The sequence below is a fragment of the Phacochoerus africanus genome, chromosome 11 (assembly GCF_016906955.1).
Source record: "Phacochoerus africanus isolate WHEZ1 chromosome 11, ROS_Pafr_v1, whole genome shotgun sequence".
Classification (NCBI taxonomy): domain Eukaryota; kingdom Metazoa; phylum Chordata; class Mammalia; order Artiodactyla; family Suidae; genus Phacochoerus; species Phacochoerus africanus.
This window is the reverse complement of record NC_062554.1, coordinates 45,300,213-45,371,882: the sequence shown is the minus strand read 5'-3', so window position 1 is coordinate 45,371,882 and position 71,670 is coordinate 45,300,213. Positions and strand designations below refer to the sequence as shown.

At 41.9% G+C, this 71,670-nt stretch overlaps 3 protein-coding genes across 4 annotated transcripts in view; all 3 read right to left on the bottom strand.

Annotated features, from left to right (window-relative positions):
• Positions 1-11,036: 11,036 nt before the first annotated feature.
• Positions 11,037-19,199, bottom strand: ATP5MG (ATP synthase membrane subunit g). Its single transcript, XM_047751800.1, has 3 exons — positions 19,062-19,199; positions 12,538-12,698; positions 11,037-11,240 (listed from the first exon to the last, which is right to left on the bottom strand). The coding sequence occupies exons 1-3, from the start codon at positions 19,111-19,113 to the stop codon at positions 11,142-11,144; spliced, it is 312 nt and encodes a 103-aa protein (XP_047607756.1). The 5' UTR covers positions 19,114-19,199; the 3' UTR covers positions 11,037-11,141.
• A 1,902-nt stretch (positions 19,200-21,101) lies between these two features.
• On the bottom strand, positions 21,102-65,859 carry UBE4A (ubiquitination factor E4A). Its single transcript, XM_047751799.1, has 20 exons — positions 65,286-65,859; positions 58,696-58,857; positions 52,954-53,127; positions 52,263-52,375; positions 50,163-50,315; positions 48,439-48,598; positions 48,004-48,206; positions 47,603-47,794; positions 46,362-46,695; positions 44,844-44,964; positions 41,394-41,698; positions 39,972-40,104; positions 38,592-38,779; positions 35,068-35,168; positions 34,842-34,955; positions 32,300-32,474; positions 28,400-28,580; positions 27,843-27,990; positions 26,452-26,609; positions 21,102-24,138 (listed from the first exon to the last, which is right to left on the bottom strand). Exons 2-20 carry the CDS (start codon positions 58,814-58,816, stop codon positions 24,009-24,011), a joined length of 3,204 nt encoding a protein of 1,067 aa, XP_047607755.1. The 5' UTR covers positions 58,817-58,857; positions 65,286-65,859; the 3' UTR covers positions 21,102-24,008.
• A 3,952-nt stretch (positions 65,860-69,811) lies between these two features.
• The window catches only part of LOC125111362 (T-cell surface glycoprotein CD3 gamma chain), an 11,476-nt gene continuing 9,617 nt past the window's right edge, over positions 69,812-71,670 (bottom strand). The window contains exon 7 of one of the 2 annotated variants that reach the window (XM_047753303.1): positions 69,812-70,106. The gene's annotated coding sequence lies outside the window, so the exon portion shown is untranslated. Of the gene's footprint in view, positions 70,107-71,505 lie in introns of those variants that run through there. The other variant, XM_047753304.1, reaches the window with a different exon arrangement.

Sequence of the window (71,670 nt, the reverse complement as noted above, 5' to 3'; positions counted from 1 at the left end):
GTTTCTCCTAAATGTAGAGGATGAAGCACGCTTTTTTTCTCCAAGACTTGCACGTGACTAAAGGTGCATAATAACAATTTCTTTGAGCCTCAACTTTCATACCTGCCAAAATTTGATTCTATTCTCTATCCCATAAACCTTATTTTTTGTGAAACTGTAAAAGCCAAGGAGATCATATCAGATAAGGATTTGGAATCTTCACCTAAGTCAATGGACCTACTGATCCTCACTTAAACATTACTTTACATCCATGCTGTTGAAAACTGCTGAATTCCAAGGCCCTTCCCATTTTATCACTTAATTATTTCTGTGTATTGTCAATACTGCAGTTCCTATAATTGAAAACATTTTGATTGCCTCCAGATTACCTTGAAAATTCACTAGACTTAACAATACCAAGTAATTTTTTTTTTCACTATAGGCTTAAAAAGGGTAAACCGGAGCAATGTTATTGTCCCACTAAGATGTCTAGCTTTTTTTGAATCGTGCTTAAATTCTAACTAAATAGTCTGAAATTGGTTTAGGATTCATTCACCAATGCTAACTTATCACAGGCTAATAAGACTGAGTTCAGTTGGTCTAAATTAGGACAAATTTTTATCCGTAGATGGGATGGAAACTCTAGGTGAAGATTAAGGTCATGGCCAAGGTACAAGAGGAGGAGGAAGTCTGAGTTAATTATAACCTCAGGTTCTTCAGTCTTAATTCCAGGAAGCTGTCCCTTAGCTAGGTGGACAACTTGTTGATTGAGGAATATTCTCATAGGAGCTAGAAGCTACCAATTCCTGAATTCTGAGATGAATTTCCACAAGTGAAGATGTTAGCATTGAAAGGCTACTAGAATTTACTGTCACTTTGAATAATAAGCATTTAGTTATTTTCTCTCCAACAATCATGACTGGCCTGGAAGATTTCTCAAAGGTTATCTTTTTCAAGGCCAGTTAGGTAAGGTTTTTTTTTTTGTCTTTTTTCTTCGTTATTTCTTGGGCCGCTCCCGCAGCATATGGAGGTTCCCAGGCTAGGGGTTGAATCGGAGCTGTACTTGCCGGCCTACACCAGAGCCACAGCAACGCAGGATCCGAGCCGCGTCTGCAACCTACACCACAGCTCACGGCAACGCCAGATCATTAACCCACTGAGCAAGGGCAGGGACCGAACCCGCAACCTCATGGTTCCTAGTCGGATTCGTTAACCACTGTGCCACAATGGGAACTCCTTTTTTTTTTTTTAACATATTTTTGAATCTATAATACAGTGCATGCATTGTGTTTAGCTGTTTATTCCTAGATTTTTAAAAAAAATACTCACTGTATATAGTTTGGTAGATAACTAAAGTAAGAAACCAAACAAAACCACAAGAGCATGGCCATCATCACACAAGGCAAAAAGACTTCATAAAATCTGATACAAAAATGTAAGCCTATTTTATTTTTTGTTTTGTTTTGCTTTTGGCCATGCCTGGGACATGCAGAAGTTCCCAGGCTAGGGATCGAACCCATGACACAACAGCAACCCCAAGCTGCTGCAGCGACAACATAGGATCCTTAACTAGTGGCACCATATAAGAACTCTTAAGCCTGCTTCAAAAGCTGTATTTATTAATGTCTCTCATATGTGAAGCTATATGAGCTTCTGATACCAAGTTTAAAAACTGAGCATTTATTTTGAAATGTCGTGGGTAGAGACTAGATAGTTAAACAGTCTCTGGTTAATTTGACTTTTAAGATAATTAATATTAGGGTTTAGCCTTTTCTTTTTAGCCTTGTTCTCCATTCTGGTCCTATTAACATCTAAACAATCCAATTGCTTAAGACTCAGGAAAAATCATGGGACTCTGACACAAATTATATGTTATGAATCATCACTTGCCCCTGTGAAAGTTGAAATGATATGTCCTACATGTGGGTTAGCGTTCAGATGTAAGTTTCTGAGTAAAAACTTAAAAAGCAAACCATCCCTTGGAGTTCCCGTCGTGGCTCAGTGGTTAACGAATCCGACTAGGAACCATGAGGTTGAGGGTTCGATCCCTGGCCTTGCTCAATGGGTTAAGGATCCAGCGTTGCCGTGAGCTGTGGTGTAGGTCGCAGACATAGCTCGGATCCCAAGTTGCTGTGGCTCTGGTGTAGGCTGGTGGCTACAGCTCTGATTAGACCCCTAGCCTAGGAACCTCCATATGTCGCTATGGGAGCGGCCCTAGAAAAGGCAAAAAGACAAAAAAAAAAAAGCAAACCATCCCCTTTCCCCAACCTGCCCGTCACTGTACAATGGCCAGCTTAAATATCCCAGAGTAGAAAAGATGTAGAGTCAGGAAAGCAGGAACAGAGTTCTGCATGCCAGTCCCTCTAACACTGACTCACTCACCTCAGGCCAATGGCTCCATTTCATTTCATTTTCATTGCTGAAAAGTGAGGAGAGTAACATTTTGTTTCAAAGCTTCTAGGCTGAGTGGCTTCTGCTAACCTGCACAAGTTAGCAGAGACCTGCGAATAAGGAAAACATGCAGCTGAGGATACCATTTTAAGAGAGAAACCAGGTTTTGTTGCTGATGTGTTCTTTAGGAAGGCCTCTCCACAGATAAATTTGAGAGGCGTACTACTCAGTTCTTAGAAGCAGCTTTCTTCTGTGATGGGTGGGTTGGGAGGGTTAGATGGTGATGGTAGAGCAAACAAATTCAAGGGTTTCATATTGAGGGCCATTTGGCTTCAGCGTTTACCCTCAGTGCAGTGGGAGTGAAATTTGGAGCCTCAAGCGCAGTGGAAATTAGTTTCCCTAATGTAGCAGTAACATGAACATCACATAATAAAGCATTCTTCTAAGAGCAATATTCAAGGCAGATGAAACCATCACAGGATTCAAGGTTAAGCAATAATGATCAAAATATCACTCCTGACTTAATATTTATTTGGCTAACATTACTTTAAAAAAAACCCAAAACAACAAACACCCAGGAATTCCCCTGTAGTGCAGCAGGTTAAGGATCTGCCTTGTCACTGCAATGGCTTGGGTTGCTGCTGTGGCACAGGTTCATTCCCTGGCCTAGTAAATTCCATATGTGCCAGGTGCTGCCAAAAACAACAAAGCAAAACAAAACAAAACACTAATCCTGGACTTGTGTGGCTTTCTTTCCATTACTCCACCTGAAGGTCATCAAAATCGGTAACTACTTTTCTACCATCAGGTTAGAATTCACTATAATCTCAGAACTATATTTATTCACTTGTTCTATTAAGTTCCCTATCCTCTTGAGACCCAGAGAGAGATGACGTCAATGCAAAATGCAGGCTATCCTTAGGGGAAACAATAGCTATTTTAACAAGTAGGCTATAATTCAAAACCACACAACAGTGTTTTAATTGCTGTTGGATTTGACAACACTGGAATGCATTAAAACCTGGGGCAGCTAAAAAAAATCTTTTTTTCTTTGTGCAAGAAATCCAACATATGATTCTTACAAAAATCCACCCATAGGTTGTATGTGTAAATCCTATGAGGAAAAGTGTGGTGCTATGAACCTATATATGATATGCATCTTTCAGCTCAACCAAGGATAATAAAATGCAGGAATGGCAAAGAAAGAGGGAGTTAAAATGAGCAGTTCCCAAGGAATATCTGGGGTTTTCAGATTTCAGGCTGTCTTCTCTAAAGGATCTTCTGCTGCCCACCCTCCCTTCCTTCCCTCCTAGGCCTTACGTGAAGGCAGCCTTGTACTGACCTTGCTCAGTAGAGCAGGGCTGCTAATCAGGGATCCAAATCTCTGAGTTTCAGAGTTAGAGGCTGAGATGCCGGAGTGACTCAGCTGGCATCAGCTCCGAAGCTGCCTCAGCAGGCAGGCCTTCAGGAAATGAGTCCCCCAGGCCTGCATCTCCCTCTGTGGCAAACTGCCACTAAACTTTGCTGTTTATCAGCCTAGTACCAAACACAGTAAGTTAAGAGTTTACTGTCTCACTGTTTGAACACCTACTAGGGACAAACCAGATTGAAAATGTGATTGGCTAGGATTACAAAGGTGAATTAGAGACTGTGCCTTCCTTTAAAAGCTTAAAATTTAGTAAGGAGGATAAGCAAATGTAAATATGTCATTAGGGTACAAGAATGTATACCCAACATGAGGGCAAAGGGAAAGAGTATGGATAAATCAGAAAAGACTTCTCAAAGTGGAATGGAGATGTGCAGGTAGAAAGAACCAGGATGAAGGCAAAGGGAAAACATTTGTAAAGGTATGGATTCATACAGGGATACATTCATTTATTTATCGCATCTGTGTTCAGTGACTATGTGCTTGGGACTAGGGCTGTATCAGAGAAGAAAATAGATTTTAAAAAATTTGACTTTGTGGGGTTTGCATTAATTTTAGCAAGTTATTACCATCAGATAATAAACACAATAAATCAGTAAATCATGGAGAATATCAGAAGTTGAAATTTTTGGGAAAAAAGCAGGGCAAGAAGAAAAGCATATTTGGAGAGAGGTTTCTTGAAATTCTAATTAGGATGGTTGGGAAAGCGCACACAGAAAATAATGAATGAGGTTGAGGGAGCCAGCCCTGGGAATATCTTGAGGGAGAGCATTTCAAGCTGAGGAACCAGTCAGTACCAAAGGCTGGAGTTGCCTGGTGTGTTTGAAGAAGAGCAAGGGGGCTAGTGGAGCAGTGTGAGGAAGGAAAAGAGTAGGAGGTGAAGTCAAAGATGTAATGGAAAGCCAGATCTTGGTGGGCCTTGCAGTCCATGGTAAGATTTTCACTTTGAATCTGAGTGCTGAGAGCCCCTGAAGTGTTCTGAGCAGAGGAGTGACAGTCTGCCTCGTATTTTGATACCATCACTCTGATGTAAAGAATAGATTGCAGGAGTTCCTGCTGGGACACAATGGGTTAGGAATCCAACTGCAGCAGCTCGGGCCACTATGGAGGCCTGGATTTTTGACCCCCCGTCAGTGCAGTGGGTTAAGCTTCCAGCACTGCTGCAGCTGCGCCTCAGATTTAGTCACTGGTCTGGGAACTTCTACAAACCGAAGGTGTGGCAAAACAAACCAAACCAAACACACACACACACACACACACACACACACACACACACACACACACACGAGACAGGCACACACACACACACACACGAGACAGGCAAGCCTGGAATGACGAGGCCCTCTACCTCTAAGAGGGCGTTTCAGCACTCCAGGTGAGAGATGATAGTGCCTTGGTGGAGTTAGTGAGAAATGTCAGGAGTCTCCATGGTGGCGCAATGGTAGTGAACCAGACTGGTATCCATGAGGACTTGGGTTTGATCCCTGACCCCACTCAGTGGGCTAAGGATCTGGCGTTGCTATGAGCTGTGGTGTAGGTTGCAGACATGGCTCACATCTGGTGTCGCTGTGACAGTGGCATTGGCTGTCAGCTGCAGCTCCAATTTGACACCTATCCTGGGAACTTATGCCACAGGTTCGGGCCTAAAAAGAGGGGGGAAAAAAAGTGTGAACTATCTAGTGTAGGCAAGGTGGAGAACATGTATGTGTGCAAATGGTAGTATTGAGTAGATGTATTGGAAATTCTCCATTTTTTTTTTGTCTTTTTGCCTTTTTCTAGGGCCGCTCCCGCAGCATATGGAGGTTCCCAGGCTAGGGGTTGAATCGGAGCTGCAGCTGCCGGCCTAAGCCAGAGGCACAGCAACTCGGGATCCGAGCAGCGTCTGCAACCTACACCACAGCTCACAGCAACGCTAGATCCTTAACCCACTGAGCAAGGGCAGGGACCAAACCCGCAACCTCATGGTTCCTAGTCGGATTCGTTAACCACTGAGCCACGACGGGAACTCCCGTTTTTGTTTTTTTCCAATGGCTGGTTGTACTCATGGCCAGGGATCCTATATCACAGCTGCAGCAACATCAGATCCTTTAATCCACTGTACCAGGCAGGGGATCAAACCCATGTCTCCGCTGCACTAGGATTCTTAACCCACTGCACCACGGTGAAACTCCCAAGTTTTCTTAGTTAAGTAGTAAGCAAGATCATCTGCTGACAGAAATAATCATGGCCCAAGGAAGCACAATGTGTTTTGTCAGGTAGTACTAAATTCTTTCTTACGGTTCTGATCCTGAATGTAAAGTGAGATTAGCCACTTTGGTTGTTTACTTCATCTACATTCAGCTACAAGTGTGCAAGTGCAAAGTAAGCAGACTTAGCCAAGGATGTGGTTTTGGCAAATGAGTACGACAAAATGAGTGAGAGGCATGCAAGTTTAGGGTTTGTTCAAGAGTGATCCTGGAAGTTCCCTTTGTGGTTCTGTGGTAACTAACCTGACGAGTATCCATGAAGATGCGGGTTTGATCCCTGGCCTCGCTCAGTGGGTTAAGGATCCGGCATTTCCATGAGCTGTGGTGCAGGTCGAAGATGTGGCTTGGATCCTGCATTGCTGTGGCTGTAGTGTAGGCCAGTGGCTACAGCTCCAATTTTGACCCCTAGCCTGGGAGCCTCCATATGCCGCAGGTGCAGCCCTAAAAGGACAAAAAAAAAAAAAAAAAAAAAAAAGAAATAGGGAGTTGCCCCTCTGGTGCAGTGTGTTAATGATCTGGCTTCTCTGCGGCACTGCTGGTTAAGGACCCAGACCCAGCGTTGCCACAGCTGTGGCCGCAGATGCAGCTCGGATTTGATCCCTGGCCCAGAGCTTCCATATGCTGTGGATGTGACTGAAAAAAGGGGGAAAATAAAGAAAAACAAATAAAGTGCAGCTGGTTAAGGATCCGGCATTGTCAGTGTACTGTCTTGGCTTGGTGCTGGGTATGGCTTCCACATGCTGCGGGCTCAGCCAAGCAGAAATAGAGTGGCCTGGTGAGTGAAAGAAAATGGCAACAATCAGGAGTGGTAGGCATATAATCTGAAAATGAGATTTAAAGCTTTGAGTTTTTATGGGGACTGGTTAGGAACTATGGCTGAAACACTGGTTGGTAGCAAAATGATATTAAGGTAAGGCTAAAGACATATTGTCAAGGGCCTGGTGTATACTTTACCAGTATTATAAAAGTATCAGGGCCTTTCATTTGCTAAGTAGACCTCGTCTAAGTTTCCCAGTAAGGAAATCTCTGCTGGAATTGCTACTGTATTCATCTCAAGAGTGATCACAATGATAGCAATTTGTATTCCAGTAGAAATGAAAACCACACTAATTAGAAAATATGAAGTCTCACAAAGTTAGATCTCACTTTATATTAGATTAGGTAGGCACACATCTAATGGGACAATAAAGCTTAAATAGCTTGACTACAGGACAAAGCAGGATGGAGACTATATAGAAATACAGAACTGTGAGAATTATAAAGCAGGGAAGTCTACAAGGTAGCCGGGAGAGTCAGGGCACCAACTACATGGTATCACCACTGGGCCCAACTTGTGGTTCCTCCAATTACTTGGGATCTTAGCCAAGTCATTTAATAATTTGCTGTTTAGTTCCTGACTTGTTAAATGGGACTATCAGAGGAAAGTTGAGGGCTGAGATAGTGAAAATGTAAAGTGCTACACAGATGTGAAACATTAAAAAAGTAAATCACATTTAGCAACCCTTAGAAATCAAGGCAGAAAACCTGCTGAGGAATGTAAAAAAAATCAGTGGAAAAAGGAAACTTATCTAAGGAGAATAAGGCTGAGGTGTATAGAACAAAGGATTAAACATGAAATGTGGTTTCATATTCAATGTAGTTGTTTTTTTAGGGCCACACCTGTGGCAGGTGTAGGTTCCCAGGCTAGGGGTCGAACCGGAGCTGTTACTTGCGGCCTATGCCACAGTCACAGCCAAGCCAGATCTGAGCCACGTCTGTGACCTACACCACAGCTCATGGCAACACCGGATCCCTAACCCACTGAGTGAGGCCAGGGAACCTCATGGTTCCTAGTTGGATTCGTTTCCGCTGCGCCAAGACGGGAACTCCAATATTCAATGTAGTTTTGAAATGCAAGCTTCATGAAGACTTTGCTGTTTATTGGTATTTATGTTAAATAATTTTTGGAGCGCTTTCCTGAGGAATCATACCACTGGACCACAGTGACTGGTTTTTGTATAACTGGCTCTTACTTTAACTATGGCTTCCCCTCTCCTCATGATGCCTACTACTAAATGGTTATTATCTATACTGTTCTGTATTCAGAAAAATGCAGGACCACATACACTCTTACATGCACCCCATGATATTTCTATCCTTTTTGTTTCTGGCTGTGGCATATGGAAATTTCCCGGCTGGAGATTGAACCTGCACCTCAGTAGCAACCCAATCCCCCTGCAGAGACAACACTGGATCCTTAACTGGCTGCACCACAGTGGGAACTCCTCTATCCTAGCTTTTGATGCCTGGATTTGAAATTGCCTGCCACTGCTACCTATACAAACCGAAAAACCTTCAGTGGCTTTCCACTCACTACCCTTCAGATAGTCCAGTCCTTAATATGGTATAAAGGCACTTCATTATCTGGTCCCCATCATCTCTGGTCTCACCTCACTACTCTCCTCTGTAATGGGATATTCAGCCATACACACAATCTTACAGAACCTCCAATGTGCCAGGCCTTCTTTGCCTTAATAGCTTTTGCACAGGCTGCTTCACCTGCCCCGTTCACCTCGTTCCATTCTTGGCTCTTAGCCTTCCAGTTTAGATATTCCTCTGACAGCCTCTCTTGATCCCCCTTCTCAAGTCTGGGTTACTCTTCCATGCATATCTTCCACTTTCCTCATTAGACCACTTCTCACATTACTCTAACTATATGCTTAACTACCTATCTTACCAGACCAAACTATGAAACAGGTACCAGTCTTGTTCATGAATGTTTCTACCATTCAGCATACATGGACTTAGGAGATGCACCATAAGTATCTGAGGTACACTGAAGCTGCCAGTGGCAAACACTTGGCACACAAAAATTCAAAAGACAGCCTGAAAAGTTCTGTTAGGAGGCAAAACATTTGGGGTTTAGGGCAAAAAGTAACAGGTCTGCTGAAGTCAAGTGGCCACTTTACCAAGTCCACTGCTACTTTAACCTAAGAAAGTTCTGTGCACACACTACTAGCCACCATATACCAGAGGTGTGCCAAACGGCAGAGGAGGAAGGAGCAGTGAAGTGAGTAGTAGATGTTTATTTTGAGGGCTTTCTGGTGTGACTATGTGGTTAAAATAAAATCACATTACATATTAGGAATCAACTACGCCTCTGTAAGTTTACCAGTGCTAGCTGATCTTGTATCTTTAAATTAAAAAAAAAAGTACTATTCATTCAAGTATGCAATAGAGAAACACATAAACAGCACTATTATTGTAGCAGTGTCTTTTCAGTCTTCTGGGTGCATATTTTAAGTTACTGAATACTTTTTGAAAAATAGTAGTTTCAGTTTTGGCCACCTGCAGTAAATTAGGCATAACTTTGTATTTTAGAAGGTAACAGTCTCTCTTGGAGACTTCTTGCCTTAATCACATAGAAAAGCTGTGCCCTTTATTGGCTAAGGCAGCAGTGTTCTAAACCTGCTGGTGAATTTGGGATTGACTGGTTAAAGGTTCAATACTATTAAAGGATTAATACTGTATCATGAGTCATGATGCTTTTCCAATATGCAATCATCTTTTGGTTATCATCAGATCGTAGGTATTCCATGTTGTGCAGGGGCTGCAAGAAAGTTATAATAGATTTAGAAACACACAAATGAGCCACTCACAGATGATAAGACCCCAGGAAAAGCCAGTGAATGATTAAGTTGTTCTCAAATCCTCAACAAAATAGCTCAAGACGACAGACGAGCTGTATTTATTTCAGGACATAATATACTGTTGTTTTGTTTTGTTTTGTTTTTTTGGGGGGGATGCCAGCAGCATGTGGAAGTTTCTGGGCCAGAGATTGAACCTGGCCTTAGGAGCCCAAGCTGCTGCAATGACAACACTGGATCAAAAGAGAACTCCCACAACACACTATTTAGACCCATGGATGATACTGTATTATAACCCTGTTAAATTTATATAGGATTTTTTTTGGGGGGAGGGGCTTTTTAGGGCCACACACTTGGTATATGGCAGTTTCCAGGTTAGGTATTGAATCAGAGCTGCAGCTGCCAGCCTACGCCACAGCCACAGCCACTTGGGATCTGAGCATCATCTGCACCCTACACCACAGCTCACAGCAATGCCGGATCCTTAACCCACTGAGTGAGGCCAGGGATCGAACCTGCATGCTCATGGATACTAGTCGGGTTCACAACCTGCTGAGCAACAGCAGAACTCCCTATATAGGATATTTTATTTTTGCAAAGATAGGTCCTAAAAAAAACCAAATTGGACAGAATATAACACATATCAAAATTAGATTAAAAAGGGAGTTCCCATCGTGGTGCAGGGGTTAAGGATCCAGCGTTGCTGTGGTGTAAGTCACAGACGCGCCTAGGATCTGGCACTGCTGCGGCTGTGGCGGAGGCCAGCAGCTACAGCTCCCATTTAGCCCCTAACCTGGGAACTTCCATGTGCCGCAAGTGCGGCCCTAAAAAGACTAAAAAAAAAAAAAAAAAAAAAAATTAAAAATATACATTGTTGCTGTCATTCACTCTGTCCTAGTGTTAAAGATGTCACAAAGGTACACAGAATATCACCTTGCTCTTCTCTCTTAGGGAGGCTATATTCAAGTTGACAGAGTTCCCCTATATTTACAGACAGGTGTGGTCAAAAGGGTCTTTCTCTGATTTTAGCAAAGAAAAACAGTCCAAATTTTATTCTTTATACTACATAATTTAACTTCATCATATTTGGCTCATGGTATTACTATTTCTTCTACTGGAGCAAGTTCTAGTTTTCTCATTTATTTCAAGCCTTCAAAATCAAATGTTACCAGGTTGCTTGCAATATTCCAATTGCAGACTAAACAAAGACATGCATTTAGAGCTGCATTAATGTATTAAAGCAAAAGAGAACACAATTTAACATCAAGAGAAACTGTAGCCTATTGGCACAACATTGTAAATCAACTATACTTTAATTAAAAAAAAAATCGTGACCTTCCATACAGTGTTTGATAGAGAAAACACTGATTTTGACACGCTGTCTTATTTTATTCAAATACCAGTCTGATCACACATGGTCCAAGAACACCGAAATAATAAACCAAATATAATGACATGTTAAAAGATTGGTCTCTAAACATCATAGCCAATGATGCCACGCTTGCCTATGATCTCGCCGACATAAAACCACATCAACACCTCGGTGGCCACCAAACCATTCAGCAGAGCTTCCTGAAAAAGAAGCAAAAATTTTAATAGACATTTTTTCTTACATATTTAAAACTATTCTTTTCCAGGGTTAAGTAACAGAGAACACAAGGATTCTATTCAAATTAGAGGGCAGTTTTAGTCAAAGTAAAAAATTACTGATGTTAACTTTAACTGCCAAGAACCCTTGAACTTTCAATTATGTAAGGTAAGTAGTCCAGAGCTTATATAAATTCTTTCAAAGCATTCTTTAAAGACCTGAACTGACTTAACCCTTTCATTATTAGTTTATGAGGCACTTTATGAGCCCTAAAACAACCCACATCCTGGAAATAGCTGCCACATTTAGACATGGCATTCATATGAAAGGATGGCGATAGGAAGGCAGGTCTCTGAATAGACATTTCTGTCTGGCCAAAGAAAATCTGTTGAAAGATGAACTGCTCTTTCCCTTTATATATCATTTTTACTCATTTATTATTTGGGTTCTTTCTAAACATTCAATAATAACTCAGTTTCACAAATCAACATTTTATTTCCCTAAAAAGTACACATATAATTCTAGAAAACAGTCTTTCATACAATCACATATATTAACCTTGAAATTCTAGTTGAAAAAAATGCTTTTCTACAACAAAACTGGACCTTTTCCTTTTAGCACCTGGGAGCAAAATTTCTCCTTATAATTAAACCAGAAATAATGGCAATCTCCTGAGAAAAAAAAAAAAAATTTTTTTTCCAGGAGGTAGGTTCTAAAGCTAGCAATACTTTAATTATTTAGGCTTTTCTGTATCCTGTGCTTAGATCAAGAAAACATAAAATCCAAGTTCCAATTCTTAAGGTCTTAAGACTTTATCTTCACACACTTTAATAACCCCTCATATCATTTTACATGCTTGCTAGGTTTTGGTGTTTTTATCCTCCATGAGTATTAGCTGCCTGAGTGTGATACAGTCCAACAGATCTTTTGGCCAAAATGGGGATAGTTCTAGGACTACAGACAAAAAAAGTATGGAATCAGCAAAGCAAGCCATACTATTTTATAGGAAAGGGAAAAAAAAAGAGCTGCCCAATAAAAATGATCATTTCTTTGTTATAAGATTAATAGGAAACCAAGACATAACATAGCCCAATTATTTCAACCCAGATGACAAAATTAGAAAGGTAAATATCCTTCTGGGCAGTCAAAAAAGAGATTATCTCTCATTATGTTGGATTCAGCCTCACTGGAAAATACATATATTAATCAAAACAATCAGAAAAATCCCAAGGGAAGACATTTTCTGTTATGCACATACGTTTTCATTTAGCCCATAGTTACCTTAACTGTGAGCTGTTTGAAGCTACCAGTTTGAGCACTATTGACTATTTTTTTCAGGCTCTGAATAGCTGTAGGGATCTCAGCAGGGGTTGGAGGAACCAGCTCCACCTTGGCATAGTGCCAAAATGTGGCCAATCTAGGCTTCGAGTAAGTCACAGCAGCTGGAAAACAAAACAAAACAAAAAACCAGGATGAACTCACTAGAGACTGAAAGAAGCAGATGTGTGGGCTGGACACAAATATTTATTCATGCATCACATTCATTCACTGCTTGTACCAAATGTGCACCCGGTGTGAAAAGTCAAAGCTGCTCCCTGGTAACCAGAGGCTTTTAAAGATGCAGAACACCTGTGTCACAGGGAAGTTCAATCAGGCAGGAAGCTATAAGCATATTCAATTATGCCAGGACATCACTAGTGGCCAGTACCAGAGTACTAGTATTTCATTTATGAACAGCAAATCTAGTTAACTGTTAAGTTACTAGAAGATGGATTCAAAAAACAAGAAAACAGCAGCAATGTAACTGTATTTTCTTGTAGAAACCAAAAAATTTGGAGGGAAAAGGTAGAGAAGGGGAGGGAAGGAGCTATGCAGAATGGCATCCTTAGGAACAAGATCTAAAATTTGTCACAATGTTGGCCACAAATCCAGATGGAATTATACCAATTAGTTCCCATTTTTGGTATCCTCACCAATACATGCTGGATTAACAAAAGCATGGCTGCGCCGCCTTCAAAATACTACAAATAGTAAAAATAAAACCTACGTGTATTGGTAAGAAGAGCCAAAATTTGAATCTCCTATTAAGCTGAAATTCCTCAAGGTATTTACCATTTCAGGAAAAAAGATTTTTAATAACCAGGGTAGATGTGAAACTTTTGGTAGTGATTTCAGCAAGAGAAAAGTATTTTATTAAAAAAAAAAAAAAAAGGACAAGACAGCTTAATAAAAATAGCACAAATGCATGCGCTATTGTTCAAAGATAGATTATCCAAAGCTCTTTGTACTTTCCCTATTATTGCCTGTATTCGAGTATTTCATTGCTCGTAGAATAACTACCTCTATCATCCTCTGTGCTCAGAGCCTTGGGTAAATCTTTAAGCAGACACAAAAGCTCCAAGAGCTATTTCTAAATAGAACTGCCAATGCCCGTAAGATGGCACTATCAATCAGAATAAAGTTTATCTTGTTTATCAGTCAACAAACACTTTAAGATTATCTTCAACACAGATATATCATTCTTAGAAACAAGTCACTACACAGTACACAAACACTGTACTTTAACTGATAAATTTGTTTCTCAGGGAGTATAAAAAGTTTGAAATTGCTTTACAAGTACATAAGGGATGAACAAAAAGTAAGTAAATGAATGGTGGATGACGGGAACCAGGTTTCTCACTTTAAGAGGGGAAAGTTAGAGATGAGGAGTTCCTGTGGTGGCGCAGTGGTTAACGAATCCAACTAGGAACCACGAGGTTGCGGGTTCGGTCCCTGCCCTTGCTCAGTGGGTTGACGACCGGCGTTGCCGTGAGCTGTGGTGTAGGTTGCAGACACGGCTCGGATCCTGTGTTGCTGTGGCTCTGGCATAGGCCGGTGGCTACAGCTCCGATTCAACCCCTAGCCTGGGAACCTCCATATGCCGCAGGAGCGGCCCAAGAAATAGCAACAACAACAACAAAGACAAAAGACAAAAAAAAAAAAAAGAAAGTTAGAGATGAGCAAGAACAAATCTTGGGGTAATAGATTAGAACTAGAGACAATCATATGAACCCATGTTTAATTTAATATATATACAGATGGACTGGCACAGAAATAATTACAATTGACCCTTGAACAACACGGGCTTGAACTGAGTGGGTCCAACTACATGTGGATTTTTTTCCAATAAAAAAGAAAACTATGGATATGGAGGGCCAACAAAAAGTTGTACTTGGATTTTTGACTGCATGGGGGTCAATGCCCCTAATTCCCACATGGTTCAATGGTCAACTGTGTGTGTGTATACAGATGGTCTTCAATTTATGATGGTTGAAACTTACAATTTTCCCACTTTATTTATTTTTGTCTTTTTGGCATTTTCTTGGGCCGCTCCTGCGGCACATGGAGGTTCCCAGGTTAGGGGTCGAATTGGAGCTGCAGCCACTGGCCTACGCCAGAGCCACAGCAACATGGGACCCGAGCTGCATCTGCGACCTGCACCACAGCTCACAGCAACGCCAGATCCTTAACCCACTGAGCAAGGCCAGGGATCGAACCCGGCAACCTCATGGTTCCTAGTCAGATTTGGTAATCACTGAGCCACGATGGGAACTCCACACAATTTTTCCACTTTATAATGTGAAAGGTGTTCTGTAAAAACTATACCTCAAGTTTTTATCTTCTCCCAGGCTAGTGATAGTTGGTAACATACTTTCTTACGATGATGCAAAGTGGCAGCAAGATGCAGTTCCCTGTGTGTCATGTGATATAAAGGCAAACAATCAACAGAAAAAGATTGTTTTTCAATTTCAGTACAGCAGTCAATAAATTACATGAGATATTCAACAATGTGTTATAAAATAGGCTTTGTGGTAGGTGATTCTGCCCAACCATGGGCTAATTTAAGTATTCGAGCATATTTAAGGTGTGATGTTATGATGTTTCTAAGTTATGATGTTTGGTAGGTTGGGTGTATTAAATGCATTTTTGATACAACATTCTCAACTTGTGATGGGTTTATTGGTAGGTAACTTTATTACACTGAGGAACTTAACTTTATTAAGTTGAGGAAGATCTGTGCATACACCTCCCCCCCCTTGTCCAAAGAGGCAATGATATTCTAGTACAGAAGTCCCCCCTTATCTGTGGTTTTGCTTTCCACAATTCAGTTACCTGTGGTCAATCACTGTCTGAAAGTATTAAATGGAAAATTCCATTAATAAACAATCCACGAGTTTTAAACTGTGAGCTTTTCTGGGTAGTGTGATGAATTTCATGATGTCCCTGCTCCATCCTAATGCTCTGACACAATGCCTACATCATTCACCCACCTTATCTCAACACGCAGGCATTATAACATCTCACTCATATAAGAATAAAGTACAATAAGATATTTTGAGACACCACATTCATGTAGTATTTTGTTACAATTGTTCTATTTTATTAATTATTGGTATTACTCTCTTACTGTGCCTAGTTTATAGATTAACTTTATCACAGGTGTGTACGTATAGGAAAAAACAGCATACAGAATTCCTGTTGTGGCTCGGCGGGTTAAGAACCTGATGTAGTATCTGCAAGGATTTGGGTTCGATCCCCGGCTTCACTCAGTGGGTTAAGGATCTGGCAGTGCTGTGGCTGTGGCCAGCAGCTGCAGCTCTGATTAGGCCCCCAGCCCGGGAACTTCCGAATGCCATACATGCAGTAGTAAAAACAACAAACAAACAAAAAACAAAAAAGCCACAGCATATATAGTGTTTAGTACTACCAGTAGTTTCAGGCATCCTCTGGCAGTCTTGGAACTTATCCCCTGTGATTAAAGGGTGACTACCGTAGACTAGTAGCAAGGAATATATACAGTACCTAGATCTTAGTTTCAAATTACTATTGTCCAATAAAAAGAACTCAGGTTCTTTGGAGAAATGGCTATTTTAAGGCTAGGGCAGGGAATACATAGAATCTGAAGCATCTTGTAGAACTAGAAAGGGGGAATGTCCAAAGGAGAGGTGCCGTACTGAAAGAGTTCTCAATGGCCAAAGCTGGAATAGTTTGAGCAACAAAATAATATACTACTGGAGGTACAAAGCATGAAATAAATGTGCATGAATCCACACAATGAATGACTGAATAAATATATGAGGCAGAGACAATTATTTCTCATAGAAGAATTCTACTAAATATATGTAGATATTCCTTCCTACAGGAGATGGAATCCTGCCTCTACCTCCCCCAATTTAGTTACTACTTTTTTTTTTTTGTCTTTTTGCCATTTCTTGGGCCGCTCCTGCGGCATATGGAGGTTCCCAGACTAGGGATCTAATTGGAGCCATAGCCACCAGCCTACGCCAGAGCCACAGCAATGCGGGATCCCAGCCGCGTCTGCGACCCACACCACAGCTCACGGCAATGCCAGATCATCAACCCACTGAGCAAGGGCAGGGATCGAACCTGCAACCTATGCATGGTTCCTAGTCAGATTCGCTAACCACTGTGCCACTACGGAACTCCTACTTCTTCTTTTTTTTTTTTTGCCACATCCATGGCATGTGGAAGTTCCCGGGCCGGGGATCAAACAAGCACCAGAGCAGTGACAATGCAGGATCCTTTAACCACTAGGCCACCAGGGAACTCCTAGTTACTTGCTTCTAAAAAATATGGAAAGGAAAAAACAGTAACTTTAGGAGAAACCTAGTGAAACTACCTTAACCAATTGATGAAAGCTAATTTCACTAGTGATGTTATATGAATATCACTCACACCCTGATATGTGATTAGGGCACTTCGCTTTGGTGGTATTCTCTTTCAAAATCCATAGTTCCAGACTAATCATTACAAAAACTCCAGACAAATCCAAATTGAGGACCATCTTTATAGGACACCTAGACGGACGCCTTAAGACTGTCAAGGTCATGAAAGGTAAGCAAAGACTATGAAACTGTCACAGACTGTGTGACAAGGCTGGATACTTAACCTGTCACACCAGAAGAGAACTCCAATTTTTCATATACTTAACACTAACATTTAATACACTGAGTTAATTTAGAAAACAAAATATATTTCCACTTTAGCATTCTGGCCCCGGTTGAGTTCTCCTTTCTGAGTATGTCTGGAAGAATAACAACCTTTATCTTTATTTATAATAAAGAGCTGAATTAATTATAACAAGTTATATTTCATAATTTAAAATTTTCTTATTATTTTCTTTTTGTAAACTATTATTAAAATTGGTCTTACCAACTATAATGGAAAAGATAAAAATTTGGAAAAAAAAATTGGTCTTCAATTCCTCAAGACTCACCACTGAAAAGATGTGAAAGCCAGAGTTCCTGCTGTGGCTCAGTGGAAACAAACCCAACTAGCCCATGAGGATGAAAGTTCCATCATCCCTGGCCTCGCTCAGGGAGTTAAGGATCTGGTGTTGACCGTGAGCTGCGGTGTAGGCTTCGGTGTAGGTTGTGGATGGGGCTCGGATCCCGAATTGCTGTGGCTGTGGTGTAGGCTGGCAGCTGCAGCTCGGATTTGACCCTTAGCCTGGGAATTTCCATATGCCACACGTGTGGCAATTAAAAAAAAAAGGCAAAGAAGGAATTAAAAGAGATGTGAAAGCCATGGCAGGAGGAAAAAAAAAAAAAAACCCACTTGCAACTTTAGAAAATTTGTCTCAAATCATCCACAAAGTCGAAATAAGCAAGCCGCTCTGCCTTCTCTTTGTATTATGTAAAAAATGTACTGCGTTTAGTAAAGTTGCACACTTAAGTTCTTTGGTTAAGTGTATTAACTGGTAGTAGGAAGGGAACCATGGGAAGAATCAATTATTTGACTGTTAAGACTTTCAATAACTGTTCATGGAAGAAAGGAAGGAGACAATGAATAAGAAAGTACCAATCACAGCAAAATAGCTTCAGAAATATTATACATATTAAAAAAATTTCTTTCTATTCACTTTTCTAATCAAATCTGAGCGAAAGCTATTTAGAGATCTGTGCTTCAACCACTTAGAATATAGCACATCTAATGGAAAAGCTTCCGTTAATTTAACTGATCTCATTTTGGGAATAAAATGAATAGCTTGATACCCAGCAGACAACTGAAATATTTACTCACTTAAGACTACTACTCTGGGCTGTGACTATTCACGGTTGTTCCGAAACACAGCGTTCTACCAGCGATGCTATTCCAAACGGAAAATCCCCACGGGCGCTGAGCTATAATAAGGATTACTATTTACACATATCCCTTCCTATACTTACCAAGGCAGGGACATTCGTCCGTAAAGTTCAACTTCGTCTGAAAACTCACTTAGATTAAAGACAAAGTACCTCGGAGCCTGGCCAAGACATAAAGCAAAGGCAACGTTCCAAAGGTCACCCATCCTTAAAAGCTCTGTAGCCTTCCAAATACTCCACCGGAAGCAGAAAAGCCGATGAGGCCGCACGTCTGTACTTCTTCACGTCTCTGTCCTCACCTCCCTCGCCCTCCTAACAGAGCCATCCCCCTCCCTGCTACTTTTCCGAGCGGTCCAAGGGCGTCATGGCGGCGGCTGCAGGGCAACCCCCGGCTGCTTGCACACTCCCTCCCCTCCCTGTCGTGGTCAAAATTCAGAACTTCTAGATTGTAGAGAGAATCCAAGCCGCAGGCCTGGCCAAAAGGCTAGAAAAGAATCGCGAATCTGCCTTCTGTCCCCAACCCTCCTTCAGGCGGCACACACAACAGCTCCGCCAGCCCCTCGTGACCGCAGCCCGCGTCCTCCCCTCAGGCCCTCGCAGGCCTCTCCCCCGCACCCCGCGCCCGGGTACCCCAGTCGGCAGGCTTCACGCCGCGCTCACCGTTAACCAAGACCGGTGCCTTCTCCGCGAGGTTACGGACAAACTGGGCCATGGTTCTAGGAGTGAAAGTCCGTCGCTGCGACTGGCTGGCTGAATGTCACCCGCCAGGAAGGACCTGCGGCAGGACCCCGTTCCGCTTCCAAGGTCAGGCCTCCTCTTTCTGCGCCTGTCCAATATATTTAGGTGTACTGTCTCTTCGGAATCCAGTGGGTCAGTTTATTTTCTTCACTCACAGAGGGAAAAGTGGGTATGAGAAGATGAGATCAGAGAGCAGGTAAAAAGCAACACATTTCTGCCGCAGAGAAACAGGCATTTCTTGGGGCAGCCGCTCAGGGAAGTCGGAAGACAGGAGCGGGGCGGGAAGGCGCATGTGCCCTGAGCGTCCCGGGCAGCCTGCTGCTCCCACCTCCACTTTTTGTGTAGGGTACTTTTGCAGCTTTTCTGGGACAACGTGGGAAGTTAGGACTGGAAGGCGCTGTTGCGATTTTTCTAGGCCAACACGATCGTCTTGCAAAGGCAGAGGGTCCTAGGCCAAACATGTATAGTGGGGGGGAGGGGGGCGCTACGTAACTTGTCATCTGCCTCAACCCATTGCTTTTCTTTAGTTGATCTTTTGTAATCCCCGTCTCCCTTGCATCCTGTATCAGGGTTAGAATCTAATTCCCTAACCAGCCACAAGGAACTGTGCAGATATAAAGAACAACATCACATTTACTGACGGCTTCCAGTCTGTCAGGCATTCTGGAATTTAAAGAAAGCCTTTGTCAGGTAACGTCCCCATTTAAGACTGGAATTGATAAATGTTCATATAGCAGAGTTGGGATCTGAAGAAGTTGCATTGTAAACAAAGAAAAGGCATTAGTATGGGATTAGGCGTCTTGCTGATCTGGGAAGACTTTCTAGAGAAGGAGGTCCTTGAATTAATGTATAACAGAACACCTATGTACTACAGAGTTGAAACTTTATAGTTAAATATAACTGGAGGAAAAGATACATATAGGGAAGTGGCATTTGATGAGAAAAACAGAATAAATAATGTACCTGGAAGAAGCCTGAGCAGAAGTAAAACTTTGATTGATGGAATGGTTAGAGGTGGAATGAAAAATTAGGAGTGATATCAAGAAGCCAAGGTCAGCCTTTGCGTGAAGGAGTGATTCAGTTGCCTGATACTCTAGAGAAGTCAAAGAAAGGCTGGGGATGTTAATTTAGCAGTATGGAAACATAGATCAGTTTCAAACAATTAGGACAGAAGTCAGAGTGGATGAGTGAGAAATATGGCTATAAAGGAATATGAATCAGAAAACCAAATGAGATGTGAAACTGAAGGGAGAGATTGAAGCTAGAGAGAGGGGATTGACAAGATTCCTGCTGAGGCAGGAGATAAGGTTGTTGGGATTAGCCCTGGAGTGGTGGGGCCTTTTCCACAGATGGAATGATGAAAGAGAAGTCTGAAAGTGGAAATTCTGATGTCTTTGAAATAGAAGGCAAGTTCACCTGAGTGTGAAGGGTTAAATGGGAGCGTGGGAGAGAATTTGAGGAAAGAGGTTAAATTTGGAATAGCTGCTAAGTTAAGGACACACAGAGTTGTTGGGTAATGTTAGAGACACATTTATGGTCACACCACTCTAAAGGCTTGTCATTTTTCTCCAATAGTTGTTTGTAGCTGGAATATTGGAGCAGGGAGAATGGCTGGGTTAGTTAATCTGGGTTGAGGTCTTGCATAGGAGAGTACAGAAACAAGAGGCAAGAAAGGGGAACATGATAATCAACAATTAAAATGAAAGACCTGTGGTTTGGGCCAGATGAAGAAAAGTGAAGCCAAAAATGAACTGCTTAGGAAAATACATGCCCAGAGACTCATCTTCTGAAGCTAACTCCAGGGTCCAGAAGTCTAGCAAGGGAGGTCAAGTTAGCCAGGCCACACGTTTGATACGACCTTAAAAAAAAAAAGTTAAGTGTAGAGTCCTTGAAGTTTTCAGGAGGATTTCTGAAATTGCCACTACCTTTTAATGCTGTAATAAAGGAAGTGATAACAAAAGGTTGTAAGTCAGATGTTCATTTATTAAATACAAGCTTTGAACAAACACCCCCAGGCAAGTTTGATCAGAAGTAACCTTCCTGGAATGTTTCCAAATACAGTTATGTTGATCAAATTTTATTTCAATCAAACTTTTTTGTCATTTTGTTCTTCATTTTGTTTCTAGGTTTCTTTTCCTGTTTAGCAGTTAGAGCATGTGCATTATTTTCTCACGTGACATCATCAGTGCAGCATCAAGCCTCTGGCTTGTAAAGGCACCCAGTAGACTTATGCTCTGTGCAATGGCTGCTTAGCAACCAGCATCAAATAAAGTAATGAAGCTTTTGTAGGGTGTGATATCAAATAGCAACCGGCACCTTCACCTGCACCATTAAAAAACCTCTGAAGTTTCTTTCACTTTTCAAATATCTATTAAAAACTATATTAAAAAAAAACAACCCAGATTGCTTGATAAAACCTACTTAAATAATTTTCCAAGTTTAGTATTACCCTCTTAAAAAGCAATACTAGAGCTGATTAAAGAGTCTTCATTTTCCTATCATACCCTAGCAAAGCCAACACACAAAACTTGATATATCAGAAAGTTTGCTCTAATAAGTTTAGAGCTGCTTCTGCATTCTGGACAACACAACACCTCTTTAAGCGTCCAAGTGCATATATAAATACCATGTTGTACCAAGATGATAATTTTTTAGTCTCATTTTTGGGGTGTTCTTAAATTACTTCAAGGAAAGAAAAAAGGCACAGAGGACACCTGGCTTCCTTACCATTAGTGGCCTTAAGCTATGCACTTGTCTTTGTAATGAGTTTAAAGATACTCAGCAGCATTAATGGTGCCATAGCCTTTCATAAAAAGTTTCAGGAAAAGAGCTTTTTTAAAAAAAAACAAAAACAAGCTTGCCAGAAAGGCTTACAATCTGAAGACTAAACACAGAAGTAGAATACAGACACAGATACAAGAGGCAGCATAGAGGTTGTTCAATAGAAAGCTGCTGGGAACAGCTGCCTTCTGAGGTTTTGTGCCCGTTTTTTCTTCCAATTTTCTCCTATAAAATTCTGGTCTTTTCTCCACTTCTTTTAAAAGTCAAAATATCCTATTAGATTGGGTTTGGAAGATAAATACAAGCAGACAGAAGCTTTTTTTTATATAGTTAATTCTCAGAGATATAAATGAAGATAATAAATATGAAATGAAGCTCATTTTAAGAAATAAATCCTGTCAACCTATATCTTAAAGGCTCAAGGAGCATAGTGAATTATTATCTTACATTCTGGCGTTTGCAAGAGTTCCAGCCAGGCTTTTTCATTTATAAGCACGGCAACAGGCAACATCTACTTTCTATCTAGTGTGGGATGCCCTCCGATTTGAGGGTTTCCAGCTGATACCATCAAAAACACATCAAAGACTGCTTATAACAGCTCGTGCTGGAATATCATAAAACTACCATCTTATTTGAAACAGGTTGTGGTTAATAATAACGTCCTCTAAATGAAGCAATGACCCCTGTTTCTAGATCATATCGCTTTTCCTGTTAGTTATATTTCAGGCTTAGAGGAATAGTGATACAGACACTCCATAGGGGAATGTGCCTCACTCAGCATGTTAAGCTACACTATTGAGTGGGGAACTCAAGCTCAACTTGTGAAAGTGCAGCCCATCCACCTACTAACTACATAGGGCTAAGTGAATATTTAAAATGGCTGGTGGACAAGGTTGTGCTCAAACTCCTACAATGTTAATTGATGACCTAAGGCTGAGTTAGAAGCAGCTCTCAGAAATCATGTAGTAAGCACAAACAAACATTAACTATATATGTTTTATAGTCTCAGGATTCTGTCTAGAATAAGTGTTAGTAAACATGGCCACATACTACATACATCTTTCTCTGGAAGAGAGAACATAAAGAGATGCTCAGTTTACACTAGACCAATATAAAAAAGCATGTGTGTGTGTGTACACACATTGTTGTACCAAGGTGATTTTTTTTTAGACTCATTTTTGAGATATTCTTAAAATGACATTTCTCATGGTTACAGTATCTGTTGCCCAACTTTTCTACTCTACTAAACTACTTTTCTGGTCTTTGATTTCCAGAAGGTAAAAAGGGCTCAAAATCCTTCTTTATTTTACCACCTTGGAACTTTTGAATAAAGTGTCAAAACTGCAAATTTGTCTTACCAATCCTCCTAAATATATTATAGGGCTAAGTTTTCTGTGGTAATGACAACCCCACAGGGGAGTGTTTGCCCTCCAAGATATATTTGAATTACAAGATAACACAAAACTAAGAGCTACCAAAGAAGTTGCATAAAATTCCTTTTTTCATCTCATCTATCATCTTATTCAAAAGTCTACTCAAATATCAAGGGGTCTGCTTTTATGTAAAAGGTTATTCTGTGACAATGCAGAGCTGTAACAAGGAAAAGGGCTAAAGTCTGGGTCATGAAGACTAGTAAATACTCTGATAAAACAGGACCTTCTGGTATCAGTTGATCACTGAAATATGTGATATCATATACGTAAGAGCAGTGCTCACCAAAGATGTTGGAGCAGTTCTTAGAAGAGAAAGAGTAAGGTGGCAGGAGGTTTTAGTAGATGAAGTTAATGTAACTTAGGACAGACAGGAAAAGGAGGAAAAGGAAGAGACAGCGAAGGGTGAAAATTAGTAATGATTTCTAAATGTGGTGATGCTATAAGAAGTATAATTTCCTGCAAGCCAGGAGGGCACTGTAAAGTTCTTAGGAATTTTAATTATCGTAATTCAAGCAAGAGCATTCTCTAATTTAGTAAAGAAAGAAGAAAAAAAAAAAAAAAAGCAAGAAAAAGGAAAAGAACAGAACCAGAAAGAGAGAAACCACAAACATTTGTTTATCTGGGGTTGGTTTCTGGTTTGTTTAAGTCACAGTATTTATTCAAGTTGCTCCTTTTGTTGTTGCTTCCTCTCTGCGAGCCACCGTTGGATTTTTTCTTTTAGTTCTGTGTTTGGCCGGATCTGGTCCATGGTGAGGGGACTACGGTTAAAGGGATCTGTTTGGTCACTGGGACAAAAAGAGAAAGGGAAATGGGGTTATTTCCGTTAAGTTCTAACATCCTCTGCCAAAAATAGAACACCTGGGTACATCACCTTGAGACTGAAGCTAGAGTGTATTCTGAATCAAGTGCTGACTTGAGGTTAGAAAGAGTGAGATAAGAGAGTGATCTGGGAAGACTTTTTGGGCTTTTGTACATGACTTAGCAAATTTTATCTCAACATTGTTCTTCAGGTGATATTTGATTTGATTTCCCTAGGACAGAGACCCTACACTCGTATCAGCAGGAAGAGCTCTTTGTAGTTTTAGTGACAGACTCTTGGAACAGTTTAAGATGTTAAGGGATAAAGCCTCGTAGACTGACAATTTAGTTAGCTGATTGCTCTTCAAGTAAACACAGATGATAGCTTCCTGACAGGTAAAATGATTTATAACATACTTCAAGGGCTGATATATCTTCTGTCTTCTGAAGCCACAATAAAATATAAATTCTCACCGACACTTTAGAAAAGACCTACTATCCAGCACAGAATCATGAATATAGTGAGTGCTTAAGAGCAAATACCATCAAGTAGAACATCTTTTTCTTCAATATTAGAAGAAAACTATTTCCCTAGATCTGGGTCAACGTACATAACTTTTTTTTTGGCATGTGAAAGTTCTCAGGCCAGGGATCAAACCTGTGTCACAGGAGTGACTCAAGCTGCTGCAGTGACAATGCCAGATCCGTAACCTGCTGAGCCACAGGAGAACTTCCATAACTTCATTTTATTTTTTATATTTTTATTTTAATTTTTTTTGTCTTTTTGCCTATAACTTCATTTTAAGTAGGCAGAGGGAGTGGGTTGCTACAAAGGCCTGGGTTTTTTCCCCGGCCTGGGGCATTGGGTTAAAGGATCCACTATTGCTGCAGCTGGGGTGTAGGTCACACCCAAGGCTTGGATTCAATCCCTGACCCAGGAACTTCCATAGGCCATGGGTGTGGTCACTTAAAAAAAAAAAAAAAAAAGGCAGAATCTCTCTGAACCCATTTCTAGCTAATGCTGCACTTAAGAGTAGGCAGGCTGGGGAAAACTCATGGTTGCCATGGCTGAGTACAACAGCTGCAACAGAATGTGGGTTAACCCATATGATGAGTGTAACACCCGAATGAAAAAACCAAAACCCGGAGTTCCCATCGTGGCGCAGTGGTTAACGAATCCGACTAGGAACCATGAGACTGTGGGTTTGATCCCTGGCCTTGCTCAGTGGGTTAAGGATCCGGCGTTGCCATGAGCTGTGTGTAGGTTGCAGACGTGGCTCAGACCCAGTGTTGCTGTGGCTCTAGTGTAGGCTGGCGGCTACAGCTATGATTAAACCCCTAGCCTGGGAACCTCCACATGCCGTAGAAGCGACCCTAGAAATGGCAAAAAGACAAAACAAACAAAACCAAAACCAAAACCTGTCTTCTATATATTTTTTATGATTATAGTAAAATTAAACAAGTTTCAAGTCAAGTTATACTCCAGGTTGACCTTTTTTTTTTGTCTTTTTGGGGCTACACCTGAGGCATATGGAAGTTGCCAGGCTAGGGGTCAAATCGGAGCTGCAGGAGTTCCTGTCATGGCAGAGTGGAAAAGAATCCGACTAGGAATCATGTGGTTGCAGGTTTGATCCCCGGCTTTGCTCAGTAGGTTAAAGATCTGGTGTTGCTGTGAACTGTGGTGTAGGTCACAAGACGAGGCTTGGATCTGGCGTTGCTGTGGCTCTGGTGTAGGCCGGCAGCTCTAGCTCCAATTAGATCCCTAGCCTGGGAATCCCCATTTGCCTCAGGTATGGCCCTAAAAGGACAAAAGCCAAAAAACAAACAAACAAACAAAAAAAAACCGAGCTGCAGCTGCCAGCCTATGCTACAGCCATAGTAACAGAAGATCTGAGCCGCATCTGCTACTTACACCACAGCTCAAGGCAAGGCCCGGTCCTTAACCCACTGAGTGAAGCCAGGGATAGAACCTGAGTCCTCATGGGTTCGTTACCACTGAGCCACAATGGAAGCTCCAGGTTGACATACTTTATAACATATATTGACAGAAATTATTTCCTCGAGGAAGGAAGAAGTGAAGTTAAAGCCAGCATTTCTCAACAGGGTGTCTGGTTTTGGATGTTTAAATCCTTAACAATCAAGTGATATACCTCTACCAAAATGCCTCCCCAACACATTAATAAATCAACAATATGGGATAGCTACTGTACTACTGGGTGCATAGTACTGTATGGAAGAAAAAGATGATAGCAAACCAATGTACCTCTGTACTCTGAGGCTGCTTTTGGGTGCTGGCTTACCTGAGCAAATGTCTGGCAATGGTGGATCTATCCACAGTGACTCTGGAAGATGGCAGCACCACAGGGTCAGACATCAGTGTGCTCATGATGGGATCCAGGAACTCATCACAGGCATCTGCATAGGTCTCCTCTTCCTGTTGCTGGAGGTCTGCCAGAGACTGAGAACAAACACTGGGTCATTAAGGGGGATTCACAGAGCAGCTGAATTCCAAGGTAATCTTTTTTTTTTTTGTCTTTTTGCCTTTTCTAGGGCTGCTCCCAAGGCATATGGAGGTTCCCACGCTAGGGGTCTAAGAGCTATAGCCACCAGCCTACACCAGAGCCACAGCAATGCAGGATCCAAGCCTCGTCTTGTGACCTACACCACAGTTCACAGCAACGCCGGATCCTTAACCCACTGAGCTTGGCCAGGGATCGAACCCGCAACCTCATGGTTCCTAGTCGGATCCGTTAACCACTAAGCCATGACGGGCACTCCTATACCTGAATCTAAAAGGATCATTAATGTTAACAGGAAGAAAAAAACCTATCACATACAACATCCACACTCTGGCAACAGTCCTGCTTTTGTAAATGTCATCATTCAAAAAGGGATGCTGGTTGGAGGGGGTTGTTATTTGCATAATAACAGAGTCATTCATGCAGTTGGTATATGAAAAGCAGTTTCTGGTTTTAGGAACAAACAGGTATAGGAATTTATAAGTGGTGTTGACATTTGATTCCTTCTTAACTCCAGTTCCTCAGGGACCCATCTGCCTAATAAGCTCGAGGCAAAGATGAAATCCAATTCAATAAATAAGTTACTCAGTAAGGGAAGACTAGTATCAATTAGGAAGGTTTTCCATTAGACTCTGTGCCATCGTTTTTCCTTCTTCATAACTGCTAATGGAGCTCTGTCAAGCTCCAAACAAAGGGATTAGCTGAAGACAATACAGTATTTTAATCTTTAAAATGTATGGCTATTCCTATATAAGCCAAGTAGGAACTACAAATATAGAGAACAGAGAAAAAAAAAACCAATAAAAATCAATGACTAAAAGCTACTAATCTTAATTCTAGTCTAAAAAGTTCTATATTAACATTATGGATTTTCTATCTATTGCTAACACTGTACAGAGAAGTTTTCAAAAACAGCCAACAAAAATCTATACATTCTTCTTTTCTAGTAGAAGCTTCTTAAATTATTTTTCTGTTCTTACCCTCATACTGAAAATAATACTATTAAGAATATGGTAGTTCAAATTGTTGACTGACCAGGAAAATGGTCTATTTACATTTTCTCAAAACAATGTTCTTCCCCCAACCCCCCTGAAACTGGTAAAAAGGCAGAACAGCTAAGCTGACAACATGATTTTTACTGAACTAACTAAGCAAATTATCCTCCTCGTCACCTTGATTCTCTCTGCTAAGTTGCTGAAAGCCACAATCATATTTCCAGGCTTATTTATTTTCTTCAGGACTCGGACTGTCTGTGCAAAGAGAGTTGGGGAATAGGAACGTCCATCCTTGGGAACGGTGGCACAGAAGTTCTCCTCATCCCTGGAAGGTCAGCGTCAGAAAGAAACCGAGCATCAGCGACAGGTCAAACAGGAAGATAAAAGATGGGTTGAGGAACAAAGTTCCCCATCCCTTATATACCATGAATGTTCTTTTGATATAGAACGACTTCCTCTAATCTTTAGGAAGGAAATCTATCAAGTATCCTGTGGCCTTAAAAGAATACTGCTTATCTTTGCATAGATCAAGGCAGAATGTTGGAAATTCTAAATAACAAAAGACATACAAAATCTCATTAATTAAAACTGCAAAAGATCCCTTCACCAGCCAACTAGAAACAAACCATTCCTTTTCTATTTTCCACATAACTACCAACCAGTTATTCCATTATCAAAACCCCAAAGTGAAACACGAGCATCCTCTCTGGCCTGCTCAGTTTAAATCCAGGTACCCGAGATTTAGGTAGATGGTGCAGATATCTGAAACGAGCTGCTGGGGCTTGAAGTCAAATTCACTGAAATCCTTGACTTTTAAGGCCCCCATTTTGGGGCCAACCAGATGCTGTAGAAAGTAGTTCAGCATGGAGATGATGCGCTCAGCCAGGAAAGGGTGCACAAAGAGTGATTTGATCTCTGGAAAAAAAAAAGCCAAAGTCTCTAAAAACTCAATCCATTAGCAATCTTTAACTTACAATGTCTTACTTTTACTTGGAGACCTCTGGGGGTTGCTGTTATTTTTCGCTGCACCCATGGCACAAGGAACTTCCTAGGCCAGGGATCGAACCCGAGCCACAGCTGTAACCAGAGCTTCAGCAGTGACAATGCCTGATCCTTGACGTGCTGAGCCATGAGGGAACCCTTGGGGGGCTGCTATTTTTTTCATCTATTTTACTTTATTTCATTTTCTTTATTTATTTTTTCAGGGTCACACCTTCACCACATGGACATTCCCAGCCACAGCCCTGGCCATGGCAATGCAGGATCTGAGCTGCATCTGTGAAATATGCTGAAGCTTGTGGCAACGCTGGATCCTTAACCCACTGAGTGAGGCCAGGGGTCTAACCTGCATCCTTGGATACTAGTTGGTTTCTTAACCCACTGAGCCACAACGGAGAACTCCTGCTATTTTTAAAATACACTTTCATCAATGTAATGTTTAGAAAACATTAGATAAGCAAAAGCAAACAAAATACAAAAACTACTATTTAGAAGTAAACAGTTAACATTTTGCTAATATACCCTAGCTTTTTTGTCCATATTTACACAATATACATTTCTAAAACAAGATGGCTATCATATTGTACATATTATGTAACTTATTTTTTTCATTAATGATATAAATATCTTATCATTTTAGTAACTATGGTAGCCACCAGCTACAGATGACTATTTAAATTAAAATTAAACAAAAAATGTAGTTTTTCAGATACACTAGCCACATTTCAAGTGTTCAATGACCACATATGGCTAATATCTATATATAGTACTTGACAGTCCAGATTTATAGAACATTTCCACCACAGAAAGTTCTATAGGATAGTGATGGTTTATACCCTTTTTAACAGTTACATAGTTATCCAGTGTGTGACTGTACCATGAGTTATGTATTTACTCTATCTTTATTACTGCTGGACATTCTAGTTGCTTTCATTTTTTCCCTATTATAATCATTTCGCTGATGGATGAACTTCACTGTGTACATGTCTCGTTGATTTATTACTTCCTACAACAAATTTGTAAGGAACTGCTAAATCATGGGGCATTAACTCCAAAATAAAATAAATAAATAAACTAATACAGGCCAAGTGCAACAAGCCAAGTAGTATGATAAGGCTTGCTTAGCACTGTTCGTTCTTTTTTGAATTTAAAAAATTTTTACAGCCGCAACTTATGGGATATAGAAGGCCAGAGACTGAATCTGAGCCACAACTGCAATCTTTTTTTTTTTGCTTTTTAGAGCTGTACCTGCGGCATAAAGAAGTTCCCAGACTAGGGGCTGAATTGGAGCTACAGCTGCCAGCCTACACTACAATGCGGGATCTGAGCCACAGATCCTGCGACCTACACCACAGATCACGGCAACACTAGATCCTTAACCCACTGAGCAAGGCCAGGGATTGGACCCGCATCCTCATGGATACTACCTGGGTTTGTTACTGCTGAGCCACAATGGGAACTCCGCAATTGTGATCCTTTAATCCACCGTGCCAGGCCAGGAATCGAACCTTTGTCTCCATAGTAACCTGAGCAGCTGTAGTCGGATTCTTAACCCAATGCACTGCAGCAGGAACTCCACACTGCTGGTCCTTAATTTTTCAATTTTAGTCATTATCTATTGACTCTACTACTGATGAGAGTTTAGTTCTTATTCTTGTCCAAATACAAATTCCCCTAATATATAAGCAAATCTTTGGTTGAATAATTTAGACTTTATATCATTAAGATCATGTAAATGTCATTTATAGCACAACCACACAGTATTCTAATAATTATATATATATAAAGTAATGTATATACCTTTTTTTTTTAAGGGCACACCTGTGGCATATGTAAGTTCCCAGGCTAGGGGTTGAATTGGAGCTATAGCTGTCGGCTTATTCTGCAGCTTGCAGTTAACGTCAGACCCTTAACCCAGTTAGCAAGGCCAAGGATCGAACCTGTATCCTCCTGGATACTATGTTGTGTCCTCAACCCGCTGGGCCACAATGGGAACTCCCATTAAATCTTTTTTTTTTTTTTGTCTTTATAGGGCTGCACCCGTGGCATATGGAGGTTCCCAGGCTAGGGGTTGAATCAGAGCTGCAGCCACTGGCCTATGCCACAGCCACAGCAACGCCAGATCCGAGCCGAATCTATGACCTACACCACAGCTCATGGCAACGCTGGATCCTTAACTCACTGAGAGAGGCCAGGGATCGAACCCGCAACCTCATGGCTCCTGGTTGGATTTATTTCCGCTTCGCCATGATGGGAACTCCCCCATTAAATCTTTGTAAACTTTCCACCAGAAATGTAAAAACTCTCAAAGATATTTTTTGGAGATGCTCTTTCTGGAAGCTTCCATCCATCACTCCAATATGGACTCCTTGTTCTATGGACCTATGGTGTGGTGCCACACAAGGTTCCTCCACCTGTGAACTTGCCTGAGGACTTGCTTTGCATTTTTCTCACAGGATTCTACTTTCCTCCTTTTGGGTTTACTGTCTCCTGTCTCATTTTGATGGAGTATATTTATCTTTTCATAGGTTCCCAAGAAAGGGTACATTACAAGTAAATCTGACATCTTTATGTCTCAAAATGTCCTTATATTTTACCCTCAAACAAAATCGACAGTTTGACTGGCTATAGTATTCTAGGCCGAAAAGATATTTGTCTTTAGGACTGTGTTCCAGCTTCGAATGTCCCTGTTGTAAAATTCAAAGACATATTGATGTTTAAATCATTGTACATGACCTGATTTTCCTCTGGGACCTTTGACGATCTTCTCTTTACCCTGATTTTCTGAAATACCACAGGGATCAAACCCATGCCACAGCAGCAACCCAAGCCACACTGACAATGTCAGATGTTTAACTTACTGCGCTACCAAGGACTTTACTTCTTCTTCTTCTTCTTTTTTGCTTCTTAGGGCCGCCTCCTATGGCATGTGGAGGTTCCCAGGCTAGGGGTCTAATCGAAGCTACAGCTTACAGCTGCTGGTCTACCACACAGCCACAGCAATGCAGGATTCGAGCTGTGTCTGTGACCTACACCACAGCTCACGGCAAAGCCGGATCCTTAACCCACTGAGCTTGGCCAGGGATCGAACCCGCAACCTCATGGTTCCTAATTGGATTCATTTCCGCTGTGCCACTTTGGGAACTCCTTAATTTCTTTTTAAAATACAAAGTCTTGCCGTGTGTTTTCTACTTACAGCACGTCTCAATTCAGACTAGTCGCAATTTAAATGCTTGACAGCCACATGTGGCGAGTGACTACTAAACTGGACGGTGCAATTGTAGAGGAAGTAGAGAAAACTGTCTTGGTTTAATCTACCACATTTAACCAAGGTTTACAAATATTTTTCAGCTTAACACATATACCCCAGGATATATTTGTATGTCTAACTTGTCCTCAAGAAAAATGATTCTAACTTATGCTTTCTGCCAGCTGTGAGGGTGACCATTTCCTCATTCCCATGTCAACAACGGACATCATTCTTTTTGAAGTTTCTTTAGTGATTCACTTCCTCTCAGACTGTGGAGGAGGATACAGTCACCAGAGTCTGCATTCTTAGTCTCAGCTGGGCTGATCCCTCAAATGAAGCAGATCTTGACCACTGCATCTTTTAAGAAAGTGTTTTGTATCCTTACCTGATGTCAGAAAAGCAAGGGTACCAATTGTTTCATTGGACATGATGTTATGGAAACGTGCCAGCTGTCCAAACATCTGTAGGCCAGCCTCCTTTTCTCGGCGGGCTTCTGGAGTCAGACTATCCCATTCACCACGGTCCTTCTCAATCTGCTGAATCTTTATCTTGCTCAAATACTACAGAAACCAGGGGTGGAATGTATCAGAGAAGAAAGTGTATTGAACGGAAGATGATTATTTAAGAGGTTCTATGTCCTATTAAAATCTAGTCCAAAAGCTAGGGAAACCAGGGACTATATAAGAGAAATGAGGCTTTATTTCTCAGCATAGGTTGAAGTTTAAAAAGAAATTGTGGGAAAAAAAGAAAAAAAAAATTATCGCTCTATATGGATTTTTTTCAGCCTGGGTGGACTTATGGATAATTCTCCTGGAAATATTATAGTCTAAAAAATAGAAAGGATGATAAGTAGTATAAGAAAACTTGGTAAAAACAAATAGGCTACAGGGCAAAAAGAGGATGATTCCTTCCTGAGAGTTGAAAAATAAAAGATAAACAGCAGGAGTTCCCTTGTGATGCAGTGGATAAAGGATCCAGCATTGTCACTGCAGCGGCTCAGGTCACTGCTGTGGCATGGGTTTGATCCCTGGCCCAGAAACTTGCACATGCTATGGGTGCAGCCAAAAAAAGGGAAAGGGATAAATAAAAGATATGAAATGCTCATTAAAACAAAACCAAAAACCCACACTGCAAAACTGTTTATCAAGGAGTTCCCATAGTGGCGCAGCAAAAACAAATCTGACTAGAAACCATGAGGTTGTGGGTTCAATCCCTGGCCTTACTCAGTGGGTTAAGGATCCAGCGTTACCGTGAGCTGTGGTGTAGGTCGAAGACGTGGCTTGGATCCTGTGTTGCCGTGGTTGTGGCGTAGGCTGGAGTCTACAGCTCCATTTCGACCTCTAGCCTGGGAACCTCCATATGCCATGGGTGCGGCCCTAAAAAGACAAAAAAACTGTTTATCAAAAAACAAAGCTGAGGGGTTCCTCTTGTGGCTCAGCAGTAATGATCCCGACTAACATCCATGAGGATGCAGGTTCAGTCCCTGTTTTCGCTCAGTAGGTTGAAGGATGTGATGTTGCTGTGAGCTGCGGTACAGGTCCCAGATGTGGCTCACATCTGGTATTGCTGTGGCTGTGGCTGTGGCTGGCAGCTACAGCTCTGATTTGACCTCTAGCCTGGGAACTTCCATATGCTGTAGGTGTGGCCTTAAAAAGACAAACAAGAAACAAAACCAAAACCAAAACAAAACAAAAAACAAAGCTCAGAGTTCCTGTTGTGGCTCAACGTTTAAGGACCCAATGTTGTCTCTGTAAGGAGGAAGGGGTTTTTTTGGGTTTCTTTTTCAGGCTGCGCCTGCAGCATATGGAAGTTCCCAGGCTTAGGGTCTAATTGGAGCTGCAGCTGCCGGCCTACACTGCAGCCACAGCAACACAGGATCCGAGTTGCATCTGTGACCTACATCACAGCTCACGGCAATACCGGATCCTTAACCCACTGAGTGAGGCCAGGGATCAAACCCCCATCCTCATGGATACCAATCAGGTTCTTAACCTCCTAAACCACACTGGGAACTCCAGGATGCAGGATTAATCCCTGGCCTTGCTCAGTGCATTAAGGATCTGGTACTGCTGCAAGCTGCACTAGGATGCAGCTCAGATCTGGTGTTGCTGCAGCTGTGGTGTAGGCCACAACTGCAGACTCCTGATATGGCCCAGGTACTTTCATATGCCAACAGCTATTTTAGAAACATTCCAAATAGGGACTGTGGAATTCCACTGTGGCTCAGTGGTAACGAACCCGACCAGTATCCATGAGAATTCAGGTTCCATCCCTGGCCTCTTGCTCAGTGGGTTAAGGATCTGGCAATGAAGTGAGCTGTGGCATAGGCTGCAGACGTGGCTCAGATCTGGTGTCGCTGTGGCTGCGACATAGGCCAGTGGCTACAGCTCCAATTTGACTCCTAGCCTGGGAACTTGCATATGCCTGGGTGCAGCCCTAAAAAGACAAAAAAGACAAAAAAAAAAAAAATCAGAATCTTCTAGGAGAAAAAGAAAAAAAAAGTCAGAATCTTCTAGGCAAGACTCATTGCCTTGGTGAGCCACTGTTAACTGATGTCTTGGAATGGAAGAAAGGCTGAAAGTCACTGACTGAATGAAGATCCTCTGATTTCTTTCTGTAGTGCTGGACTGATTAGTTCTGTCACTGTACCTTAGTTTGGCCTTTCACATTTCCTTGTCAACTCTCTGCCAAAGTATCATCCTAGCTCATAAGGCTTTGATGACCCTTGATCTTAGTCTCTAATAGAACAATACCTATCAAACCTGACAATGGTAAGATTGGCAGTAATTACTACTTGCAAATTTTTGGTGTCCAAGACTGGTACTAGGGGCACAAGGATTGCTCTATTATGACTAAGCAGTAAAAAGTATGTATGATGGTAGGTAAGGGCAGTTAAATCTGGATTTAATTTTTTTTTTTTTTTTTACCTGTATGGCTTCATCCAAAAGGAAGATGGCATCATTCATTAGCAGGTTAAGAAAGCGGAGGAAAAGTGGGGGATTCATGGCTTCTAAATTCTTAGAGGCATAGTCAGCCAAATCCTGTAAGTCCCAGCCCAAGAGAAAATCATTTTAGAACTGAGCCACAACCCACTGGGGCTTATCTGGAGCAAAACTCAGATAATTCAATTTTGGTTTCACCAAACTCTCTTACCTTAATGCTCTCTCGATAGTTATCTGTGCCCCACATGTACCTGAGGATGGGATACATGGGACGGCGGTAATTAAACTTCTGCTCAAATTGATGGGGGTCTCCTGGAATAAGGCAAGAGCAAAAGTGGTGTTATTAGAGAAAGAGTGAGAGCTTATGTCTCTCTGCAACCATTTTCTCTTATTCTGAATGTATCAAAGGCTACTGGCAAAACCTGCCTTGGGAGTTTATAAAGGCCTAGAATCATAGCCAAGAGTTTGCTGATTTCCTCACAGACAGTGCAAGAGGGAGACAGATACAAAGAATACCACAGGCAGAAAAGGACAAGGACTGAGCCGCACAAGAACAGCCAAGGGAAACAAGTGCTTCCACATTTAAATGTAGGATGCTTATCAGACTCTGCATGAGGCCTCAGCTGGCCATTGTGGCAGGGACAGCCACATGCAGAATGGGCTAAGTAATCCTCACATTCTTCATAGTTAACATCCCAACTCTGTGGCCAACTGGCTTTTGATTACTCTGAAAAATCAGGCCAGGAGCTAAAAAAATCTGAGGCCTATACTGCTTTTAACATACCAAAGATCCCAATGGAGTTCTATAGGCTGTGTCATATAATAAAGGAGGAGTATGGGATTTGGAGTCAGAATACTTAGGTTTTTCATTCGGCTCCACTTAATGCAAGTCTCAATCTTTTTCAACTTCCACTTACTCAGAAAATAAAGCAGGAAGTATAATATGCCCTCTATTATTACAAGCTAAGGATTATAGCGATCATATAAGATAATTGCAATGACTTATTGTGCAGCATACACACACACACACACGCACACAAAATGAAGATTTATCTATTTATTTGCTTACATCTGCAGTATATGGAAGTTCCAGGGCTAGGGACTGAATCTTAGCCACAGCTGCATCCTACATCACAGCTATAGCAACTCCGGATACTTAACCTACCATGCCATAGCAGGAACTCCACAAAATGAAGATTTATACACACGAACTCAATCATTAGTTCAACTCCTTTTACAAATGAGAAAGCTAAGTCTCAGAGATGAGCAAATAACAAAGTCAAAATTCAGATATGGGAGTTCCCATCGTGGTTCAGCAGTAACAAACCTAACTAGTATTCACAAGGACACAGGTTCGATCTCTGGCCTCACTCAGTGGGTTAAGGATCCAGCGTTGCTGTGAGCTGTGGTGTAGGTCGAGGACATAGTTCAGATCCTGCATTGCTGTGGCTGTGGCACAGGCCAGTAGCTACATCTCGGATTTTGACCCCTAGCCTGGGTACTTCAATATGCCACTGGTGCAGCACTAAAAAGACAAAAAATAAAATTAAAAAAAATTCAGCCATGGAAAAGCAGCCAGTAAGATGTTAAATGTCTCTGTCATTGGATGGTAGGAAATTCCCTTTAAACGGGGTCTTATATAACTGCTTTGCATACCTTGTTTACTGGGTGAGATGGGGTACTATCTACTCAAACATAACATTTCAGGGTTAGATCTCAAAAGGCCATGAGGGAAAGGGAATGCTGCTGTTTGTTACTTATTTACTTAAATTTTTTTTTTTTTGTCTTTTCTAGGGCTGCTTCCCTTGGCATATGGAGGTTCCCAGGCTAGGGGTTTAATCGGAGCTGTAGCCGCCAGCCTACACCACAGCCACAGCAACGCTGGATCCTAACCCACTGAGCAAGGCCAGGGATCTAACTGGCAACCTCATGGTTCCTAGTCAGATTCGTTAACCACTGTGCCATGACGGGAACTCCTAAAAAACTTTATTATAGTTGATTTACAATGTTCTGTCAATTTCTGCTGTACAGCAAAGTGACCTAGTTATACATTTATATACATTCTTTTTAATTTTTTTTTTTTTTTGGTCTTTTTAGGGCCGCACATGCGGCACACAGAGATTCCCAGGCTAGGCGTCTAATTGGAGCTATAGCTGCTAGCCTACGCCACAGCCACAGCAAGGCCAGATCCGAGCCGCATATGCAACCTACACCACAGCTCACGGCAATGCCAGATCCTTAACCCACTGAGCGAGGCAACGCCGGATCCTCTAACCCTAAACCTCATGGTTCCCAGTCAGATATGTTTCCACTGTGCCAGGATGGGAAATCCTTCTTTTTTAAATGACTTTTATTTTTTTCCACTATAGCTGGTTTACAGTGTTCCGTCAATCTTCTACTATACAGCAAGGCGACCTAGTCACATACGTATACATTCTTTTTTCTCACATTATCATGCTCCATTATAAGTGACTAGAGGGAGTTCCTTTCCTGGCTCAGCCATTAACTAACTCGACTAGGATCCATGAAGATGCTGGTTTGATCCCTGGCCTCGCTCTGTGGGTTAAGGACCTGGTGTTGCTGTGAGCTGTCATGTGGATTGCAGACACGGCTTGGATCCCGCATTGATGTGGCTGCGGCGTAGGCTGGTGGCTACAGCTCCGATTCGACCCCTAGCCTGGGAACTTCCAGATGCCGCAAGTGCAGCCCCAAAAAGCAAAAAAAAAAAAAGTCATTAGATATAAATTATTTTTTTCTCATTATCCATCATGTTTTATCACTGACTGTTATTATTTTTTATTTATTTATTTTTTTTGCTATTTCTTTGGGCCGCTCCCGCGGCATATGGAGGTTCCCAGGCTAGGGGTCGAATCGGAGCTGTAGCCACTGGCCTACATCAGAGCCACAGCAACGCGGGATCCGAGCCGCGTCTGTGACCTACACCACAGCTCACGGCAACGCCGGATCGTTAACCCACTGAGCAGGGGCAGGGACCGAACCCGCAACCTCATGGTTCCTAGTCGGATTTGTTAACCACTGCGCCACAACGGGAACTCCACTGGCTGTTATTTTTAATCTAACAATTAAACTGTAGGAGGTTAGACAGTCTGGATAAGATAAAAGAATATCTCAATCAGAATATCTCATTATCCACCATTCTGTAATTTTGAGGCAGAAAAAAATAAAGACCCAGATTTTAATTGCATAGCCTAATTTGTTTGAGTATGAGTCTATCAAAACAATACAGTAAAGCTGATAAGAGTATGTGACTTTCTTTTTTAAAGTGAGACAGACCTGATTCTACAACTTAGCAACAAATTAAAGAGACAATGTCGGAGTTCCCGTCGTGGCACAGTGGTTAACGAATCCGACTAGGAACCATGAGGTTGCGGGTTCGGTCCCTGCCCTTGCTCAGTGGGTTAATGATCCGGCGTTGCCGTGAGCTGTGGTGTAGGTTGCAGACGCGGCTCGGATCCCGCGTTGCTGTGGCTCTGGTGTAGGCCGGTGGCTACAGCTCCGATTCGACCCCTAGCCTGGGAACCTCCATATGCCGCGGGAGTGGCCCAAGAAATAGCAAAAAGACAAAAAAAAAAAAAAGAGACAATGTGAAAAAAAGCACTTAGCATCAAGGGTGGCACACAATAGGTATTTAATAATTGATGGCTTATGATATTTTCCTGACATTTAAATATTGATTAAATGATGGATCAGCTTCTCAGTTCTGGATTGCTGTACCTGTAAACTCAATGTCCACAAAGACCTTGATTAGAGCTTCTGCAAGGTGGGCTGCATAGGCAAAGTTGCAGAACACACGTTTCCGGTGGAACACACTGGATACCAAGGGATTTGGGGTCTGATCCAGGTGGGGCATCACTGCTTCCAACACCTCTGCCAGTTTGGCCCTTAAGTGGGGATTCTTCATCCTACAAACAGGGCAGAAAGGAAACTGAGCAGACAGAAAACTCCCAAATTTATAACTATCTCTTGACATGAGGAGCCAAAACATCCTATTACAACCTATACAGGAAATTACAGGGAAACAAAACAAAACAAAACAAAAAAACAAGCTCTGCAGTTCTGTGTTTTTTTTTTTTTTTTGGCTGTACCTGTGGCATTATGGAAGTTCCCAGGCCAGGGCTCAAATCACAGCTGCAGCTGCAGGTCTATGTTACAGCCATGGCAACACCGGATCCGAGCCGCATGTGTGACCTATGCTGCAGCATGTGGCAACATCAGATAACCCACTGAGCGAGGTCAGGGGTCGAACCTGCATCCTCACGGACACTATGTCAGGTTCTCACTCACTGAGCCACAACAGGCACTCCAGTACTTGAATTTCTATTTAATGCTTTGCTATTCTGTTTACTTCTCTAAAGTAATGTATTATATACTGTTTACTATTCTTTAAGAGCTTCACCTGGGGTAAACTTGCCTTTCCAAGCTTTCTGAGGATAAGGGCCAGGATATAATTATTCTATGTTACTTACAACACATACCATGTGTGCCTAATATTTGTTGACTTATGACTTCTCATTAGGTCTGCTCAGCTCACTGAAGGACTGGATTCTACCTACTTCTCACTGACACGGCTCAGGGGACTGTGAATCTCTTCTTTGTGCAGCGAATCCTCACTTACGTACACAGGTTCCTCTGGCCTACCACCAAAAATCAGAGAAGCAACTCTACTGGTCAGGGAACAGCTTCCTTTGGGAAAGAAGCTATGAATGGGAAGACTTGAGATCAGAGAGCATTTACCCAAGTTTACTGCTCATCCAACCCAGAATTTCACGAGCAAACTTTGTTATCATACATTAGAAGGTCATTAGCACCTGGCAAGGTCTCTGGCATTAAGGTAACTATTTTAACCAGGGACTAGCAGTGGAATTCCCATCAGGTACCTTATATGCAGGTTCAAATTCTCTGTGGGCAAAGTCCTTTGTTTATTATGCCTCTCAAGAGTGGGATTTTGGGCTACCATAAGGATGGTCAGCTGATTCATTAGTGTTAACACAACTTCTGAAGGCAACCCCTTATGATTCAGGCTTGTTTATTTCTTGGTCTTCTGAATGTTTTGCAGCTCTAAACTGTGACAGAGCCATGCTTTCAGCACTTCACCTTTCTATGCTTCCAGTGAAAATGGTGATAAAGTGAAGGACATGTTCCAGAGAATCTGCTGATGTCTCCAAGATGTCATCGGCAAAGCGGCGGAGAAAAATGAGGAAATCACCCAAGTTATCTGCAAAAAATTCTGAAAAATAAAATATTAATTAGAATTAGCCAAACATCTGACTCTCTATATTAAGCAATATTTAAATTTCTCCCCTTCACTTTACTTAGTGAAGGTTCAAAAAACCCCAAATGTCTTGGAGGTACTAGAAATGGCAATAAATTAATAAATCTAGAATCTCCTTTAAATGTAAGGCAATTTTTATTTTCATTCAAGTAAAGAGAAGAGTAGAAACATAAAATGTTAACACACGAGTGCAATTTAAGAAAGTATAGTGATATACATATATTTCCACACTCAAGCTTAACTCTGCGTTAATTAACCCTTTAGATGAAGAATCCTGAATAGAGATGAATACATTCGATGACTATGGTCATCAGTCTCCAGGGTCCTCCAATGGTCCTTGCCTTCTAGTATTTATGCCCTTGTGTATCTCCTCCTATACTATTCCAGGGTAGGAGATAAACCATGAGGCACACAGAAGTAATGGCATGTCATTTCCAAAATTAGGCTATAAAACAGCTTCCATTTTGGTCTCTTGCTCTGAGGGAAGTAAGCTGCCATACCATGAGCAGTACTAAGGAGAGACTTGTGTGGCTTGGAAAAGAAGCCAGCAAGCAACTGAGGTCTGCCAACAACCACATGACTAGGCCTGTAAGCAGATCCTCCAGCTTGGGTCAAGTCTTTTGATTCCTATGGTCCTGGTGGACAGCTTGGCTACAACCTCATGGGAGACCAGAGTCAGAACCAAGCAGCTAAGCTGCTCCTGGTTTCCTGACCCACAGAAACTGTGTGAGATAATGTTTGTGGTTTTAAGTTGTTACGTTTTGGGGTAACTTGTTACCCAGCAATAGATGACCAGCACAGTGATCAAGAACATTTAACCTGATTTTGCCTGAGAGTATCTGCCAACCTCTTATTAACATACATATACAATCTCCCTTCTGGGTTAACCAACAGACGATTTTTTTTCCCTAAAGAATAGCATAGAGGGAGGATTAGACAGATAAATTTATAAGGTGAATAACAAAAATATTAATGATAGAAACTAATAGCTCTGAAAACCCTGACTGCGCTTTATCCTTTGAAGACTATCTTCTGATCTGCACAGTAGTAGGGACACAAGGCTGAGGAATAAGTTGCCAGTTTCCCCAAGCTCTGACCAATAGACATTATCTACAAGTTTGAGTTGTTTCTCCAAAAACAGCTGAATAACTAAGGAAGGATACTTTGAGGATTAAACTTCCAAAGTGACCCAGTTAAACTTAGATGGTTATAAATAGGAAGTTCCCAAGAGACAGCCTGCTTACCTGGCACATAAGCCAAAGAACTGTAGCCATCTGGCAAAGGGAAAGTTAGCTCTATTGGCTGTGAGCCCTCATTGCCTATGGCCAGCTGAACTAAGAGAACAGCCATGGACACCTGCAAATTTAGGCAGTTTTGTAGCATCTGTGGCTCAGTCATGGCAGTCTTGGTAGAAAGATAGATGGTCATCAGTCGTTCAAACTGCTCACGGAGGTTGTCAGCAGCAGGGCTAGAACTTTGCTGAGCATCCCGCCAGGCTATCTGCAGCCGATGCAGATTTTGGTTGATTTTTACCATCTGATCATGCAACCTGCCCCCAAGAAAGCAAAAGAGACTGGGTCAAGAGTCTTATATAGGGACAGACTGTTTCAGAAAAACAAATTCTCATTTATTTATTCTAGTATTCCCTTTTAGGATGTAGGAAGCTGCAACTGTGATGACACAGAAGGCACTCACAAAAGTTACTGACAGGACAGAGGCAGGGGGTAGAGCACCAAGAAAATGTTACCAGGCATTCAACGTAATCGATTCAATTACATATAGTTAGTAGCCTTCAGCTGAAATGCTGCATCGAAAGAACCGTGACTTGGTTGAGTAGGGTGTAGACTGAACTGTTATTACATGTAATAAATAATGATTAGGCAAAGTACAAAAAGCCCAATAGGATAGTCTGACACCACATAAGTGCAATGATTGTATGTGGACTTGGTTATATGGACAGTTGTTCTATGGCTAGTAGAGAACTAAAGTTGGTGAAAAAGGAATCTCAGTTAGTAATGACCACATACAAACTAGTAGCCACTGGGAGGGAATCTAAGAGCGGCTTCCAATCTTCTGTTGTTCAATAAAATAAACGGTCAGCCAAATGGTCTCCACTGAAATGAAGACCCATAATTCAATGTTCTGGGTAGTTGTGTCTATGTGTACAGTTCAAAGTCATCCTCTTTGGCTCTGTGGGTTATGTCTAGGGTTAGCTAGCCAGTACTGGGAAACTAGATGACATTCATTTTTGTGTTTGATGCTAGGCAGCTGAACAGGTTAAACATATGCTAAATTGCTATCTATCATCTCACTTAAAATGTCAATGACAGGGATAGAAAAAATCTCTAATAAAGATGTAATTTCACTTTTCCAGAAATTTGCTGAGTTTTGAAAATACTGTGTCACTTTAAGAATCCTGAGAAGGCATTAAGAATTGCTGTCCTCCACAGAAAAGAAAATCATAGACTTGGAAAATAGACTTGTGGCTGCCTGATGGGAGAGGGAGGGAGTGGGAGGGATTGGGAGCTTGGGGTTATCAGACACAACTTAGTATAGATTTACAAGGAGATCCTGCTGAGTAGCACTGAGAACTATGTCTAGATACTCATATTGCAACAGAACAAAGGGTGGGGGAAAAATGTATACATGTAAGGATAACTTGATCCCCTTGCTGTACAGTGGGAAAAAAATTAAAAAAAAAAAAGTAAAGAAGGAATGAAATCTCAAATTTTTAAACTCAGACAGGTTTTGAACTTAATATTTTTGCCCAGAGCATGTCCTGGGCTAATTTTTGTTGTTTAGCCTGGAAAACATAATATAACTGTGAGAAAAAAAAGCAGGAATAAGTTATTGATTCATTAAAGATGTTCATAACTTCTCAAAAAAAAAAAAAGATAAAGCATTTTAGTCTTTTCTTCTCTGACTTCTTCCTCTGACAGAAATGCAGGGAAGCAGGGTAAACAGGGTCAGAGAAGGAAAACACAAAAAGAAAAAAAAAAGGTGTTTGTTGTACTATCTTCTCTACTATTATAATTTCTAATAAAACAAAATTATAAAAAAAAAGAATTGATGTCCTTAGTTCCCCTTCCTATAGTATGTAACTTTGAGAACGTAGCTATCTTCTCCTCTTATTTATACTTGTCACCATCAGCTAAATAGCAGGGAAAAGCAAAATCACAGAATGACATATGGTTAGCCAGAACCATTTCTAGAAGTCATACACTTTAGCTCTCAAATCAAATCTTCACACTTCCAGAATCCTCTTTATCTTTAATACATGGATTTTTTTTTTGGGGGGGGGGGCATGCCTGTGGCATGTGGAAATTCCTGGGCCAGGGACTGAATCTATGCCATAGCAGTGACCTGAGCCACAGCAGTGGCAACGCCAGATCTTTAACTGCTAGGCTGCCACAGAACTCTGATACATAGATCTTTTATGGTCCTACTGATCTTACTGAAATACCCTATACACATTCCTTTTCTTTCTTTTTTATTTTAAAGAGCATGTATTTTCTTTCAAAAAATTTTATGGCTGCACTGTGGCATATGGAAGTTCCTGGGCCAGGGACTGAATCCGAGCCTCAGCTGTGATCTACGCTGAAGCTGCAGCAACACCAGATCCTTTACCCCACTGTGCTGGGCTGAGAATTGAACCGGAACCTCTGCAGTGACCTGAGTGGCTGCAGTCAGATTCTTAACCCACTGCATCATAGTGGGAATGCCAACATTTCTTTAATTTTGTCAATTTTGTCTCTATGCCACAGAGTAGAATCTTCTCTTTTTTCAACAAGAGTAATGAGTAATGAAAATTCAAGAGCAAATGTTAAATGAAAACAATTTCACCTTCACAGATGTCAAAAAGAAGATAGTAATTTAAAATTTTCCAAGTTGAGAGAAAATTACTAGTGTTTATTTTAATTTTAAAAAGTTTAACAGGTCAGGAGTTCCCGTTGTGGCTCAGGGGAAACAAAATGACTAGCATCCATGAGGATGCAGGTTTGATCCCTGGCCTTGCTCAGTGGGTTAAGGATCCAGTGTTGCCGTGAGCTGTGGTATAGGTTGAAGACTCACCTCGGATCCTGCGTTGCTGTGGCTGTGGTGCAGGTCAGCAGCTACATCTCTGATTTGACCCCTAGCCTGGGAATCTCCATATACTGTAGGTGTGGCCCTTAAAAAAAAAAAAAAAAAAAAAGACAAAAAAGTTTAACAGGTCAAAAATTAAAAATAAATTCAAGGGAGTTCCCGTCGTGGCGCAGTGGTTAACGAATCCGACTAGGAACCATGAGGTTGCGGGTTCGATCCCTGCCCTTGCTCAGTGGGTTAACGATCCGGCGTTGCCGTGAGCTGTGGTGTAGGTTGCAGACTCGGCTCGGATCCCGCGTTGCTGTGGCTCTGGTGTAGGTGGCTACAGCTCCGATTCGACCCCTAGCCTGGGAACCTCCATATGCCGAGGGAGAGGCCCAAGAAATAGCAAAAAAGACCAAAAATAAATAAATAAATAAATAAATTCAAGTTATAGGGACGAAGTCAATTCATGCAGACACAAATAAATGCGCATAGTGCTCTCTTCCTACTAGATCCAAATGTGAACCTTCAGAATTAAGTGAGACTATATCTATATAAAGATTCACTTGCAACCTTCTGGTTATCAACACAACTAAATAGTTCTTTCCCAATGGCATCAGAGGAGTTACCTGTGAAATCCCAAGTACAAGGTGTACTCTGTCAGGACAAGGTTCTCTGTAACGAGGTTGTAGTTCTGGGGAAATTTCGGCTCCTGCACAGCTGGGATCAAACAGGTTTCTTTGTCCAAACCTCGAAGAAGTTAAAAGGAAGAGTAAATGGCTTGCCACAGACATCCACTTTGGTCGCCAGTGTTTCTGCTCTCTAGTTCAACTTCCACCCTACCACCAGTGAATTAAGTAGTATCTTTTCTGGGGGTATGGCAAACAGGTCCAGGGTGTGTGGAAGTTCCCAGGCCAGGGATCAAACCAGTGACAATGCTGGATCCTTAACCTGCGGAGCTATCAGGAAACTCCCATGTGATATCTTCTTAAAAACCAATCTTGTCACACTCCTACTCTTCTGTCTAAAAATGTATTTTGATTTCTGTCTATAGCAATTCAGTTAAATCTAGTTAGCTTGACCATGAAATCACCAAAAAATGAAAAGGAATGAGATAACTCTATAGATTTTTCCAGGGGATAGAGATAATAGATTATATGCTTCTTATTTTGTGCTTTTCTGTATTTAAGATTATTTACTCTTGAGCATGTGTTACTTTCATAATTTTCAGAAGGATTATGAAATTGGGAAGAAATACATCAAAATTAAGAGTGATTCATTCTGAGTGGTAGAATGAGTGATTTATTTTCTTTCCACTTCTCTGTATTGTTTGCGTTTTCTCCAATTTGGCTCCAATATCCTTCTTCCCCAGACTTATTTCCTGCCAATTCCCATAACCCCTACCCCACTTTCTCCTTGCTCTAGTCACACTGGACTTCTCACTGCTCCTTAGTTATGACTTTCCATAGCTCTGTGCCTTTATCCTTATGATTCTCTCTATATAAAGGGACTCTTGCTCCCTGGCTTGATAAACCAAACTCACTTTTCAAGACTCAGCAATAAAGACTTACTTCCAACTTCTGTAGACTTCACCGTTTACTCCTTCCTATGCTCCTATAGCTTAGTCCTATACCATATTCTGATGATCTGTTAACATATCTGCTTTATTCTGGAGACTTTGAGTTCAAAAGGGACAGGGATTGTGCTTTATTCATTTTTATAAAGAATGAATCCATGAATAAATGAATATCCAAGTCTGCAAACTTTAGAGAGGTCTCATTAAAGCACAACATCTAGGAGTTCCCACTGTGGCTCAGCAGAAATGAACCAAACTAGTATCCAAGAGAATGTGGGTTTGATTTCTGGCCTCGCTTAGTGGGTTAAAGATGTGGCATTGCTGTGGCTGTGGCTGGCAGCTGCAGCTCTGATTCGACCCCATATGCTGCAGGTGTGGCCCTAAAAAGCAAAAAAAAAGAAAAGTTTGTTTTCTTAAAATTTGTGATAGCTTTTCGTTCTGCCTCATCCTCAGGAGGCACCTTTGTGAAAAAGGATAAGGAAGTGAATGCCTTAGATGTTAGACACACAGCCACACACACACACACACACACACACACACACCCTGTTTTGAGAAGACCAGCTCCCCCTACCTCTCATGTGTACATTTTTTATTTTTCGTTCTTCATCATTCAACTCCTTCAGAGCACAGTAAGTGGGATTAAAGGTGAGGAGCCGAGAGGATCTGGGTTTGCAAAATGGCTGGCACAGCTTCAGGAGAGCAGCACCCAGATTCAGAAAGAAGGCATCCGAGGCATACATTTGGAAGAAGATTTCTGGCATCTGATTGGCCCAAATCTTGGTGCGGCCTGCATTTGCATGCAAACAGTTTCCAAGCCAGGACAAGATACAGTGTTTGGTTTCTGGAGAGAGCTGGAGTAAGTTCTTCAGCATCTGGTAGATCTTTTCATGGAACCGAGCCATGAACTGTTTAACCAGAAAACACAACCACAGAACATTCTGGTTTCACAATCCTAATATTTGTAACTCCCAAACCTTAGCCACTGGCAATTTCCACAACTACACAAATTCTAATCTTGTCTCACTCTTCCTGTACCTTACCCCCCATTTCTGATTAAATTTTTTTTTTCCTGGACATTTGTAAGAGATTTCCTGATGACCTGCCTAACTGATAGCATTTGCATAACATTAGAATAGAGGTTGGTAAACGTTTTCTGCAGAGGGCCAGATGATAAATATTTTCAGCTTTGGATGCCATATGGTCTCTGTAGCAACTATTCAACTCTACCATTGTGACAGGAAATCAAGCCATAAACAACATATATACACATGGGCATGGTTGTATTCATGGTTGTAAATAAAATCATTTACAAAAACAGGTGGCGGGCTGGACTTGGCCACTGCTATCATTTGCCAATCCCTGCTTTAGAAAGTTATGATGAGAGATTTAAATTGTCCCCAATGTATATGTCGGCCAGACCTCTACCAGAATTTATGCTAATAGAGAAGACGTAAGTGGAAGGAGGAAAAGGAAAAAAAAAATTGGTTTACAAGCTGACCTTCAGTCATAAGATTTTAGGAGCTAAAGTTATACGAAACAGCTTGGTGAGAAAAACAAGGATTAAGAGGGGACAGCTGTGCCACTGCAGAGGGCAAAGAATAGTAGCAGCTTATACTTAAACTGCACAAAGGTTTATCCTCTGCTCTTAGTGCATGTAAAAAGAAGGCAACTTCTTTACATGATTGTGGTAGAGAGCCACCAGACCAATCTGCTCCCCAAAGTGGCTCAAGCAGCCTTATCTGCATCTGCTCTCTGAAGAAACAATGCTTAATCTAAGAGCCAGGGCTGGGATACACCGGTAAACAGTTCCACCTGATGAATATTGGCCTCCTGTACTTTGATCTCCTGGGGACTGGAACGAGATGGATTCAGGAAGTATCCATGATTTTCTACCACACCCGGAGTCTTTAATAAGCAGGAGATATTCAGGATTACTCCCAGCAAGGTCTTCTGGTACATCTGTCCATTATTAGGGTCCTTGGGCTGAATGTATTCTACAAAAACCTGTAGGAGAAGACAAGTCCTACTTATTTGGCTATATGATGAGATTAAAATGATAGGATGAAAGGGCTTCAAAGAGTTAAGACTACGCAACAACCAAAGAAGTATCTTTCTCTTATTCAACAGGTAATATTACATTGCCCTCAGGACAGGGAAACATAAAGTTATTAAGCTTCCAACTTAACTGACTATATATGAGCTTTCAGACTTACCTTTGCCATATCCTTTTGCCTAGTAAAATAGAGAAGAATGTCCAGGTATGCGTACAACAGGATCTGGCAGAGGTCTAGATCTTTTATTCGGCCCAATAAAATATCAAACACTGGAATCATGACTTCTGAAAATGTTCGAACTTCCTCATCCAGTATCAAGGCTCCGATGATCTCATCCAGAAATTCAGCTACACTTTCAAAATCTGATAGGAGACAAATGAGAGAAAGAAGACCATAGGAGTTTTTATATGCCTTTACACACGACTCTTTACTCTTCTGATACTTCTACTGGTATTCAACCCCAAAGGTCAAGGTGAGTTCTCGTCCTTAATTTAGGCAGTATCATAGTGGATCTGAAGCTTTCTAATGCAATTACAGGAATATAAAACTTGGAAATCAAATGTAGAAGTTCACAGATCTTGCTTATGTACTCACGGCCTCCTAGGATGGCTTCCAACATCAAATCTACCAGTTGCTCGTGGATGTTTTGGTCAACATAGATCTCTGGGGTGAGGAGAACCGTTCGGGTATTGGACACAGTGAGATTCCTGCACTGCACTGCAAAGGGTAGCAGGTTCTCTGGAACTTTGGTAATCTGGGAACAGCATGAAGAAGACAGGGAAGAGACTAGCTCTGTGACCTGGCACAAGGGAGGACATAGCAAAAAAAATAGAAAAGACATATCTGATCCAAAATAATATTGCTTTCCTCTGGTTGCTTGAAAAGCCATGAGAATTCATTCTTTGGTTTGAGGAATTACCTGTTACAATTCCAATGCTGGGAGTTCCTGTCGTGGCACAGCGGAAACGAATCCGACTAGGAAACATGAGGTTGTGGGTTGGATCCCTGGCCTTGCTCAGTGGGTAAAGGATCCAGTGTTGCTGTGAGGTGTGGGATCACAGACATGGCTTGGATCTGGCCTTGCTGTGGCTGCAGTGTAGGCTGGCAACTGTAGCTCTGATTAGACTCCTAGCCTGGGAACCTCCATATGCTACGAGTGAGGCCCTAAAAAGCAAAAAAAAAAAAAAAAAATTCCAATGCTGGACGTGACCAAGGTTAGTCTACTCTGTTATTTACACCTAGTGGAAATGAATTTATCAGACCTTTAACAATTTTTAAAATTACTTTGTTCTATTTTTTTTTATTTTGTTCTTACATTTTTATTTATTTATTTATTTATTTTTATTTTTATTTTTTGTCTTTTGTGTTGTTGTTGTTGCTATTTCTTGGGCCGCTCCCGTGGCATATGGAGGTTCCCAGGCTAGGGGTTGAATCGGAGCTGTAGCCACTGGCCTACGCCAGAGCCACAGCAACGAGGGATCCGAGCCTCGTCTGCAACCTACACCACAGCTCACGGCAACGCCGGATCGTTAACCCACTGAGCAAGGGCAGGGACCGAACCTGCAACCTCATGGTTCCTAGTCAGATTCGTTAACCACTGCGCCACGACGGGAACTCCTGTTCTATTTTTTTTTAAGAGAAAACAATACACATTTATTATTTGATACTACTATGGCCAAAAGTTCAAAATCAGTTTTACTGGGCCAAAGTCAAGGTGTCAAGTCAAAGTCAAGGTGCAGGGATGCACTCCCCCAGAGGCCCTAAGGGAGAATCCTTTCCTTGCCTCTGCCAGCTTCTGGCAGCTGACTGCATTTCTTGGTTTGCAGCTGTATCACTACAGTGAGCTTCTGTGTGTGTGTTATACTGCCTTCCTCCTTTTTTGGATCAGATTTTTTTTTTTTAAGTGCTGCACCTATGGCATGTGGAGGTTCCCAGGCTAGGGGTCTAATCGGAGCTACAGCTGCTGGCCTACACCAGACACAGCAACATCAGATTTGAGCTGTGTCTGTGACCTACACCACAGCTCACAGCAACATTGGATCCTTTATCCACTGAGTGAGGCCAGGGATCGAATCCAAAACCTCATGGTTCCTAGTTGGATTTCTGCTGTGCTACGATGGGAACTCCAGGAGGAACTTATTAATTGGGGAGAAGGGTGGACCCCAATCCACAGGAAGGAAAAACTAAAACTTTAGAAGACAAACCAATAGTGCCTCTGATATCCAGTTCCAAATATACTATGATGTATATCTCTGGTTTCTGCGCGAAAGTCATACCCAAGAGAACAATACAGTATTCAATAAGGATTATTCTGTTACCTCTTCCTTGGCTCTTTGGAAGCAGGAATAAAGGTAACAAAAAATGTGCCTCTCCCCTGCATCTCGATCAGCAGAGAGATTCAACGTTGTAGAAGAAGTCATGTTAATCAAGTGGTTGCCTGGATCTTGAAGTAATAAGCGAGTGAAGACAGCCTATTAGAAAAACAAACAAAAATATCAAACCATTACAAAATTAATTCTCAAAATTTTTATTTTTAGGTATAGTTGATTATAACGTGTTAGTTTCAGGTTTACAGCAAAGTGATTCAGTTATATATCCATTCTTTTTCAGATTCTTTTCCATTGCAGGTTACTGAAAGATATTGAATATATAGTCTATTTATTTATTTATTTATTTTTTTGTCTTTTTTTTTTTTTTTTTTTTGTCTGTTGTTGTTGTTGCTATTTCTTGGGCCGCTCCCGCGGCATATGGAGGTTCCCAGGCTAGGGGTTGAATCGGAGCTGTAGCCACCGGCCTACGCCAGAGCTACAGCAACGCAGGATCCGAGCCTCGTCTGCAACCTACACCACAGCTCACGGCAACGCCGGATCGTTAACCCACTGAGCAAGGGCAGGGACCGAACCTGCAACCTCATGGTTCCTAGTCGGATTCGTCAACCACTGCGCCACGACGGGAACTCCTAGTGTATTTATTTTATGTATAGTGGTGTGTATCCATTAATCCCAAACTTCTAATTTATTCCCACCCCCCCACTGTAAAGTTAATTTAGAACATCAAGATGTAAACAATAATTTCGACACAGGTTATTATGAGAATCACAGGACATAAAGGGGAAAAAAGGGCCCAGGGGCTCATTACTTTAGAAAATATTACATATACTGATCTACTTGTCTATATAGGTTATCCTAACCAAGGTTAATTGTCTAGCATAGCCCCTAACATAGAGCATGCATTAAAAGAATACTTGTTCACTGGTGTGGAGAATCAGATATTAAACTTAAATGTGATTGGAATTCTCGTTGTGGCTCAGTGGAAACGAACCTATTATCCATGAGAATGCAGGTTTGATCCCTGGCCTCACTCAGTGGGTTAAGGATCCAGCATTGCTGTGTGCTGTGGTGTAAGTCACAGTCACAGACGAGGCTTGGATTTGGCATTGCTATGGTTGTGGTGTAAGCCGGTGGCTACAGCTCCGATTCAACCCCTAGCCTGGGAACCTCCACATGCTACAGGTGCACCCCTAAAAAGACAAAAAAAAAAACCCCAAAAAAACCACAAAACAAAGAAACCCCCCAAAACCAAAAAAACATATGTGAAATCTACTCTGTGTGACAGCTGACCTCACTCGGACTTTAAAGATAATTTAAACATATAAAGTTAAACTACAAGTTGCCAAGAGACTTCCCTACCAAACTTTCATTCCTTTAATGTTGATTAGACACCTATAAGGTAAAAATGCACTGTTTTGGAGTTCCGTCGTGGCTCAGTGATAACAAATCCAACTAGGAACCATGAGGTTGCGGGTTCGATCCCTGGCCTTGCTCAGTGGGTTAAGGATCCAGTGTTGCCGTGAGCTGTGGTATAGGTTGCAGACGTGGCTCAGATCCCACGTTGTTGTGGCTCTGGCATAGGCCAGCGGCTACAGCTCCGATTCAACCCCTAGCCTGGGAACCTCCATGTGCCACCGGAAGCGGCCCTAGAAAAGTCAAAAAAAAAAAACCAAAACACAAAACAAAACAAAACAACAACAAAAAAAGCACTGTTTTGATTTTGGAAAAGATAAAAAGAAAGCGATGGGCCTTGTCCTTGATAAATCAATGTCTTTAGGAAAGAGAAACAAGTATATAAGAAGCCGCTACATAAGACAGGAGGAGACAATTCCCATAAGAGATGCAGAGAGAGATTACCATAGGAGACCAGAGGAGAAAACACAACTCCTACTGGCCTAACTCTGTAAATAGGAGAGTATTTTAAATGGGTCTTAAAGGATGGGCAGATTTGTCACCATGGTAGACGAGAAGGTTCCAAAAGGGTAAGAGACAGAGCTACGTAAAGCCATGGTTGGAGAAAGGTGAGCACTGTTCACCTGCATGGCTAATTTTGGCTGAAGGCTCATGGTAAGAACTGAAGAATGGTACCTGCTCTACGTTGTTCATATCAAGCCAGTCCTGATCTTCCAGGTCTACTGCCATTTCTTCCAAATACACACAACGGCTGGGGATGCCATTCCCACTTTTCAGGCTTGGGTCACCTGGGAAATGGTTTTAATCCCGTAGGTTAAGGTTAATGCTTCTGTTTTATACAGACAATTGATCTTGACAGCATTTCTCTTAAACTCCAAGTTTGACTCGGGTACCACTGGAATGATCTCGACACACGAAACAGTATTTATAGATCTTTTTCCCCTCCAGAGAACATGGACTTTGTTATAAATCTAATATCATGACATTTAAAGAGTAAAATCCCAGACATCAGCACTAACTTTCGGGGTTTAACTACAGAAGGACACAGAAAAGCACTACCTGAACCTTTCTGGGGCTTTCATCTAAATGTTTAGGTCACTTCTGAGAAGAAAGTGGATTTGGCTACCATTCCCAGTTCCCTTTTAAGGTGGTAAAGACAGTAGCTACATGGCCCAGTAAGTATCAAAATAGGAATAAAAGTTGTATCTGTGTCAAAATCTGCTTTAGATCCATCAAAATCATCACTGAAATATAAACTGTGTTCCTGAGTTTGTTTAACCCATACAATAAGTGTCTAAGAGTAAGTCCCTAGTCTAAGCAAGAAGGGCAGAGTAATGAATAGACTGGCTGCAAATCTGTAACTTACTGTTGTCCAAAGTAATGAGGAAGATCCTTTGGATCATGTGATTGATGTTGAGTTGCTCACATATTTCCTGCTGTGAACGGAATGAGCGGCTAATCTCAGCCACGGAGTAATCAAATTCATCCAGGCTCTCTGACACACTATTATCTGAGTCATCCGGGCTGGCTGGGAATTCATCTGCCAGAAAATGTAAGCCGTTAACAGTTACAATCCTTCTTTAAGAGAAAACCAAGTACATACAGTAAATATAACCAAGAGAAGTATAATTTTAAATGTTAAGTTAACCATCCAATGGGTGAACATCTCGAGACAGGCAACTTTTTTTTTTTTTTTTAAATTGAGGTATCATTGACATATAATATTAGTTTCAGGTGTGAAACATGATCCAATGTTTGTACATTGTGAAGCAATCACCAAGATAAAGATCACCACAATAAATCCAGTTAATATTTGTCACCATACACAGCAAGAAAAAAATTTTTTTTGTGATAACTTTTAAGATTTACTTTCTTAGCAACTTTCAAATACACAATATAGTCTTTTGGGGGTAACTTTTTCTCATTAAAAAAAATTTTGTTTTCTTTTTAGGGCCACACCTGAGGCATATGGAGGTTCCCAGGCTAGGGGTCAAATTGGAGCGACAACTGCCGGCCTACACCACAGCCACAGCAACGCAGGATCCGAGCTGGGTCTGTGACCTACACCACAGCTCATGGCAACACTGGATCCTTAACCCACTGGACCGAGGCCAGGGACTGACCCCGAAACCTCATGGTTACTAGTAGGATTCACTTCCACTGCACCACAACGGGAACTCCTTTCTCATTTAAAAAAATTTTATTTTATGGAGTTCCCGTCATGGCTCAGTGGTTAACAAATCCAACTAGGACCCATGAGGATGCAGGTTCGATTCCTGGCCTTGCTCAGTGGGTTAAGGATCTGGTGTTGCCATGAGCTGTGGTGTAAGGCTCAGATCCTATGTTGCTGTGGCTGTGGCGTAGGCCAGTGGCTATAGCTCTGATTTGACCCCTAGCCTGGGAACCTCCATATGCCGCAGTGTGGCAGGTATGGCACCAAAAAGCAAAAACAAAACAAAACAAAAAAACAAAAAAAGAAAAATTTTATTAAGGTATAGTTGATTCACAATGTTGTATTGATTTCTGCTGTGCAGCAAAGCGATTCAGTTATACATATACACACATCCATTCTTTTTTTCAGATTCTTTTCCAGTATTGGTTGTCACAGAATACTGAGTAGAGCTCCCTGTGCTATTAGCAGATTGCTATTGATCATCTATTCCATATACAATGGTGTGCATATGCCCATCCCAAACCCAAGCTATCCCTCCTCCACCAACTATGCAATAGTTTTGTTAACGACCGTCACCAGGCTGTTCATTGTATCCCCATGACTTATTTCCTTTAGAAGTTTGTACATTTTGATCCCCTTTACCCATTTGCCTACTTCCCACCTCCTGCTTCTGACACCCACCAGGGCTGTATCTATGAGCTTTATTTATTTATTTACTTATTTATTATTTGTCTTTTTAGGGCCGCACCCATAGCACATGGAGGTTCCCCAGCTAGGGGTTGAATGGGAGCCACAGCTGCCGGCCTACACCACAGCCACAGCAACGCCAGATCCGAGCCACGCCTTCTACCTACACCACAGCTCATGGCAATGCCAGATCCTTAACCCACTGAGCGAGGCCAGGGATTGAACCCGCAACCTCATGGTTCCTAGTCAGATTCGTTAACCACTGCACCACGATGGGAACTCCCCCTTTGCTTTTTTTCTATAGCAGCTTAAATGGGAACCTCTGAGAATGGCATTCATGCTGAAGGGACAAATAAGTAGTGTTGTTTACTAAAAGCCACACACAAATCTACAGACAAAACGGTTACTCTGAAAGTACAGGCAATATTCTCAGAAGCAAGAGTTGCTTCAGTGTGGTGAGTTTAGTAAAAGTGAAGCTCAATAATGGAGGCCAAAGGTTTTGGCAGAGTACTAACTATTGGTGGAAAACAGGTTAGACCTGGTGTCCTGACAAACTCAGTGTAAACAAACCATGATGGTGAGGTGCCAAAATCATGACAGTGGGGCATGCACCTGATTCGTCCCCACCACTTGATGTCTGCAGTGCTCCCAACTCTAGCCAGCCTTATGTCTGTTTACAGCCAGGACAAGCCTTCTGTCACTCTACTCCTATACCATTCAGTTCTCCTTTGAATTCCAAGAGTAACGTGTGCTGATTAGCAAAATTTCCCTCAGCCACATACTTAAAAAATTTTATTTCCTCATTTCCTTATTTTTCCAATTCCTCTCTATTTTAAATTTTTATTTATTTATTTTTTGCTTGTTAGGGCCACACTGGCAGCATACAGAAGTTCCCAGGCTAGGGGTCAAATCGGAGTTGCAGCTGCCGGCCTGCCCCACAGCCACAGCAACACTGAATCCTTAATCCACTGAGCAAGGCCAGGGATTGAACCCGCATCCTCATGGATACTAACTGGGTTTGTTACCACTAAACCTCAATGGGAACTTCCTACTTCCTCACTTTCTATTTTCTTCTACAATCTCTTAATTTAAGGTTTCCCATTCTGAGCCTGTCTTAGAAACCTAGAAGAGGAGTTCCTGTTGTGATTCAGCGGTAATGAACTCGACTAGTACCCATGAGTTAGTGGGTTCGATCCCTGGCCTTGCTCAGTGGGTTAGGAATCTGGCATTGCCGTGAGCTGCAGCGTAGGTCACAGACGTGGCTAAGATCTGGGAATGTCCATATGCCACAGGTGGGGCCCTGAAAAGAAAAAAAAAAAAGAGAAAAAAAAGAAATCTGGGAGAGATTTCAGAGACAGAGACTCAGTCAGAGCTGTCTCTCTCTCTCTCTCTTTTTTTTTCCTTTTTAACTATTTTTTTGGGCTGCTCCCGCCGCATATGGAGGTTCCCAGGCTAGGGGTCTAATCGGAGCTGTAGCCACCGGCCTACGCCAGAGCCACAACAACGTGGGATCTGAGCCGCGTCTGCAACCTACACCACAGCTCATGGCAACACCAGATCATTAACCCATTGAGCAAGGCCAGGGACCAAACCCGCAACCTCATGGTTCCTAGCCGGATTCGTTAACCACTGCGCCACGACGGGAACTCCAGAGCTGTCTCTTTTTGTCACATTAAAAAGTCGATATTACATGGCAATCCCACTGTGGCATAACAGGATCAGATGGCATCTCTGCAGCACCAGGATGCAGGTTCGATCCCAGGCCTGGAACAGTGGGTTAAAGGATCCATTCTCAGAGGTTTCCTTTTAAGTTGCCATAGCTTCAGTGCAGATCACAACTGTGGCTTGGATCTGATACCTGGCCTAGGAACTCCATATACCGCAAGGCAGCCAAAAAAGAAAAAAAAAAAAAAAGAAAAGAAAAAAGTTGGATTACATGTATTTCTCCCTTGTTTCACCCATCACTCTGTCTACTACTCATCCGTCTTGCCCTTACTTCCTTTTTATTCAATCCTAACCAGAGAGCAAGGCCAGAACTTAGCTCTGTATCCGAACAATTCTGAAACACACAAAATAAAGGAAAAATATAAACATTTTCCCTAGAAATAAAAACACTATTATTCTGGAGTTCCTGTCATGGCTCAGTGATAACCAATCTGACTAGTATCCCTGAGGATATGGGTTTGATCCCTGGTCTTGCTCAGTGGATTAAGGATCCAGCACTGCCGTGAGTTGTGGTGTAGGTAACAGACGTGGCTCAGATCCCACATTGCTGTGGCTGTGGTGTAGGCTAGCAGCTGCAGCTCAGATTCTACCCCTAGCCTGGGAACCTCCGTATGCCAAGGGTGTGGCCCTAAAAACCAAAAATAAAACAAAACAAAACAAAATCCCAAAACCCACTATTATTCTTTTTTGAGGGAGAAGGGGAGCAATTTCTGGCTTGAAAAATTGTGAATAATCTCATAAGACTAAGACATCTGAGAACCATCATCCTAACTCTTCCAGACCATATATTACCTTATAGAAAAAAGCTAGACTTGATTTTAATTTTGGTCCCAGATGAGGAAAACCATTTTTCTGATTAGTGAGACATTATTCTAATTATTTTCACATTAAGATTAAGGGTAAGATTTTCTTAGAAATCAGTTTTAAAAGCAGTATGTTGGAGTTCCCGTCGTGGCGCAGTGGTTAACGAATCCGACTAGGAACCATGAGGTTGTGGGTTCGGTCCCTGCCCTTGCTCAGTGGGTTAACGATCCGGCGTTGCCGTGAGCTGTGGTGTAGGTTGCAGACTCGGCTCGGATCCTGCGTTGCTGTGGCTCTGGCGTAGGCCGGTGGCTACAGCTCCGATTCAACCCCTAGCCTGGGAACCTCCATATGCCGCGGGAGCGGCCCAAGAAATAGCAACAACAACAACAACAACAACAAAAAGACATAAAAGCAATATGTTATGAAAAGTGGTCACTCCATGGAATGGAAGAAGCATTTCACTTGAGATAGACTCTGAAACACTGGGATTGAAAACAAATCTTATTTACTGAGAACAAATCTTATTTATGGGACAAAAAGCTTTTATAATTCTTCCTTCAACATATCTGCTTTCTATAGCTGCATGTGACATGCTTTCCATACCTACGACTGTAACCTCAGATTTAATATTTTTGTTAAATATCTTTCACTAGGTGATTTTTAAAATAAAATATCTTGGAGTTCCCATTGTAGCACAGCAGAAACAAATCCAACTAGGAACCATGAGGTTGCAAGTTCGATCCCTGGCCTCACTCAGTGGGTTAAGGATCTGGTGTTGCCATGAGCTGTGGTGTAGGCCAAAGATTCGGCTTGGATCCTGTGTTGCTGTGGCTGTGGTGTAGGCCAGCAGCTGTACCTCTAATTGGACCCCTAGCTTGGGAACTTCCATATGCTTTTTTTTTTTTTAATTTAAAAATATATATTTATTAAAATGTGTCTTTCTTTTTCAATTCCCAAAGCTTCAGACCACCTTTCATCTGGCCCGTGAGGTACCTGAGTACAGACATTACAGTATACAGCAGTGATTTCCTCTCCTGGTACCACTTCTTTCCTTTTTTTTTAAAGTGAAAAGGTTCAAATATCTGAAGAGCCCTATCTAACTCTATAACATAATGCTTTGGTTTGATTACTTATTGCATCTTCAGTCGGTACCCCCTGTGGCTTACTCAGTAGTTTAAGTGAATCATGTTTCCCCACCAGATTATGAGTGTGAACAGTAAGTAATAAATAGCATTAGTATTAGATGTTATTCCATATGCTGTGGGTGTGGCCCTAAAAAACAAAACAAAACAAAACAAAAACATCTCAACAGCTTTGGGATCTCAAATAGCATCTGTTATGATGGAACCACTTGTTATCTAGACTCTTTTTTTTTTTTTGGCAGGGGGATGGCGTGGGGGGTGGGGGCTGTGGCACATGGAGGTTTCCAGGCCAGGGGTCAAACCTTCGTCACAGCAGCCCCCCAGCTGCTGCAGTGACAACACTGAATCCTTAACCCACTACACCACAAGGGAACTCCTAGTCTCTTTTATGGAAGGGGAAGGACAGGTAGGAGAAGACCCCCAAACAAACATACAACAAATACAAACAAATAAAAAACAACCACCAACTTTTGCTGTAAACTTAAATTCCAGTCACAATTAAGGACTCAAAGAATACTTAATTTGGGAAGACCCCATTCTAGGTCATCTCATCTGCTGCTATTGGCCCTCTACTTACCAGACTGCTGCTTCAGCTGCTCCTTTTGGATTGCTGCAAATTGCTTGGCATCAGCCAGGGAGCCAAAAAGAGCAGCAAAGGGGTTACTTGAAATGTTGTTGTTATTCTCCTGGTCTGTCATTTCACTTTAAAGTATCCTCCATCCAGACCTAGGGGGAGGGGCTATAGAAAGGCAGGTATTAGACACTGAAGAGCAGATAACACACCAGTTGTAATGTTACCATAGTTGTTTCTTTTCCCATGTCTTGAATATAATACACTTAAAAACGATATGGGTAACACTTTTCAACTCTTGTTTCAACATTCAAGGAAGTTTTGGTAGGTTACAAACCTACCACCTGGACAAGTTGGCCTGATTTGGGGGCAGCTAAAACCAAAAAGCATAAAAAATGTTCAGTTGGGGGAGTTTCTGTCGTGGCTCAGCAGTTAAGGAATCTGACTAGCATCCATGAGGACACAGCTTCAATCCCTGGCCTTTCTCAGTGGGTTAAGGATCCAGCGTTACCGTGACCTGTGGTGTAGTCTGCAGATATGGCTCAGATCCTGCGTTGCTGTTGCTGTGGCTGTGGCAAAGGCCAGCAGCTACAACTCTTGATTTGACCCCTAGCCTGGGAACCTCCATATGCCTCAGGTGTGGTCCCAAAAAGAAAAAAAAAAAAAAGTTCAGCTGGAATGCATTCATATGTTGACATGTTTCTATCTGTTATACCTTTTAGAAACAGATTAAATGGAAAGAATTATTAAAGTCAAAGAGGAAACTCACCTACTTACCAATTGTTTTGTGTGTGTGTGTGTGTGTGTGTGTGTGTGTGTGTGTGTGTGTGTGTGTCTTTTCAGGGCCGCATCCATGGCACATGGAGGTTCACAGGTTAGAGGTCTAATCAGAGCTGTAGCTACCAGCCTACACCACAGCCACAGCAACGCCAGATCTGAGCAGCATCTGCGACCTACACAGCTCATGGCAACACTGGATCCTTTACCCACTGAGTGAGGCCAGGGATCGAACCTGCAACCTCATGCTTCCTAGTCGGATTCGTTTCCACTGTGCCACAAAGGGAACTCCCTATCAATTGTTAACAACAACATGGCACTAAAAATAATGTGACAAAAACTATAGACTTCCCATAAATCTCTAGGCTGGTCGACTACTTCTCATCACAAGCATGAGGTGGCACTTGTTCAGGCTTCTGTGACTTAGAGTTGCAGCTGGGAATTCCTCAGCTACACAGAAACTAAATGTAAGTCTGTATGTCAGATGTGAAACTGCAAAATGAGAAGCATATCAGGGCATATTCTCTCTCTCTCTCTTTTTTTTAGGGCTGCATCTGCGGCATATGGAAGTTCCCAGGCTAGGGGTCAAATTGGAGCTGTAGAGAGCTGCGGATCTACGCCACAGCCACAGCAATGGTGGATGAGAGCCACATCTGTGACCTACACCGAAGCTCATGGCAACACCAGATTCTTAACCCACTGAGGGAAGCCAGGGATTGAACCTGCACCCTCACAGAGACAACACTGGTCCTTAATCCACTCAGCCACAATGGAAACTCCTTAAATCTATATTAAGCAATCTCTCTCTACTTCTAGGCTTACAACTACTGATGTTTGTTCCCCTAAAAACTAAATGGTCTTTGCTTAATTCTATATTTAACTTTCACCATTTATCTGTTTTTATTATACTGAAGAAACACAAATTCCTAATGTGTAATATGAAGTAGATATATACCTTAAAGGTACTTAGGAACTGATTGAGCCTGCACTTGTACTCTTCTGATTACATTTTCTCATTCAAAGGCCAAGGGGCCTCAGGGGCACAATGGGATGAGAAGAGTGCCCTGAAAGGCTTTCTTCCCTTTCTGATATTTTAAGGTGACAGCATGGACATAGAACCCTGAAAAGGGTAGGAAGAGACAAATGGTATGAATATTATGCTTACAGGGATGCTGTACTGCTATAAGGACAGAGGCCTTAGAAGGAGTGAGGTCAGGGGTACACATGTAGGAGGAAAAAAGAATATTGGGTCTACCTTCAAAGTAATTTACTGAGTTAAAACTGCTTACAGAATCATACTACCAAACGCTAATGCAAGTCAGAAAAGTTATCCTTATTTTTTAGAGGAAGAGAGACTCTAACATTTCTAGACTATTCTGGGGGCATTCCTACAAGCTGCTTCATACGCCTCTACAGTGTTTCCTGCATAAGAGCTAATGGCTTTTTAGCTATAATGACTGAGGAAACAGTCTAGTCTAACCAAGAATTGTGTCATTGTTAGCTGATCACCACCCTACCTTTATCCTGAGATACTCTGAAGTGCAGAGGAATATAAAAAGCATAGTAACCTTGGAGTTCCTGTCGTGGCGCAGTGGTTAACAAGTCCGACTGAGAACTATGAAGTTTCGGGTTCGATCCCTGGCCTTGCTCAGTGGGTTAGAGATCCAGAGTTGCCGTGAGCTGTGGTATAGGTTGCAGACGCGGCTTGGACCTCGTGTTGCTGTGGCTCTGGCGTAGGCCGGTGGCTATGGCTCCAATTAGATCCCTAGCCTGGGAACCTCCATATGCCACAGGAAGTGGCCCTAGAAAAGGCAAAAAGACAAAAAAAAAAAAGCATAGTGACCTTTTATTATCATTTTTCTGTTTCCAAAACATCAACCTCTTTTTTTAACACCTACATTTTACATTTTTCCTTTGGAGATCCATCCCATTCCCAGTCTATGTGTTCAGAAGGAGATGACTCATCCACCAGCTCTAGGAATGGGCATATGAATCTGTCCTGGCCAAAGTGACTGATTCAGGAGTAGGCACAGACCTGAGCAAGGCCTATCAGAATCAATGAACACCAGCTTCTGTCCTTTGGCTAAATCTACAGAAAAGGGAACTCTTTTTTTACTGCTTGAGCTGTTAGGCTGGTTAAGAGGAACCTGGAGTTGCCATCTTTCCACCATCCAGAGAAGGCCTCGCCTAAAACTAAGCCAACATATAGGAAAAGAGATATGAGATGGAAAGAGAGTCTTCTAAGTTATAAATAAGCTGGCAGATTCCCCTACTTAGTGGGAGCCAGTTAAAATAAGTTTTTAAAAATACAATCCTAGGGAGTTCCCATTGTGGTGCAGCAGAAACGAATCTGACTAGTATCCATGAGGGTGTGGGTCTGATCCCAGGCCTCTCTCAGCGGGTCAAGGATCAGGCGTTGCTGTGAGCTAGGGTATAGGTTGCAGATGAGGCTCAGATCCCACATTGTTGTGGCTGTGGCACAGGCCAGCAGCTGTAGCTCTGATTTGACCCCTAGCCTGGGAACTTCCATTTGTTGCACCTGCAGCCCTAAAAAGAGGCAGGGTTGGGGTGGGGCTACAATTGTAAACAATTCAGATTCGTACAAAGGAGATGCATCACCTGCATCATCTATAAAGACAGGCTCTTATGATTATTAAAAGAGATAAAGAGGATTTATTATCATAAATGGTATTATTACTTCCTTTCTCAATAATATACTGTCACTTATACAAAGCTAGCTTCCCAACATTTTATCTATATTAATAGGATAAGTTTCTACATTGTATTTCTTTTTTTTTTGCTTTTTATTTTTTTTAATTTTTTTATTTTTTTCCCACTGTACAGCAAGGGGGTCAGGTTATCCTTACATGTATACATTACAATTACATTTTTCCCCCAGCCTTTCCTCTGTTGCATACATTGTATTTCTAATGTAGCTCTTCTATCTTGCTAGAAGGTAAGCAGTTTGAGTATGGGTTCATATCTGATTATTTTTTCTTCTGTGTCTGGCATATTCCACGATCATGATCCCAAATTAATATATATTGAATGACTCAATCTTACATGTTGTTACTCCTGACCTCCTTGTAATCAACAGCAACACCCATAATCCTACTTCGAGGTAAGGGTTTTACTGTTTGTCTTGGGTTGCAGTGGAAAGTCAAGCATGTATAGTATAGAGAATGGAAATAAATCTCTGTTGCCATCTCTACTGTCTGTCTTTCTGAAAAACAAAAAGGTTTTGTCTGCCTCACTAAGCTCATCTTTCTCATATGTAATTCAAATCGGTACAAAAATTGTTTTCATAGATAAAGAGCTAACACTGTGCAACTACCTATATGAAACTTTTATAGGGAAAGGGAGGACTGGTCATTTGATGGGAATCTTTGTAGAAAGGTCGGTTTATTTTATTTATTTATTGTCTTTCATTTTAGGGCTACACCTGTAGCATATGGAGGTTCCCAGGCTAGGGGTCCAATCAGAGCTGTAGTTGCCGGCCTAAGCCACAGCCACAGCAATGTCAGATATGAGCTGCATCTGCTACTCGCGTCTGCAACTTACACCACAGCTCACTGCAATGCTGGATCCCCAACCCACTGAGTGAGGCCAGGGATCAAACTTGCATCCTCCTGGGTGTTAGTCAGATTCATGCTGCTGAGCCAGGATGGGAACACCAGAGATGTCAGTTTAGATTTGTTCAATGACCTCATAAATTTAAAGAGTGCATAGATGTCATCACTCCAAAAGAAAGGTCTAATAAAATGGAAACTTAACATTTTGTTTAATATTCAATGTCACTGGTAATCTATAATCTCCCGTTTTCAACTGCCATACAGAGATAAAGCATTATCCTGTTGCCAGCCTTTGGTATGACACAACTACCAGTCTTTCTTTTTATGGCCACACCCACAGCATATGGAAGTTCCCAGGCTAGGGGTCAAATGGGAGTTGCAACTGCAGGCCTATTCCACAGCCACAGCAATGCCAGATCTGAGCTGCATCTGTGACCTACTGTGGCAACACTGGATTCTTAACCCATTGAGTGAGTCCAGGGATCGAACCTGATTTCTCACAGAGACTATGTCCAGTTCTTAATCTGCTGAGCCGCAATAGGAATTCTGTAACAACTACCAATCCTTTTTTTTTTTTTTTTTGCTTTTGCTTTTTGGGGCCACACCTGTGGCATATAGAAGTTCCTAGGCTAGCGGTCAACTTGGAGCTGCAGCAGCCAGCCTACGCCAGTCACAGCAATGGATACAAGCCACATTTGGGAACTACACCACAGCTCATGGTAATGCCGGATCCCTAACTCACTGAGCAAGGCCAGGGATCAAACCTGAATCCTCATGGATACTAGTCGTGTTTGTTTCCCCTGAGCTACAATAGGAACTCCACAACTACCAATCTATAGAAGCTTTTGGATTTTATTTTTAAATATGTTCTTTTTTGTGTGTGTCTTTTTTAGGGCCACACTCTCGGCATATGGAGGTTCCCAGGCTACGGCTCTAATCGGAGCTGTAGCTGCCAGCCTACGACATAGCCACAACAATGCCAGATCCTTAGCCCACTGAGGGAGGCCAGGGATCGAACCTGTGTCTTCATGGATACTAGTCAGATTCGTTTCTGCTGAGCCATGACTGGAACTCCCTAAATCTGTCCTCTTTAAAAACATGTTTCCCTCTGATACATGTGCTCCAAGAGTCTATAATAGCTGTCTAGCCCAGTCCTACAAAATCCTTTCACTCTCCCCTGATTCAATCTTTTGTTTATAAGCAATACTGCTAATCCCTTCAGGGCCACTGACAGCTTTTAAAGAGATGAGCGCACGTTTTAACATTGGACTTGATACTGCTTTTAAACAGAAATACTCGGAATACTTCACAAAACTGGGATTCTCAAAATCAAACTTTATTAAATCATACTCCATAAGGTCTAAGTTTCCTGGTGAGGTCAAACCAAAAAAGGAATTAAAAAAATATTTCATCACATGTTCCCCCTCCAATTACCCTTTTAGGCCTCTACTGTGGAAACAGATCCTTTGGTCACATCAGTCACATCGGCAAGATAGAAGGAGCTCATCAAGTAGCAAAGCAGACAGTACTCCCTCCTGGGGCCCATTTTATCTCAGGAGGGCTCCCATGTGAGACCAAAATGGTCCATGCGAGTGAGACTAAACATTTTCTTGTTCTGGAAGCAAAAAACTGATCCCAAGGAGAAGATCCATCAAAAATAAGCTCCTGAGCTCTAGTTACTCAATTTTGCAAGTGCCTTCTAAACCCAGCTGCTGAGGGAGCAAGAAGCAGAGTGCCAGGAGAGTTTTGAGAGGTGAAATGATTGCTTGCCTTAAGAAATGTCAACACCCTACCATATGTATTCAACTGGTTTGATTACCAGCCTATGACACAGCCGTAGGCTGTGCTTAATTTCCTCTTCTTTGGCACTTGGCTATCTGTTGTCTACTTTTTATATTTTATCCCTCCAGGTTCGATAAGGTATTCACAGCATGGAGGGAGACCCACCCACTGGGCGCACGTTCTAGAGAAAAAAAGTCAAAATTAATGCAAGGCCAAGATTCCTGGCTTTTCCAGGAAGAGAACAGCCAAGGGGGCCAGAGAGGCCAGAAGCTGGAGCACTGTAAGGGGTTCCCAAAACAGTCAGGGTCGAAGTTCATGGAGGAGAAAGCCAGTGGTCAGGAAAGCACAGGTAAAAGAATTTGAAAGAGCTAACAGTGCAGAGGTTTGGACTGGCATTCGACTAGAAGAAAAAAATTCCTCTGCAGCCTCAAAGGCCCCCTCCCCTCCAGCTATTTTGTCTCTTACCAGAGCCAGAAGGGTCAGCAGCGACGACACGACAGAGTCTCAGTGGCCGAAGGGTTCCCACTTCCGACTCAGCACCGCAACCGGAACTTACATCATGACTAGGCGCCGTGCCTTGAGGAATCTCGTCTAGGCGCCGGAAACTGGGTGTGTCGCTCTGCGTTGGGAGCGGGCGCGCAAACATCCCCACGACGCATGCGCTGGCTGGCTGGGGCGGAGCGGAAGTAGTCGGAAGTGGCGTTAGGGCAGTGTCCGGCGGGTAGGGGCGGCTTGTGGGTGAGCTGCAAGGCAGGTGTCTTGAAGCTTCACGGAGTATGAGACGGGTCTCCGAAATCCGTGTATGGGTGACAGATATGACTTGGTGAACCCTGGCTCTGCTCTAGGCCACTGTGGGCTTCTTTCTATTTTCCCATTAGTCTTAGGCTTTTTTGAAGCAGCTTCTGTACTTTTTATAAATTATTATCTGTGAAGCAGTTAACAGTAGTAATAACAGTAACTGAAAGTTGTGAATTCTTTTTAGGTTCCAGGCAATGTGTTCTTACTTGTAAAGTGGAGACGATACACATCCTCAAAGTTGCTTCGAGGTACACAAAGGCAAAGGAAGCGGCATATTTTTTAAGAGTGCAAATGAAAAGACAATTCATTGAGTGACAGAAATATTTGTAAATTACATATCTGATTAAGAAGTAACATCCAGATATATTTTAAAAAGTCTGTAACTCAACAACAACAAACACAAATGACTGGATTAAAGAATGGGCAGTGGGCTTGAATAAACATTTCTCTAAAGAAAACGTACAAAAAGGAGTTTCCCTCATGGCGCAGTGGAGACGAATCTGACTAGGAACCATGAGGCTGTGGGTTCGATCCCTGGCCTTGCTCACTGGGTTAATGATCCTGCATTGCCATGAGCTGTGGGTGGTGTAGGTCACAGACGTACTTAGAGCTCCAATCTCGTGTTGCTGTGGTGTTTCTATGGCTGTGGCTCCTATTGGACACCTAGCCTGGGAAACTGTATATGCCTGAGTGAGCCCCCCCCCCCCAAAAAAGAAAAAAAAAAGTGCAAATGGCCAATAAGCACATGAAAAGATGCTCAATGTCAGTAGTCATTAGGGAAATGCAAATCAAAACCAGGACGAAATGTCACCTTACCCATTAGGAAAGTGATTATGAAAAAAATGGAAAATAATTGTTGATGGGGCTGTAGAGAGATAGGAACCCTCTGCATTGCCTATGGGAATATAAAATAGTGGGGCACTTTGGGAAAACAGTCTGGTGACTCCTCAAAAAGTTAACAGAGAAGTTCTCTTCTGGTGTAGTGGGTTAAAGATCTGACATGTCACTGCAGCAGCTTGGCTTGATGCTTTGGCACAGGTTCCATCCCTGGCCTGGGAATTTCAATGGGCCATGGGTGTGACCACCTCCCCCCTGAAAAAAAGTTAAACAGAATTACCACAACATGCAGCAGCAATTTCTTTTCTGGGTAAATACCCCAAAGAATTCAAAGCAGGGACTCGAACAAATACTTGTGCACCAATGTTCATAGCAACATTTGTAAGAAGCAAAAGGTAGAAACAACCCAAAATACCCATTGACAGATGGACAAACAAAATGTGGTGTATACATACACATGATTATTATCAAGCCTTTAAAAGGAAGGAAATTCTGGTACATGCTACAACATGGATGAGCCTTGAAAACATTTTGATAAGTGAAATAAATGAGACACAGAAGGACAAAATACTGCATGAAATGCACTTACATGTGGTATGTAGATAGGCAAATTCACAGAAACAAAACATAAAATAGAGGTTACCAGGGGTTGGGGAGTGGGAGGAATGTGAATTTATTGTTTAATGGGTGGAGAGTTTCTTCAGGATAAAGAAAAAGTTCTGGAAATGATAGTGCTGATGGCTGCACAACATTGTGAATGTACTTAATGCTACTGAACATTACAGTTGAAAATGGTTAAAATGGTAAGTTTTACTTTATGTATATTTTCACACCAACACACACCTACACATACACACATGTTGAGCAATCTTAGGGTGTCTCTTATATTCCAGCATTGTTCTAGTTCCTGAAGCTACAGTAGTGGGCATAAAATACAAGTCTTCCTGGATCTTATGGTCTGGTGAAAGTGGAGTGATAATAATGTGTACAAGATGGATTATTCAATAGATAGTTCTGGGAGTTCCTGCTGTGGTGCAGTGGGATTGACAGTGTCTCTGAAGTGGCAGGGACCCAGGTTTGATCCCTGGCCCGGTGCAGTGGGTTAAGGATCTGGCATTGCTGCAACTGTACCACAGGTTGCAGCTCCAGCTCAGGTTTGATCCCTGGCCCGGTGCAGTGGGTTAAGGATCTGGCATTGCTGCAACTGTGCCACAGGTTGCAGCTCCAGCTCAGATTTGATCCCTGGCCCAGGAACTCCATATGCCACAGGGTGGCCAAAAAAAAAAGTTCTGAAATAAGTGGGTAGCTGTGTGGTTTTGATAGAGTTAGAGTAGGATAGTTACATAGGTAGTTGTAGAAGTCCCAATAGGGGACCATAGAGGGGTAAACCTAGTGAATTTTTGGAGACCACTGTAAGTTAATAATGGCTCAAAAAGCCATCAGAATGAAGCAGGTTTACTTAACTATAAAACCACACATAAAAACTTGAGATGTGCCTCAGTTCATGAAGTGAAATATAAAATGAGGCCTGCATTCAGGTTCAGAAAGATAATGATCTTTAGGACCAAGGACAGGAATTTAAGGGAAAGATTCCAAAGCAGGAGATCATCATTATACAGAAACGTGAGATGATTCAACATATTTTAGCATATGTTACCACCCTTCTGCTGATTTGAATAAACACCATGACAGTCCTGGTTTAATCTCATAGGGTCAAATATTCTCTTACCCAATATGAAGGAGCTAGTGATGTAAGCCTGAAATCTGCTCAAAGAATAAGGAAGAAGGTGGCTTTTTCCTCCTCCTCCATTTTCCTTGAAACATAAGAATTTTAGCACATCTAAATCGCAGTGCCTCACCTGCCCACTTGCATCCCTCACAAGCATCTTATCGATAAATTTATTTCTTGCCTATCACTTTGTCTCACTGAATTCTTTCTGTGCTGAGACACAAAGAACCTGAGCCTCAGTAAGTTCAGACACCAGGTGAGTATTTCTAACATTAAAAGCCATGGGTTCAAGTCTAAATATGGGTTTTGGCTGGGTTCGTGTCAGATGTGTCTCGGTTTCAGTTTAAAGTTAGTCAAGGAGTTCCCGCTATGGTGCAGTGGGCTAGGAATTCAACTGCAGTGGCCTAGGTTGCTGTGGAGGTGCAATTCGATCCCTGGCCTTGGTGCAGTGTGTTAAAGGATCTGGCATTGCCAGATCTTTTTAGGATATATACATTGGTTCAACCTCTATGAAGTGCAATTTGGCAATATTTAATAAAGTTACAAATGCAAATACATTTCTGCAAATACATGAAAATGCAATTCCATATATTTGTGTTTGTTGCAAAGAGTCTTAATGTTCAAAATGACATTGTTAGAACTAAAACTTTAAAAAACAAGGCATACATGAAATCTTTGTGACCTTGGGTTTGGCAAGGATTTCTCAGACATGACAGCAAAAGCACAATCCATAAAAGAAAAAAATGGGTAAAACAGATGAAAAAAATTAAAAACTTTGGGAGTTCCCGTCGTGGCGCAGTGGTTAACGAATCCGACTAGGAACCATGAGGTTGCGGGTTTGGTCCCTGCCCTTGCTCAGTGGGTTAACGATCTGGCGTTGCCGTGAGCTGTGATGTAGTTTGCAGACGCGGCTCGGATCCCGCGTTGCTGTGGCTCTGGCGTAGGCCGGTGGCTGCAGCTCCGATTCAACCCCTGGCCTGGGAACCTCCATATGCCATGGGAGTGGCCCAAGAAATAGCAACAACAACAACAACAAAAGACAAAAGACAAAAAAAAATTAAAAACTTTTGCACTTTAAAAGACAATATTAAGAAAATGGAGGAGTTCCCATCGTGGCTCAGTGGTTAACGAATCCGACTAAGAACCACGAGGTTGCGGGTTCGATCCCTGGCCTTGCTCAGTGGGTTAAGGATCCAGCATTGCCGAGAGTTGTGGTGTAGGTTGCAGACGTGGCTCGGATCCCGTGTTGCTGTGGCTCTGGTGTGGGCCGGCGGCTACAGCTCCGATTGGACCCCTAGCCTGGGAACCTCCATATGCTGTGGAAGCGGCCCAAGAAATGGCAAAAAGACAAAAAAAAAAAAAAAAAAGAAAGAAAGAAAGAAAGAAAAAGAAAATGGAAAGACAAGCCACAGACTGGTAGATACGCTTGCAAATCATGTATCTGATAAAGGACTTGTATTCAAAATAAATGAGAACTCTCGCAATTCAAGAGTAAGAAGAAAACGCAATTTAAAAAAGTTTTGAATACACACTTTACTAAATATATGATAAGAATGGCTAATAAGCACTTGAAAAGATGTTCAACATCATTAGTCATTAGGGAATGCGAATTAAAGCCACAATAAAATACTATTTTATATCCACTTTAATGACTATACTAAAAAAGATAACAAATATTTGTGAGGATGCAGCGCAGCAAGAACCCTCATTCATCTATCACTCGTGAAAATGTAAAAAGATCAGTTTGGAAAACACTCTGGCAGTTTCTTAAAATATTATGCATAAATTTACCATACAATTCAGCAATTCTTCACTCCTAGATATCAACCCAGGTAAATGAAAACATATGTTCACTCAAAGACTTGAATGAGAATGTCTGCAGCGGCGTATTGCATGACTCCATTTGTCCAAAAAAGGCAAATCTAAAGAGATAGAAAAGAGATTAGCGACTGCCTGGCTGTGAGGGTAGGAACAAGGAAGGAGTGACTGCGAATAGCACGAGAGATGTCAAGAGACCAATGGAAATGTTCTAAATCTGGATTATGGTGATGGTTGTGCAACTGGGTGAATTTGTTAAAAATTACCAAGAACAGGTTAAATCACTTAAAATGAGTGAATTTTAGAGCATGTCAATTATATCTCAATACAATTTTTAAAAAATGATACTTAGGCAACATTAGTCATCATGACATTGTAAGACCAAAAGATTGAATGTCCATCAGTAGGGGACTAGTGAAATAAATTACAGGGAATCTGTACAATGTGGCTGCAATGAACTAGGAAAGGAGCTCTTTATATATTGGTATGAAATAATATTAAGGTTTTATTAGGTGAGAAGTGCAATATGTGTGGGATGATAACATTTGAAAAATGGAGGGAGAATAATGTGTGCTTAAGAATTTGCTTATAGTATGCCTATAACACCTATGATATATAATGCTTGTAAGGATATATAAGAAACTAGTGTAGGAGTTCCCGTCGTGGCGCAGTGGTTAACGAATCCAACCAGGAACCATGAGGTTGTGGGTTCGGTCCCTGCGCTTGCTCAGTGGGTTAACGATCCGGCGTTGCCGTGAGCTGTGGTGTAGGTTGCAGACGCGGCTCGGATCCCGCGTTGCTGTGGCTCTGGCGTAGGCCGGAGACTACAGCTCCGATTGGACCCCTAGCCTGGGAACCTCCATATGCCGGCGGAAGCGGCCCAAGAAAGCAAAAAGACAAAAAAAAAAAAAAAAAAAGAAAAGAAACTAGTGTAATTGGAGTTCCCATTGTGGCTCAGCAGTAATGAACCTGACTAGTATCCATGAGGATGTAGGTTCAACTCCTGGCCTTGCTCAGTGGGTTAAGGATCTGGCATTGCCATGAGCTGTGGTGTAGGTTGAAGACTTGGCTCGGATCCTGTGTTGCTGTGGCTGTGGTGTAGGCTGGCAGCTGCAGCTCCGATTTGACCCCTAGCCTAGGAGCTTCCAAATGCTGCAGGTGTGGCCCTAAAAACCAAAAACAAATAACAACAACAACAACAATATATATTCAAACAACAACAACAACAACAATATATATTCAAATAGAGGAAGTTATCTGACCTTTTCATTTATTTTTATTTTTTTATTTTTCTGTCTTTTTCTAAGGCCGCATCCATGACATATTGAGGTTCCCTGGCTAGGGGTTTAATTGGAGCTGAAGCCACCGGCCTACGCCAGAGCCACAGCAACACAGGATCCAAGCCGTGTCTGCAACGTATGCCACAGCTCACGGCAATGCTGGATCCTTAACCCACTGAGCAAGGCCAGGGATCAAACCGCAACCTCATGGTACCTAGTCTGATTCGTTAACCACTGAGCCAGAAGGGGAATTCCTCATTTTTCTTTTACAGAAAAATTACTTCCAATAGGTGGCGCTCCTGAAACACCATACACTTTTTACTTTTATTTTGAGAAAAACCCAAATTTGTTCTGATGGCTTTTTTCTCCATTTGTTGTCTTTGAGAAG

What these genes read in the sequence shown, in the direction of transcription:
- UBE4A (XM_047751799.1), bottom strand. Translation starts at nt 58,816, where the DNA reads ATGACAGACCAGGAGAATAACAACAACATTTCAAGTAACCCCTTTGCT. An exon ending in GGAAGCCATCCTAGGAGGCC is followed by an intron (nt 48,207 to 48,438) that starts GTGAGTACATAA and finishes GTCTCCTATCAG; the next exon opens with ATTTTGAAAGTGTAGCTGAA. An exon ending in GGCAAAAGGATATGGCAAAG is followed by an intron (nt 47,795 to 48,003) that starts GTAAGTCTGAAA and finishes CTTCTCCTACAG; the next exon opens with GTTTTTGTAGAATACATTCA.
- ATP5MG (XM_047751800.1), bottom strand. Translation starts at nt 19,113, where the DNA reads ATGGCCCAGTTTGTCCGTAACCTCGCGGAGAAGGCACCGGTCTTGGTT. An exon ending in GGCACCGGTCTTGGTTAACG is followed by an intron (nt 12,699 to 19,061) that starts GTGAGCGCGGCG and finishes TTTGTTTTCCAG; the next exon opens with CTGCTGTGACTTACTCGAAG. An exon ending in TCAAACAGCTCACAGTTAAG is followed by an intron (nt 11,241 to 12,537) that starts GTAACTATGGGC and finishes CTTCTTTTTCAG; the next exon opens with GAAGCTCTGCTGAATGGTTT.